The 59456-nt window shown below is 41.9% G+C and overlaps 1 protein-coding gene across 8 annotated transcripts; it reads right to left on the bottom strand.

Annotated features, from left to right (window-relative positions):
* Nucleotides 1–785: 785 nt before the first annotated feature.
* On the bottom strand, nt 786–46109 carry ZCCHC2 (zinc finger CCHC-type containing 2). 8 transcript variants are annotated; one of them, XR_009964591.1, is made up of 15 exons: nt 44872–46108; nt 30855–30966; nt 27490–27566; nt 24795–24866; nt 21520–21632; nt 19612–19706; nt 16100–16183; nt 14238–14295; nt 12937–13075; nt 11373–11437; nt 10382–10476; nt 9742–9882; nt 7627–9135; nt 6487–6604; nt 786–987 (listed from the first exon to the last, which is right to left on the bottom strand). XR_009964591.1 is itself a non-coding variant. In XM_062617728.1 (15 exons), exons 1-14 carry the CDS (start codon nt 45799–45801, stop codon nt 6537–6539), a joined length of 3558 nt encoding a protein of 1185 aa, XP_062473712.1. In that variant the 5' UTR covers nt 45802–46109; the 3' UTR covers nt 786–987; nt 6532–6536. The 8 variants fall into 8 exon arrangements, 7 of the variants coding, with proteins under 7 accessions (XP_062473712.1, XP_062473711.1, XP_062473714.1 ...); XM_062617728.1 differs by having other exon boundaries at nt 6532–6604; nt 44872–46109; XM_062617727.1 differs by lacking the exon at nt 786–987 and having other exon boundaries at nt 5335–6604.
* Nucleotides 46110–59456: the final 13347 nt, after the last annotated feature.

Below are 59456 nucleotides of genomic sequence, written 5' to 3'. Positions count from 1 at the left end.
TGCAGAATAGCCAAGCACATTTCTTTTCCTGCCTACGTCTATATTAACAACCCATGGTTTGCCTCCTCCACCAAAGAACATGCTAGAAAAGAGAGAACCTTCTTTAGGAAGGAATTAAAATGTGATGTTTCAAAGTGCAATGTGAAGTCCCAGTCCCTATTTAGCTGCCTTTGCAAGGACAGGTACTGGCACAGGCTCATGCTGAAATAGTTACCCCCTTGCACAGGTTGTTTTGCTTTGCATTAGCAAGTTTCCAATACTATTGTTTGAAGGTTTGCATACTCTGGATTAAGGCATTTCAAATGGCTCTCCATCATGTGCATGGTTAAAGGGTTAATCAGGGCAAAAGCAAGATACATTAAAAAAAAAGCAAAGAGATAAAGACAGAAAACAAATCAAATGAAAACAACACTCCAAAGGACATGTTAGCTACCTGACAACTCTGTGTAACTGCAAAAATTATGCACACCGTAAGATTTTAAACGTATTCTTATGGCCCGTTCCAAATCCACATAACTTTGTGCAGGTTGCTGGAAGCACCCATGTCCATGTTCTCTGTTATGCATTGGATACGGTCAGCTGCACTCTGGTGAAACACAGAATTCAGCCGGTTTTGTACCAAATAGATGCAGTTGCTTTGTGAGGTTCTTTGCTATGAAATGGGTGTGAGCTGCGGTACGAAATCGAGCGATGGGTGAAAATTGTCTCACCTCAAGCACACCCCAGTGCCTGCTGGCATTTTTTTAGTGTTGCTGTTCCTTTCCCCCTCCCTCCTCACACGTTACTGATCTTTTCATCGGCAATTTTTATTTCAGGTGTTGAGAGAGGCCAGGATTACACGCTCACAGTGAAATACCTACGTCCTGGTCGACATGCACCTCAGAGCCAATCTGGTCTTTAAGGAGAAATTAAAGTCCTATGATGTTTTCATCCAGAAGTCTTGCCACTGCTAAGCTGTCCACTCTTTTGCTGGGGCGTGTGCATATCCTGCAACAAAACATTAAAAACAAAAGGAAAAGAGCATTTTGATAGCAACACAATTACTTTTATATGTTATATTGACTACTCTATCTCAACATGCCATCGGTTTCAAAACTTACTTTCAGTCAGAACAGGAAAATAATCTGAAGCTGTTGGAATTGCCATGGTTTCAACTCTCAAGCTATACATTATGTAAAATAAGACTATGTTAATGTAATATTTTATTATATATAATACTGTTTTTTTTCTAAGAAGTCCTAACCAGTACTTTGACACCAAACTTCAATGGCAAGTAGGTTTTTTAAGCAACAATCCCTCTCTTTCCTTAGTCGCACCAATGAGCATCAGTAGGAGTTAACTTTTTATCAATCACCAACATCCTCTGTCGCAGGAAAAAAACATACTTTAGAAGTCAGTAAAACATTGGTCATCTTGCATCAGAGAGAAGAGTTCTATCAAGAATGCACTAATGGTTAAGAGAGAGCTATGCTGTCCTTACCAAGTTCAGCACTTTTTTTTCAGCCTGTGCTTTTGTACATTGTTTTATTGACCCATTCATACAACAGTGACCCTTTGCACTAGTCAGGGAGCATGTGTTGATATTAGAAATAATGGTTTTATTATGTTCCGTCTCTTGGGCAACATGTTCCTGAGCATGAGATAACCCAGATAAATATCTGATCTGTGGACCTTCAGACTAACTAGAGAGAGACAAATAAGACGCTTCATTATCGGGAAAGATAGCCAGACTCCCTGAGGAATTATTCCAGTTTGCAGAAAAAGCTGTATGGTCCTCAGAAAGCATTCTTCACTGTAGGAAAACAAGTACCTTGAACCATTTTAATGCTCAGTAGTTCTTAAGACACAGCTTTCACATGTGCCTGCAATCCTCTGGGTCTTCAGTGTTCCTTGTGGACCTGGGCTATTTTAGCTCTAGGTAGTTAATACTTTAGATATGTATTTCTCCAGGTAGTTAATACTTCAGGTATGCATTTAGGGTGCGCTTTTTTTTTGGTGAGAGACAAGTAGTATGATGTTCGTGTGAGAAAATACATAAAACCCTACAGAAACTAACGTTCCAAAATTGCAAGTCAAAGAAGTCCCCCAGGTAAGCTTACTTAGACGGCCTGAAGATGTTAAAACCAAATTAAACTGAAGCACCTTCCGCAGTGCCTCAGCAGCTCCCGTGAATTCCAGTGGTAGAGTTATGCTGCCACCTATTGTGAAGATGAACTCGGGAGACGTTTCATTTTGCTAGGCAACCTGTGTGCAATAATTAGTTACCACTTGTCTTTCTCTTTTTTGTATTGCAAGTACTTTCTTCTGAACTATCTATCTGCCACTGATGGTTAGGAGACAGGATGCAGGCACCGGTGTATTTTCAGCCGGACGAAATGCAGCTGTTCATACATTCTGAACTCTGATCTGCTCCAAAGTACAGCTTAATTGAGCTCAGGAACACAACTGTCTGCCGCTGTTAGCTCAAGGGCTGGATCAAAACTGAAACCCTGTTTCTCTGTCCCAATTAGCAGCTGAGGCATACAACAGCCACAGCTGGAGCAGCAGCATGCTCTCCCTGCAGCAAAGCTTTGAGATGTGCTTTTCCTTCCTCCCTTGTTAGAGGAGCACAAGAATGGTAGGTTAGTAGCTGAGACAGCACTCAAGCCCCAGTATAAACTCGTGGCTGTGCATTTAGGACTTGTGCTTCTTCCTCCCAAGCACAAGTGCAATCCACATACCCTTTAGATCTATCATGCCTGATTGTAGCAGCTGTAGCCACCAGCCAATAGAGCAGGAAGCACTATTGTCCAAAGCTGCTTTTTTTGTATGTGCAGAATTTAGGCAACCTTACTTCATCAGAGCAGCTGCAGGAGGCTGGGGTCAACACACCTCTGGAGACAGCCATGAGCAAACCAAACAAATTACAATGGTACTGAGATTTGTCACCTCTTGACAGCTAAGGTAGCTTGGCACTGGTTGAGCTTCACAGTTCTCTGTGTACCTTTCTGCACTTTTCACTTTCCCTCTGCCTTGGCACGACACATAGCCCTCTCTTCCTTCACTTCCCCAGTAGTATCAGCTAAGTCAAAACCTAGGCTTTAGGCCATCACTGCCATCCTCAGGTTGCTTAGCTGGGAACATGAAGCCATCTGTTCACTCCCAGGCAAGCAGTGTGCATCATCGCACTCCCTTATGCTCTCATCTTTCCAAGCCTGTCCATGCTTTCCTCATCGTTTCTTTTTTCTTCCAGCTTTAGGAACCAAATGGTTTGTATGAACAGGCTTCCACCTGCAGCAGCACAGTACCTGGAAGTCACTCATGAACAGTTCAGGTAGCTGCTCGGGCGCACAAGCCAGTGGGATTTTCTCATTTATCTTTAGGGTGTTCAACAGTTTTCAAACCACTCGGTGGGAAAGAGAATCCCTTGAACTGCAGCTGTAGCCAGACCCCATAGCCCAGGTGGTAGTGCTGCTGCCGAAGAGGATGGCTAGGTGTGGGCACTGTGAAGTTTCCAGGCAAGGCAGCATCAGTAGGATGAGGTTTTTTATACCACTTGCTGTGCCAGAGGGTATGCACTTTTAGACTTTCGAATTGATAGATCCAACCAGGATCTATTAAAGTCAGGGTTGCTCGCAGCATGAAGGCAAACAAGAGTATCAGCAGCTTGGATGGCATGGTAAGTAGAGTGCATTTTCAGGGTAATACAGTAGTTCACCAGTTCCTTGGACACATGTGTGCACTCCCTGGTGTCCAGGTAGAGGACGCCAGGCACTTGCAGAAATGAATGCTGTGTAAGGATGTCTGCATGACACCAGGGTTCAATACGCCCCATTACTGTGGGAGTTGCCTAAGAGGTTGGGCTCATTGGTAACTCTGAGCCCTCCCATCACCTTTGTTGGTTTCACAGGAAGTGAGAAACTCTGGGAGTCAGCTGGGATAAAGACCCGAGATAAAGCCCTCAGCTCTGTAGATAAGCTGCTGCTAAGCAGCAGGAGTTAGAAGCGCTACCTATACAGTAAAGCAAGGTGACAGAGTAGTTAGTGTCCTTCTCTTTCTCAGCACTGCCTGAGTACAGTCAGGTACTACGTTCGTATCAGACACCTGAGCTGTAACTTGCATGCTTCTAAGCTTCTTCCCTACTCCTGGCAACTCCTGTTGTCCTTCCACCCAGTTTAGCAAACAGAAGAAAGATCTCACTTTCCAGTTACTACATCCTTAGCACACATATTCTTTACACTGCACTCAAAAAAAGTGTGTTTCAACTGGGTTTTAGCCCAAATCCAGGAATCATCATAATATAAAAAAGGCTTAACTGTTCTGAAAGAGGCTAGGTCAAAGTCCTGGGACTGTCACGCAAGGTCATCCTCTTTCTCCCAAGAGATCCATCTAACCATCTTAAAGAAGTTTAAATCAAGAGACAGTGTCCTGGCTTCAGACACAGGACTGACCTGGAGCCAAATAATCTCAGCTTCGTCTTAAAAGTGACCGATTCTAAACAAAATGGTAGCTTGGCAAGAGGTTCCACAATCCCATCCCTACACCCAGAGCAGAGCATCACCACTTACTGCATTGTTCTCAGTGACCAAGGACAGTACTTGAACACAGGAAATGTTTTTTTTTTCCTTTTTTTTATTGCTGTTAATTCAAGGAAAAAGGTTGCATAAAATCCAATCTCTTCTAGAAATATAAGTGACCTTTCCAGTACATTTCAAATATCAAAGTATATGGTAAACATACAAATAAAGAGAAGGTAACATACCTCCTATTTACAGTACAGTATTTTAAATCATAAAATAAGTTCCATAAAGTACAACTGGCAGGTAATTCACAATACAAGTCCATTGGTGGTTTAACACCCTCACTTCAACTCAAACGCAGTTCATTCATTTCAAGTGGTCCAAAAATACCCAGATCAAATAAAAATTTTAATCAAAATAATTTTTCATTTACTACTTAAACTTTTTTTTTTTAGATTTTTTTTAAATTAAAGCTTTCATCTACCTCCCTCCCCATCCCCCCCTCCAAGAAAAAAGTTTCAAAATGTACACTGGTGCTATAAATATAAATGCTACCTATGAAGAAATGTAGTAATCAAGCTTTTTTTTTCTTCAAGTTTTTTGTCTGTTTAGCGATTTATCAGATGACTGAACCAAAGACTGATTTTCTTTCATCCCTCTACCGACAACAGGTCTGATTTTAAGAAAAAACATCTCTGCCATGAACTGTGAGGAATGCCAAACCCTATGGATATACAGTGGTAGTTGTTCATCGGTGTTGAATGCAGCAGTCAAAAAATACACTCATCTTCCAGATAACCTCAGTGCACTTTAGGAAATCAAATATTACCTGGAAGCAATTTAGTACATATATTGGCTTTTAAAAATAAAATAAAAAATACAGCAGCATTAAACTTACTTACTCATGATACTGACATGATTAATACCATCTGAACACTCATTTCAGTCTTTCACATTATACCGTAATTACGCATAGTGGTAAATTGTTATAAAATAGTGACTTTGCTATTTGGTAGACAGGTTCTAATACTAATACCTGACTATTTTGTAGAAAACCATAGCTTTTGTTCAGTTTGAAATAAAACATTTACATTCTAAGTACAATGCAACACTGTAATAGTTTAGGAAAAAAATATTCAATCAAGTAATGTTCATTCTGAGTTGACACGATGTAGAATAGCTTTAAAAAAGGAAAAAAATGCTGTCAACTTTCATTACAAATGCAAACACACTGAGTACAACATTCATACCAGGTTTTGTTTTCACCTTTGATGCTGAACATACAGGCTACAACGGAAGAAAGATCTGTCAATTTACGCGCGTTCATTTTTCTGAATCTGTTCCAGTCCACACAGTTTCAGCCCCTTCCTGCTCTATGCGTTTTCATGTATTTGGGACTCTCAAGAGCTGTGTATATGTATTATTAACAGATACAGTACACGTACAGTATTGTGTGTTCCTTTGGACTCTCCTGACAGGGCGCTTGAACATCTCCCCTCAATTCATGAGCATTAATTTGAGTACGGGCAGGGTCTGTATGAACTGCTAAACACTCATGCAAGTCCAGCAAATTCACGTGGACAAACAGGGGGAGAAAACAAAACAGCAGCATAAGGAGAAGAGGGAGGGAGGGAGGGAAGAAGATTGTGGTGGGGAACATGACCAAGCTTCTTCTTTCACCATATGGCTGCTCTACCAGTGATCTCAGAGGTCAGAGGACTTTTTTTTCTAAAAAATGCAGTAAACATTGCACATGTCTCAAGTCTTCAGTGCAAAAGCATGGTTCGAATGCTCTTTCTGATTGTTTGGCCGTGTGTTTGAATTACATGCATTACGCAAGCCTTTTGTAGAACCAGGAGGAGACCAGGGACTCAGCTTTTTTCTTTTGTATGGAACAGAGGTGCAAAAGCAATGAAAAACTCCAAAAGAATATAAAACCGGGAATGTCCCAAAACACAAGACCGACCCCCCCCGCTCCCACACACACCTTCCCCCGATTTCCCAAGCTTCAGTTTAAGTAGGCAATGTTTACTTGTTTCAGTCTGCAGAATCCAAGGTATCATTGGAAGGGGGAGGGGGAGGTGCGTATCTCAGTCTGTAAGTGCCTAAAACGGGAAAGAGAACTACTAAGTCACTGCTCACAATTAAAACGGATTACAAAACCACTACAAGGTATCAAAATGGACATGCTCTTCAAAAGGCACTACCATCCTCCAGTCCTTTTAAAGAAGGTCCTAAGATTTTATACTACATCCTTTCACTTGCTTGCTAAAACTCTTAAGTTTAAAAAAAATACATGGACTGCTGATACATGGATTCACCTTTATCGGAAAAACACAAAGGAAGGGCAACCCCCATCAAGGTTCATCTTTCCTGTTCCAGTCTGACCGAACAAGGAAAGACAGAAAGGGCACAGGCCAAGAATCAAAATCATTTATGCTCTATGTGAACACCGCCTCGTCCCCATTCTTGTGGATGGAGAGAGAAATGGCATACACAACTGAAGCCAATCCTTCCATTTTTAGTTCCAATTGGTTTCTGCTTGTTTGCTGCAACTTGTCCGAAAAGTTAAAGCATGTTTCATTTCTGTATTGCGTGACGGGGCACAGGAGGACAGCTGATTGTGCAAAGGTAAGCTTTAGAAAAGTTAAATTACCAAATGGCCAGTCTGTGGGGTGTTTTTATCAATTCCCACAAGCTTTAAGAACTCAAGTTCGTGCCACAGACAGTAATTAGTGTCTTTCACTTTTTGCCAATGAATTCTCTTTAAAAAACCAACTGATCAGGAACAGAAAAACTGAAATAACATGCAAGTGTCAACACAATGCCAAAAACGTACCAGTGAAAAAAGAACAATTTAGGACTGATACAGTTTGACTTCCCAGCTCTGAATCACACCCATTTTCAACTCCACGCTGAGAGCCCCGTTCCCTTGCACTGTTCTACAGAATTTTCAGGCAGAGATAAGATACTTGCAGTTCTAGAGCAGGTCACTAGTGCACAACCATTTACACAAAACATACACACACACGCACACCTTTCTGCAAGACCAGAAACAGCACATTCAGAAAGGTAAAGAGAAACTGCTAAACTCAAAAGCAAGTCCGTTGGGAGTTATCATGATTACCTTGTTGACTGGCCTCCATGGATGACTGCTTACAGTCCTGCGCATAGTGTCCACTTACACCACAATTGTAACATGAAACGTTCCCATTCTTCTTGGGTCCCGACCCATTTGTGTTGGCAACTACATTAGGTGCTGGATATACAGGATAGAACCTCCCAAATCCTGCCATCTGCTGCATACCATAGTTGGCTTGGCTCCCCATCACTGGGTCATGCATAAGCCCATTTGCATATGGAGACTGAGGCAGGAAGAAAGGAAGTTGTGTTCCATTGCTTTGATGTGCTTGATTGAGGTAGCTGCCATTGCAAAGTGATGGCAGAGTGAAGAAAGATGGAACTCTGTAGACTTGTCCATGAAGTGGGTTATGATAAAAATAGCTATTAATCTGAAGGCTTCCATTGGTCCCACAGCTACACCTACGTCCACAAGAACCGCAAGGACCAGATCCCAACTGCTGTGGAGGTAACATTGTCCCGTTAGTGTTATTATTTCCAACAGCGTTTATGTAGGATGTGCTGTCGCTCTGTGCAGTGCTGTGTGTTAGAGCAGGGCTCGGGCTAGGGGCAGGGCCTGGCGTATGTGTAGGTATTGCAGGAGGAACAGTGGACTGGACCTGACCAACACCTAAACCAGCAGACTGAGGTGGTGAGGAAGTTGCTACAGTGTTTAGCACATTTGTATTCTGGTTGGGCAACACACTGGTAGCATGAGGACTGCCTGGCAAAGCGTATGAAGCTGGTGGAGGTGGTGGTGCTGCTGTGGAGAGACCAGCGGCTGGAAGAACTACCTTTAGATTGGTAGGCTGAGGGATTGCTCCTGGGTTTCCCTCAATGTGAGGCACCATTTGATTCAGTCCTACCACCTGGGCTGCAGGTTTTGTGATGGGATCTGTAGTAGGAACTGGGGATCCTGGGAAACTACCTGGATTGTGGACTGAGATAAAGGCAGTATTTGGTGATCCAATACTCAAGTTTCCTGTCGGCTGCTGTGGTCCATTAACTGTGCAACTTTCTGATGATCCCTGTGGAGAGGGCATTTTCAATCTGTGTATTGCCAAATGCAAAGCAGGGCTACCAGGCTGGACAGAATGTGGAAGGAAAGTGGATGGGACTGGCAAAGGGGAAGCCATCAGCTCAAGGCGTTTCTCAGGTTCACCAGAGGTTACTGGGCCCATTCCACCAGGAGGTGAATTTGCAGACTCCCTCACTGGCGAGACAGCAACAGGTGTGGTAACAAGCATTCCCATCGTTTTACCATCCGCTGATATGGGTGGTGGGACAACTGCTTCAGGCTTTTGGGCAGCGCTGTGCATCACACAGTGTAAGGCAGGCATGAAGGAAATATGCTGAAACTTTGCATTCAAAGGATCTTCTGAAAGGCTTCCATTTTCATTATTCACTGAAGAGATCTGAGCAGATGATTTGTTCATATTTGATGAACTGACAGCACTGTAGCCTGTAAACCTGGTTGTATTTTGATTCCCAGAGTCCTCAGAATTGCTGTCTGTATCTGTGGAGACACAAGCATTTGTCAGCCAGAAGAATGAATCTGAAGCAACGTAGTCATGCCCTGGAATCATTTATCCACCTAAAACTTCCTAAGTTTTGTGACACAAATGATAGTTACATCCTCCTGAATAGTAACAACTTTGAGGTTCATTTTCATTCACCCAAATCAAGCTAAGTTAATCTCCACCACTTGCCTATATCCAACTGCCCAACTAGCTACTGTGCTTTTGACTTGTGTGTATCTGCAAACGTGAAGAGTAGGACACAGACTGAATTAGGAATTTGCATCTACCTGGAAAGACATTAACACAGCTTACCCGAATGTGGCAGAAGTGGCAAATTAAACTGTCAATACAAAAAGAAGGACCTCTCGGACACGCCAAACAGAACTTGATATAAACCCAATCTTTTTCATGCTAAAGTTTTTCCCATTACTGTAATGCTGAAATATCTCAAGACAGCTATGCCTCTGCTGAGTCATGAAACCCACAAAGCAAAATGGCTAGTGTGGCTAATTCAGAAATAAAAGCAGCTAATAAAACTGAGAAACTAATTAAAATTAATACAAGAGATAGGTCTAGGAAAAAAGACGTTCAAGCACACTCGCCATAAATACAACCTCTGTCTTTTTCTTCTTCACTATCAAAGCTTTCCCTCCCATCATGTCGTGGACTTGAAGGAGAACTGTAACTTTCAGATGATGTCTCTCCACATGTATCATGACCGGATCCAGCATCCAAATTCAGATCTAAAAATAAAAATTGGAATTTTTATTTTTAATCTCAGTATATGGAAGTGAGGTTATTTTGGTCTGCTCGCATCTCATGCTAGTTCAGATTTTTTTTGCTCCTACTTAATTGTATCTGTCTCCTATATTCCTAGCATTCCAGGCCTAGTCACTAATGACAAGATGCTGGTGGTCCACACACTAGAGGTGCTAAATTTCCGATAGAAGTAGCCTAACAGTAACTTTCTGCAACTACTACTCCACATAAAGCAACCTGATGGAGATTTTACTGGTATTTTTCCATTTATGCATGAAGACACATACCTTAAGCAACTGCATACAGAACACTGTCTAGCATGTTCTATACAGCAAGTCAAATCCCAGACTAGGCAACCAACGTGCTGACTTGCACTGAAACGGATTTCAGATTTGTGATTTTCCCTTTACAGCAGAACAATGAATAGATCTGCAAAGCCTTAAATTCTGTTTCTTACAAACAGCTTGGGAAAAAACATCTTACCTTTTGCTGTTCCTGTACGGATGTGCTGTGATGCTGCAACTCTAACTCCATTAGTCCTGTTATTCAACCGGCAGTCAGTTTTCTTTGCTTTTTCCCTGTGCAATTAATATTCATGTTTGATTTTGTTGGGGGGTTTTGTTGTTTGTTTGTTTTTCCAAATGCATGGGCACAAATAAGCAAAAATGAATGAACATATAATGCCACTGTAAACAAAGGCAAAGACTCCAGGCCAGAAATGTGTATTTAACAGCTATAACACCAAATGTACATAATAAGCAAATAGGTAAAGGCTGTTAGGGCAGCGTACCAGGAAATAAACTGCAAGCAGTGTTACTGAACACTAAATAAAAAAGAAAACACACAAAAAAGTAATTGTGCAGCTGACACTAAAGTCATCTTTGCAAGCTGACATGTGTAATGCAGCCATACACCAGACTAGTGTAAAAGCATCTGGCTACGGAGTAACAAAAGTCAACTTGGAAGTAGGCAGAATATTAGATAAGGGTGGAAATGTTTTCACTTCCTCACAGTACAGGACTGTGTAGCCCATAGGAAGTTCTGAAGCCCTCTGAGGTGCAAATTACCTAATAAAACACTTCAGCAAGTTACACCTACTGCATAATGTTAAAGGTTGCTGTCAATCCCTACTTGATTTTCACTGTTTTCTGGACAGCTTTATACCTTTTAACTTTCAAATAAATATAAAGGGGAAAAAACAATTCAGTATCAGTTAATAATCTATTCCTGTTCCTTCATCTTGTCACTGAATGACAACTGATATTTTGAGAAATGAATGCATACAATTACATTCTGTTTTTCAAACTACTTCTTTTCAGAAGCGAAAATAAGGATTTTTATGTAGACTGGCTTCAAGTATGCCAGCTCTTGTTCCACAATAGCAAAACAAAGCACCTAATTGATTGTAGACTCTCCATTTATCAGAGTGAAAGCATTACACTATTTCTGCATTACTAGTTACATTGAAACCTACTTTTCCAGCTGTGGCTTTCCTTTCTTCTTGCTTACTGTAGACAGACTTCGTTTTTCCACTGTATGCTAGACAGAAAATACAAAGATGCCAGTCAAACAACAGAATTTGTATCATGAAAGCCAATAAAAAACCCCTTAGACTGACAGATCTGTGAGTCCAAAACTAGTGTGCTCACATGTGCTATAACCATATGAACAACTACTTTAGAATAACGCATCTTGTTTATGTTTATGCCATTACCAGCAAAACACTCAGCAAATCACTACTTGCAAATATGCCAAAGATATCAATCACATGGTTGGTTGCATGCTGTTTTTCCTCTTGACGATAAAACCAAACATGTTTCTTCACATACTCACCAAAAAGGCTAATCACAAGGCTTAAGAGCCTACAGAATTTACTGATTTAAGTGGAATTATTTGATGTTGAGGAAACACATGTGGCAAATTATTTCTACACAGTGAGAAAGCAGGTACCCAGCCTTAAACTGGAGGTTGCTGCTAAACTTAACTCTAGAATAGAGCCTAGAAGCACATAAGAAATAACATACCATCTGCATAATTCTTTATACTATTACTAGCTGCTAGTAGTATCTCATATTTGGCAAAGGAGTGAAATCTTTGAAAACCCAGAAACAATCTCTCTCTGAATATGCTGTATTTGGACACCCTTTAAATACAAAGTGGCTTTTCCTCTTCTTTAGCATATAAATTTTTTTCTTGCCTCAAGTTTGCAGTATGTCAAGCTCTGACGCAGTGTACCATTTCATCTTCAGAAGCAAATCCCAATTCATTACCCTGCTTTGTGAAATACGGAAACTGCTTTTGTTTGGCTTGCTATTCCCCACATAATAACCAATAATTCTGCAAATTCTGCTTGTAGAATAGGAGTACTATTAAGCAATTCTAACACTCAAGGTTTCAGATGTAAGCAGTGAACAACCTTCCCCCAATTTCAGTAGGCGATTTTATTTACAATTATTCTTCTCAACTATACTCACACCAAAATCAATCACACCAAAATCAATCACTGAAGAGACACAAATCTCACAAAAATTGTATATGCACCTAGCTATTAACTTTTTTCAACACAGATTAATGCTTAAAATACTTAGATAATGCAGGTAAGAGAAACAATGTTTAACCTGTTGTTGCTACTGTAGCATTAATATGGTTTAGTTATTAATACAGCTTCTAGTTTGTTCTTTGCAGTAACACAGAAATTCCCGAGGTGTTCTGAAATTCTCTCTGGTAATTATGTTACAGTAACAAGATTCTGTGTCTGATTACAAATGAGTACTAGTCTTTTCTGATCACTTACATCCTACTGGAAAATTTTATTTACAAATCCATAAACAAAATATCCAAACTTTGTGAGAGAGGGGTAATAATGATGATTTTTTTCTTAATAAAGCTAAGTCAGTAGCAATTTGAACTTCAACACTTGTTTATACAATTTCAGCAAGGCTCTTCATCCTTTAAAGCTAAATCTCATCATAAGGGAGTAGTGGACAGTCTTCTCAAGTGTCTCAGCACATTGCTTTAAATAAAAAACAGCATCGCACCTGGTCAAGTAGGTTTGTACAGTGCTCTGGGTGCTGCTGGATAATACAGCTTTTTCTTCTCCAGTCCATTACCCCATTTTGCTCAGAGTGCTGTATGTTAAGGCTATCCAGTGAAGAACATTTTGCACTGCTAGTGCTGCTGAAAGGAAAAACCAAAAAGTTATGCTGATGTGAACAAACCTGCAGGCTTTTCTTACCAGCTGCGCAGTTTTGCATCATGTTGGGAAACCGCAGTACTTTGTCTTCAGAAAGCCCTAGCAATTCTCAAGACATTGCTTCTAAAATTCTTGTGCTCTAAAATGATACTAACGATCTGAATGTAACTGGAGTTCCTTTTTCATTTGTCTACTAGAATTTGACACAAAAGTCAGAACAACAGGATTTGTAAAAAAAAACAGTACTTAGGTGAAGAGTTTCCATGGATATTTCTGCAGTCTTTCTGTTTGCCTTTTTCATAACAAACGGGGGGAAATTTTCCAGATAAAAATGTATTCTGAATTCATCTCCTTTGTTCCTTATTGTTAATGACAAAGCTGGAATTACTTCCCTATTTCACAATTCATGAGACATTTAAGAAAAGGAACGCATGGCTACTTACAGATCATATTGCAGCTGTGTTTGTTTGAATTTCAAAATAGTCATCTTGCTTTGTATTTTTACCTTCAGGATTGCTAGTTTGAGTAGTGCTTGGAAACCAGGATTGCTAGCTTTGAGTAGTGCTGGGAAAGGGCAGTTGCATTTGGCATTTACTTTGGACCTTATGATGCCTTCCACTGAAGCTTCTCTTAACAGCAGCTGGTCTGAGAGCACTGGTCAACAAAGACTGCTGGAAAAACAGTCAGGGTTCTGATAGAGTCAGTAGGGCACATGAACCTATAAACCTTTTAGCTATCATACAAAACCACGCCCTACTACTATCTGCATGCAGGGGCTGGGGGGAGGAGTTAACACTTTCAAGTTCTTATCAACATACTTATGCTTATAATTCAAAGTGCCTTTTAATTTAGGGCTGTTGGCAAGCTGCTTCATGAAGGTTACTGCAATATGAAATGATTCTCAGTTCCCAGATGGCAGAAATCTAGCTCACTCCAAAGCACGTGACATGCCGAAGGTCCAATAGCTACTCACCAAATATGTCTGTAAGTAAGTGCTCAAACTACTTAAAAGATGTACAGTAAGACATGAAAAAAAACAGTTTAAGAAAACGGTGAAAACCCAAGGTCTCAGACACAAGCCCCTGACTACAGAGATATAAGCAAGCTCAGAAACGTAGCACGGTCACATTACATCCTAGTACCTACTTGGCAACAGGACTTTTTCCATTATGTTTCTTGTGAACTGCTGTGTGTTGCATTACATCTGGAAAAAAAAAATAAACAAAGCACAATTTCAATAGCAATTCCTATTTCCTTTTAAGTCAATCCAACAAATTCATCGCCCATCACTATCAGACACTCAGTAGAAAACATCTCCAATTAATAGGCTAGGCTTAATTTACAGTGCTGAAATTAATGGGTGTTGCATAGAGGACAGATCAGTCTGAACAGACAGTATAATCAAGGCTCTTTACCTTCCATTTCACAGTAGAATGAAACAGAAAAATAGGAACTATCACAACTATTTATGTTTGCTCATCACTATATTTAATCATAAGGACTAAATATGTGACTGAATATCACCCAGAATTAAGGGATGGAGAGAGAAGAAAGGATTCAGTCAGAGAAGTACAGAATTTTGTTGGTTTTTTTTCTGAACTGTTAAAATTCACCTCAGAATGGTGTTGCACATTCTGAATAGCAAATGAAGACAAGCCTTACACGGAAGTATTGCATTCTGAACCTCAAAAATTCACTATGCAAGTAAAGCTTTACAAACTACTTTGACATAAAAAGAGATATGCCTCAAACAAGAAACAAGAACTTCAGAGACATGGTCTACCCTCTTCTTTAAGGCAACCATGAAGTTTTAACAGAAGCAACTTTTCTTGATTCCAACTGTTGACAGCCTTTATCTTCTTAGTAGCTTTCACTTTGCCTGAATTCCTCTCAGTGCTATACATAAGGCCAAATTATGATGGGGGGAATTAAAAAATCCCAACCAAGACCAAAACCAACAAAACCCCCCCACACCATCACAATTTTTAAACTTCTGGTAGCACGCGACTAAAATGACAAAGTGTTTTCTGAAAAGCATTTGTAGTTTCACCAGATGAATGGATTTGCCTTTTTTTTAAGGACAAGTATATAAATCACTATTGGAGGAATTTCCGCATATGCTGTGTATTTACTTGTGTGTTCTGAACTCTGAAGAAGAATACAGCAATGATTTTTTTCGAATATGAAAAAACTGCCTGGACTCCGTATATGGATTACTGATTGCACATGAGATCAGCTGCAAGCTTCTTACTAGTTCTTAATGTGTGACAGGATAAGAGTGGTGTCATTCTGTGAAAGCTACTGTAAATGTTCGGTGGTGTGTGCTCACCTTGCAGTCCCATTTCTCATCCTTTCCACCTACCAGAAGAGCTCATACTTGTTCACTACTAAAAAAAAAATGCAAAACTTGGCATTCCTTTCAGAATGAAATTACTGACTTGCCACTGTGCTGCTGCTTCTGCATGTGAACTGGTTTTAAGGTATGTGGAATACACCAGCTTTCAAACTGTAATCAACACACTCACTACAGTCCCAAACAGATCTTATTAACAGTCCAGAGTATAAAAGCAGCATAGGTTAAGAATAAGAAAACTTGAGCATCCTATGTAAAATGAAAAGCTAGACAAATCTGGTGCATTTAATGCAAAACAGTCTGCTACTCTTGAAATGTTGCACTCAACTTTGAACCCCACTAACTGAAGAATAGGTAAAGCCATGAAAACCTACAATCTTGGCTCAAGTAAATTGTATAGTGTATCTTCCTGGTTGCTCAACACAGCTGTGAGCTTCTGCTTCTGAGCTGCCTATAAACACTCCCACTCCTTGAATTACACAGCAGCCTCCTGAGAAAACTGCTGAAAGTGTACAAAAATTCTTCATTTACATAAGCAGATTTCATTCAAATCTCTCGGCTTTGTACCAATGAAGAAATGAGTCAACTCTATGATTTCCAGAACTGAGTGTGGTCAAATTTCTCAGAGAAGAACCACCTTTAGGTACACAACTACCTTCCTCCTGACTTGAAGCTTCTGAACTGTCCTCCTTGAAGTGTTCTGGTGCCTTAACCGTCTTCAAAGAGGGTTGTAAGTTACCTGCAGAGAATAAAGTTCATGTAGTAACTTTACAGATCTTGAGCAACTACACAATTCCTCAATGCCTGCACTAAACTGGAAGCTAGGGAAATTGGAAGACTGAATGTACTGGTTTGCATGTGGCAATAATTTGAACATCATCTCCTTCAAAGCAGGCAATCTCCAGGAGTAAAGGCTCCATGGAGACACTTTTATTTTTATTAAAGAGTGTGTAGAACAATTTTAAAGCTGTGATGCAGTTCCAAAAGTTTGGGATTGTGATTACAGTATTAGAAATATTTCTATATCCTGCACTTATTTCTTTCTTTTTTCATTACAGCAGGAAATGGGAGGAGACCAATTCTAGTTACTAGAAATCTGCAAAAAGTTGCACTCCTTCATTATCAAATCATTCACTTGCAAAAAGTGAGTTAATTTGGGCTAAAGCCTTCTAGTGCCCTTAACACAGCATTCATGCACAATTTTTGCCTTTTTATGACAGACAGGATGGAAAAAGAAGGGGCAATAATATTAATAGTTTTTTTGCAAAAATACCACTGCCATATCCTGGAAAAGGATTTAGTATAATAATTAATCTAACTCTAGAGTCTACTCTTTCCCTCTGAAGAAGTTCCAAGTTAGTGCAGGTAAAAGCATCTGAAAGCTGTTGCTTAGGAACTTGAAATACTATTAGGAAGATCCTTCTGAATACTGTCTGCACTGAAGATACCAAGACCCCAGAAATCATGCTCTAATGAAGCCTGCAGAATCAAACAAGTACTCCAACCTGAAAGTGTCTAAAATAACTGATGTTGTGAACCAGGAGGGAGCTAATTGATTTCCTCCTTAATGGAACCATGGTGGCATGATTACGCTTACTGAAAATATTATTCAGTGTGAGATCCCAATTATTATTTAAGGTATAAATACCCTTCACTAAACATAGAATGTGATTCCACATATCCTTTAGAAACAGTGAATATTTTTGTATTTCTGTGAAGAGGTATTTTTATCCCCAACTAAATAGCGAATGAAGGCCAATTTAAGCCACAAATGCTTTGCTGCCTATTACTTCTGCACATCTGATTTGAGAACTATGATGAGATTTTTCTTAAAGATATGGATCCTCCTCTTCCCCCACTCCCAACATAGTCACCACAGCCAAAATATGCCACCACAGGCTTTCAATTGCAAGTATTAGCAGGAAACCTGAAATTCCAAACTGGAAACCAAGAAAAACAGAGAGGCCACCAATAAAACACACCTCATGAGCAACTTAACTGTGATTTTGGCAATGAGCTGGATGAGTACTTGTATCTAAGTACAGGTTCTGTTAGTCTGGAATGCATGACAGACAGGGTGAGGCACTTAATTGTTTAGCAGAAAGGAGGAAAGACTCCAGTGGAAGATGACTTAGGAAAAGTGACTGTGAGCTACCCCAGTGAAGCCACCTAGTCCCCCTTCTCAAAAGAAAAACTATGCTTAAGTTTATCACACTGTTTGTCTTCAGTTGTTTTAATATCTAACTCAATGTCAGGGCCCTGAACCACACCAATGAGCTTGGCAGACTCTTGCCCTGCCAACAGCTTCACCTGTAAGATCCAATCTGATATAGTGCAGTTTTGCAATTCTGGATGAGACTGCTGGGGAAAGAACTGGCAAGAAGCCCCATCTGGGGACTCCATCCTTTTGCTTGGGATCCACATGCGAGTTCACGTCCTTGCCTGAAGTGCACTGCAGCCATGCCTGTGCCTAGACATGTACCCTGCTGATCCCATTCTTAACCCTGACCTATTGACTTGTACTTCTGCTTTGACCTCAGATCTGCCTCAGTGCTCTGGACTTGTCTGGTAATCACTAGACTCTTGGCCTGTCCCTGGTCCTAGTCTCCCACATAGCAAGTTAAGCCCAGTGTTTTCTGTTTTATTCATCAGAGAGAACAGATCATCTTCTTTACACAAGGACTCTTTGGTATTTGAAGACTTCAGTCATCTTCCACTGGAGTCTTTCCTCCTGTCTGCTAAACAATAAAGTTCCTCACCCTGTCATGTATTTGACATCTGAGAAGTTCCCATGAACTTTCACAGACCAAATTACTTATTATTATAAAAGTTAGCTCTTATTTATGATCACATTATAATCTGTAAGACTTCCCTCAGAACTGACATTTGACCATTCTACCCTTCTGATCTACCTACCCTGCAGGTATTTCTGCCCTGCATTAACCCAGTCAAGTCTATTGTGATGGAACCTGGCACTGGCTCTTTCTCAGACCATTTCAAATTATAATCACATAGAACAATGTATTTACAAGTCTTCCACACCGAGACATAGTCTACGGACTAAAATATGCATACCCTCTGCAGTGTGCCTATCATTAACGTGAGTCTGGACTTTGGAAACTTGTTCATCCCCATGCAGCCTTTTAAGTACAACAAAGTTGTGAGAATTTCCATAGCAGTAAATTCCAGCCAGTTTCACAACCATACTGGACATCATTAGCTTAACATTTTCAAGAAACCACCATGTAAGAATGTCCTAAGTGTTACTGAACAAAAAAAAGGGCACAAAATGAACTACAGCTTCTACCCTAATCACAATGCCTCTATCTCAACATGGAAAGAATGCATTTGTCACAATCACACACATCATTTCAAATTAAAGTCAGTCCTCATTCCATGATTTTCTTCCAAGCTCATATGAGTGGTCTGTTTGAAAACTCGCAATTTATTCAAATCCTTACTAATATCTTCTGTAACTTCTGAGGCAGTGGCCTCACAGTCAGTGCTTTAACTGTTATGGTATAGAGCATGCACTGAAAGAAGGAAAGATTCAACAGAAATAAAGACCACATCCTAAGGCATCCATACAAAGAAGCTAAGCTTAGGTCACACAAACAATCTGTAATATGCAAGTAGGTAAGTGGTCCACCAAAGAAATCTCTGCAATGCAAATGCTCTGAATTCTGCATTCTGAATTCTGATTCAGTATGTTCTGAAATTAGGGCCATCCCATTATTTATGTAGCATGTACCTAAAACAAATCTTAGTTTAATATCAAGACAAATGCTTCATCTATGAGAGAAACCAAATAAAAACCAGATGTGATAGTTTGGGTCAGATGAAGCTTTTTGTTCCAAAGTTTACGATTCTTTTTAAAAGGAAAAAGTCCCAAACTGTTGCACAGATTCAATTCATAATAACCTATTTTAATAGCATGATGGTACAGAGGAGAAGAAAGAAATTAAAAAAACAGAAGCTGATGCTAGATGGCATGTTCCCACTGTCAAAAATATCTGCTGAAGTGAGTATTCATTGGCAGAGAGTTCAAATACCACCAGCAGAATACAATGTAACATGAACACATAATTAATAATACTGTAATTAGGCACAACAGGAAGAATAGCTTTTTACAGACATTTTGTTAAACAGTATTGGGATATTTCTTACTGTGAGTGTGCAAAGATTCTGATGAAATTGATTGGAAGAAGTTGTATACTCTCTGATTCTGCAGAAAAGCTTGCGATGTATTTGAAAATAGCTGCCTGAAATTTAAGGTGAGAGTTTGTTAAACTGCAAGTAATATACCATAAGAATACAAAAAAATTTACTACAGTACCATTTGAGAGCCAAGTAGGCAGTTCGTAAGAAGTCACAGAATCACAGAAAAGTTAGGGTTGGAAAGGACCTTAAAATCAAGTTCCAACCCCCCTGCCATGGGCAGGGTCACCTCACACTAAACCATATCATCCAAGGCTTCGTCCAACCAAACACTTTGAATTGCATGTTTAGCATAAATGATGTTAAATGCTACTTTTGAGCTTTGTTGTTCAGTGCTAGTGCACAGTGGAAGTACAGCCAGCAGAAGAGACTGGTACAACTGATTTAATTTAAAAGGCCGTGTGCTTTTGAGCCATTTTAATTCGATTGTTTTAGCTGCCAGTAACACTTCAAAGAAGAGTATGGACTGAGTCAAAAAGCACTGGACCTTATATTTGAACTTTTTTTAAAATTGGTAACACATTGTATTTCCCAAAACCATTAAACTCTTCCTTAAATACACTTATTTGGTTAAATACAAAGATGAATTTACCTATAATGTCAGTATTTGAGTTTCATAATTATCTCCAAGAGCAAAGGGTGGGATTCTCAATATTGCTCTCCAATGGCCTGAGTCTGTTCCCAGACTCAGTGCTCCCAGGTCATGACAAACTCTTATTAGCTTCAGATAAGAAAACAGGCCAAGAATGAATCGCTTTTACATGCCACACCAAGTCTTCAGTTATTGCTTTCCAGGAAGCACTACCCAGTTTTGGTTATTCACACAGAATTTCAGTATAGCCAGAAAAATAACTTGCAAACTGTAATTCTAGTTCCATATTATAACATGGTTTGATATGTTCAAAGGTTACCCTCAAACTAAATCTCCTGGGTTTGTAATTACTGCGCAGTAAGGCTTTACAGCCTGTCTGTATTTCAACACATCCTTTTCAGTAACCCTCTATTAAACAAGTTTGTCCATTTAAGAACAGAATGTTTACTAGCCAAAACTGTTTGCACAGATTTAGTTTTTGGCTTGACAATGAAGCCAATAAAGACAGACAAATATCATTACTGATCAAAACAAAAGAAAACTGAGAAGTGGAAGGTTGAGGCACACAGTGGTTCCATATCTTTTTTAGCTAAGCTATTAAGACAAAGCCCAAAGGTCTGATATGCTTGGACTCGCAGTAAATTCTGAGCAGGAGCTTGAAAAGCAGTGCCTGTTACTTCAACAAGTACCCTAACTCAAGGGATGCTGCCTAATCTGATGAATAATTTGTTTTGAGTAAGGTTCAACAGCCCTGGCAGAAAAAAACATACACAGACATTTGCAGTGAGAAAAAAACAGGGAGGCACACCCCAAATTCAGATTGCTGTTCTGAGTTGCAGGGTTTGACCTACAAGTCCCTCATGCAGCAAGTACTCTCATCACTAAGTAGTAGGTTATGAGGTACAGGCTATTTTCTTACAAATGTGTGAGCTACATTTTATTTTATATACACATTTCACTGTTACTATTTATTCTTTTCAAATCCTGTTCTCTCACTCTATCCTGTCATAAAATTAGAACACACAAGCTCTGAGTTTTCGTAACTGTATGATTACTTCTAAAGAAGTAATCCATTAAGCTTTAGTAAGAGTCTCAATTTAAAGACAAAAACAAGAAAGAGTCAGGAGTATATATTTCATCACTGCCTTTCCATTTTCTTCACAAACTGTATTTAGGCAGCAGAATTGCCACTGTCCCTAAAAGTCGAGCTTGACTTGGATCACTTTTCAGGTGATACATTTCAGGTTATTTACTAAAATACTTACCTGATTATGGGCTCAAGATCAGCATGCCTTCGTTCTTCCCTCTTCTGAAACCCCTGATTTAGTGCTCTTAAAATAGTCTTGTCAAATGCTTCAGAAGATGGTTCCTTTGGGAGCTGAGAAAAAGGTTATTGTGAAAAATGAGTAGCTGGCATTTTAAATCTGTATTTGACCACCATCAGTTTTTATACCTTTTGGCATCAACAAGAAACTGTTGTTCCAGTTTGAATAAGGTAATTTACAGACCAAAGGTATAACAACTCATCATAATTTAGTTTTGCTAAAGAAATACTTTGCTGTAAATCCTCACATCAAACTCAGCTGCTAAGATGGCTTAAAGTTCTATTTGAAAGAGCTACATTCAGAAATATACCAAAAATATTTCCTTTTCCAAAGTAATTTACTGCCTATTTTGATGTATTTCTTTGACTCTTTCACACACAGAAAGTCTGAAAATAACATTAAAAATTACCACAGAGGATCAAATACACTGTACTCACTATCATTACTTAGCTAGATTAAATTATTTTAAAGAAACAGGAGTAGAAAGGAAACTTTTCCAGTTTTATAACACACTAGACTTCAGTGGGCAACATGGAAATTAATCAATAGCAAGTCCTTCTCCAATCGCTATGAATACTGAAGCTTCTTACAAAAACTGTGTTTCCAATGCACTATTACAAAGTAAGATCTTCCAGTGTTCTAGTTCAGAATGCAAACTTCTTGCTACTAAAAAGCTTGTCTATTTCAAATGAAAAATATTCCCTACAAAAAAAAATTTCGTATTTACAACTTCCAAAATAATGCCCTTAAGTGCATTAAAGCTGATCAAATACATTAGCACATATATATGTAAGTCTTTAAATTTGGGGGCAATTAAAAGTAAACTGTCATAGCAAAAATGCTTCTTCCTAAAGTTAAAAGCTATTGCTAGTCTGGTTAACATCCGCCATCAGTTATGATCAACAGCACGAAGTGATTTACACTAGAGCAGCATGTTCCTCTTGCATATCTGGAATACACCCAACCCAGAGTGCCAGCTGGATATTACATCCTGCAAGTGGTACAACAGCAAAGCACGAAGTAATTCTTTCACTGAATGAAGTGCTACTAATAGAGACACACTATGTCTAATGTAGATAATTGCTTGGTAACATACATAAAAGGAACTTCTGGAATGCAGACAGCCAGGTGCTGTTAGTGTTAGATCAGCACAGTGCTATAGCACCTGAAGTATATTAGATATAAAACCAGAGAGAAGCGCTGAAAGCAGCTATTCTTAACTGGCTCCTTTGGTTTTAATAAGCTTTAATTGAGGAACTTTGACTGAAGAATTAGTCAGTATTAACCAAAAGGTACCAAAAAGCTCCTGCAGAAGTGTGGGAATAAGCAAGTTTCCTGTCCTGGTGTTCTGTATTTAAACTCATCTCCAGAAACAGTCACAACTTTTATGCTTTAAAACTTTAATTAAAAATAATTCAATTCCTTCTGTAATTAAAGATTTAGTTATACAAACCCAAGATTAGGTGCTTAACTTCAGGTAATGAAATAGCCTTGTTACTGAGAAGCTTATTAGTCCCTTCATGTGTGGGTAACTGCTTTCATGCAAAGAACTTTTTATATTTATCACCTAAGAGAAGGTGTTCTTTAGATATAAAGCATCCAAGTTATCCCATTTATTACCTTCGTTTTTCTCCCTGATGCTTCTATACTGAAGCAATTTTTACAGTTACATCACTCCTATCAGCTGCAACCTTGGAATTTCCTATCAAGTATTTTGATCATTCTTTTCTGTCCCTAGAAAATTGTGCATAGTAATTTATTTAACAGTAAATAAATTTATTTAACAAGTCTCTCTCTCTTCTCTACTTATGGCTATCAAGCCAACACAAATCAAATAAATTTTCCAGCTGTGCACGTTCTCCACAGGACACTTTGGCAAGCTCATTGTAGCCTGTGGCCATCCTCCTCTTGTCCTGCCATCTTCTCTGCTGGAGTAGTCAAGCCAGCACATGGAACACTTCACATCTGAAGAACTGACACTGGCCAAAGTGGACAGCTCTGCAATATTTTGTATCCTGTCTGTTTTCCTGGCTCCCCTTCCTCCCAGCAGCAAGGAGGTACTAGAGAGTCCATTTCAGAAACTGGTGTTCCTCTTTATACAGAGGCATGCAGTTCCACTCTCCTCTCAGAGCTGCATGGGATCCTGTATGACAGTCCTGCTTTTAAAGTTCTCTTCAGGAGCAGATGCAGGTATTCTATGTTGTGGGACACCCCATCTGCAACCTGACATGCCATCCATAATTCAAATCCTTATGATTCAAGCTCTGGAATCTCTTCAAACTAGATATTTCAAGTAGATTAAAGTAGTAGTGAATGCTCACTGCTTCACTTATACAACACTGGAAAATATACTGCTGATAACTGAAAAAGTGAAAAAGACAATGACCTTTGTACAGTAAATGGCTTCCCATTTGCAATTAACACTGCAGTTAAGAACACCAGATGCTATCAAAACATGCCCAAGCCAGATCTTTCATTAGTGCTCTGTGCAGTGAGGATTTTAAATACAGAATTTCCCAGAATAGGTGGAACTGAAAATATTAGACACTGGCAATGAAACACACAGTTTGAGGTCATCACACTAATGAGGCCTACAGGTGGCCTATGCACATAAATACATTCCTGTTTGAGATGAGGGGAGAAAAACTTGAACTTTTACCTTTTTTTTTTTTCCCAACACACATACAGGCACAAGTAGGTGCTATGTTTGCCTCAAATTTAACTCCTTGTGACAGTGAATATATCTGCCTTTGTTCTACTGAAGAATACAACAGTAAAATTAAGAACTATTATGCTTATGGCTCTGCCTCATTAATTCGAAACAACTAAATGGTACTCTTTGAGGTCATTCTAACAGGGACACCAATAAGTAAACAAGCAGTGCTTGTACTCGTAACATTAACTCTGCAGGGAATATTAAAAAGTCATCTGGTAGTTTTATGGTAGTTCAATTAAAACTATATGAGCAATTTCAGATGAGACAAACTATCTCTTCCTGGGAAACTCCCGGAATACTCTGCTGAGTTTCTTCATCTGTCAAGCTGCTCCACCACACAATATACGGGATTTAAATGGTTAACACAATTGTGAAGTACAAAAATCCGGTAACATGCCTTTGTTTCTGTGATTACATCCTAAATATCACAGCTCTCATAGACTACTTCTGAAGTTATAAACCTGATGTGTAAACACTACTTTTATATTTCAATACATACTTTTAGCAGGAATTCCTGAAGCTCCTGATGTGTTTTTGTTACACATGTTACCGACAGATCAGACCAGGTTACCTAGTAAGCAAGGAAAAGACAATGAAGGAAATTTCTTTTTCCAAATATCATACCAGCTAGATCTTAACATTTCCATAAATCTGATGATCTCAGTATAAGAGTTAACACCTGCAGGTAAGAAGATACCAAGCAAAACAGGGATAATGACGTGCTTTTTCAAAGACATAGACTAATTTTGAGGGTACATTTTAAAGACCATCTTCATGTTATTTGTGGCTGAAGGGAATATGAACAAATTCAGAAGAATGCAAGGAAGTCCCTGAAGATTACTGACTTTGTGAGTCAGAATGAAGCCAGGCAGAAGGCTCTGTAATTACGGGACTTGTATCATCAGACATCATTAACGGCAAAAACCAGGCATGAGAGAAAAGCACTTGTAGGTCAGATATACTGGATTGTGCCCTTGCTGCCATTATCAGGAGTAAAAAGAAAAAAGAGGAAAAAAAAAAGCTCAGTTTCTCTTGCCTATAAAATAATTTTATCTGCTTCAGGGTTGAATCTTACATGGTCATACAGAAGCTGTTGTAAGGCACAATTAAGTATTGTCAGGATGATGGAGCTAGGTTTTTTTCAGTGATGTCCAGTGACAGGACAAGGGGCAATGGGTGTAAACTGGAGCATAGAAGGTTCCATGTGAACATCAGGAAAAATTTCTTTACTGTGAGAGTGACAGATCACTGGAACAGGTTGCCCAGGGGGGTTGTGGAGTCTCCTACGTTGGACATATTCAAAGCCCGCCTGGACAAGTTTCTGTGTGATGTACTCTAGGTTACCCTGCTCTTGCAGGGGGGTTGGACTAGATGATATTTTGAGGTCCCTTCCAACCCTTGTGATTCTGTGACTACAAGTTACTGAAGAAGTTATTCAAGAATCAGACAGCATTTTGGTATATGCTTGTATAAAATTTCAGTAGCTTATTCTTCTGACACAACATGCAAGTAGTGAACCAGCACCTTCACATGCATATTTTGAGAAAAAAATAAGTAAGCTTGGTTAGAAGGGTGCTGCCTGGCTTTAAGCCCACTTTTAGGCTTAAGATTCCTATTACATGGATGGGAAGATTCTGTGTAATGGGAGTGGATATGGCAATTATAAACATTAATTTACTCCCAAGACTTGACAGAATAATGTCAACCACCAACTGCCTTCAACTTAGTCCTCAGAAATGCCAACTACTCTTGGTGGCCTCAGTTGGAAAGCCATGACTGTAATTGCTGTTATACCTTAAAAAAGCAGTGTCTGGGCAAGCACAAAATGATCTACAGTGAGGAGCACAGTATATACCCGCACAGATGAGGAGAAGAAACTCTTTCCTCAAAGAACTGAGGTGGAAGAGTTTCAAGTTTACTCAAATACTTCCCAGAATATCTCCACATTCCCCCTTTAATAAAGAAATTCAAAACCACTGTCAAACCTATGTGCTGAATTTCCAAAACTGTTTCGTAACTTTAAATGTTAAGAATTCGTATGAGCATTCTGTACAAGCCTCTCCTACCTACTGTTGTATCTTACCTAGTACTCAGCTCACAGACTACTGGGACAAGGTTGAGATACTTGGGCAAGTTAACCTTTAAGCCTTTGGCAGCTACATATTCTACATTATTGTCCTCAGCAAAAGCAGAGCGCAGAAGCTTTTGCGAATTTCACCTTCAGGCACTATCAACAACAAAGTGTCTGTTGCCACTACTTTACTTCAAAACCAGAAATAGTATACATGTCAGTTTAACACTACTTTTAAGCTTCTAGTAATACCAGAAAAGACAAAACTTTAAATTTACCTCCACTTAGACAAAACACTAGCAAACTTTGGGATCAATACATCAGTTTTCTGCTCAAAATGGCTTTCTCTTTTTTTTTAAGTTTGCCTCTTCAAAGAGCTCCCATGACCCATGTCAAATAACCAGTTATAATGTTTGATCTAAAACATTCTTTTGTTGAAGGAAAAAAGGTAGAATTTAACTCTCTGCTCAAATCTGGTATACTACCACACTCACATCTACTGGCCAAATGACTCATAATGTTAGTCAGTCCTTGCTAAGAAAATTACTACTTTGATTCAATTAGAACATCACCACCAAAGGCCTTAGCGGCTATTATTTAACACCTACAGCCTTTAATACCAGACCTCAATACTGAAAGCTTACTGCTTCCCAAGTAGTAAGAAGCAGTGTTTCAGTTTTAAAATTCACTCATGTAATTGCTTTGAATGTTGCCTCTGGCTATTACAATACATGAAGACTATACTAGGTAGGCCTCCGAGTTTGTTTACTTTTTTTAGCTTGTTTGTTTTCACCTTAACAAACTAACCAACCCTCCCGGTTTTGTAAAAAAACACAGGAGCCATCCTCTTATGGTAAACATTCATGAAGGAGATCTAAGCTGACCATATGACTCCAAGCAATATATAGCTGCAGACACAAGAACTTTAGTCCTATACCACTTGAGCAAACAATTAGCTAGTTTTAGAATTCTTCGTAATTATTGGATAATTCCAAGAATCTCTGGAGACTAACTTAAATCAAAATTGCCTTCTAAGCAGGTATTTGGAACAAGCTGTATATATCTACAATACACAGATATCACTAAGACAATTACTTCAATATTCTGGATGTTATTTGCTTACTTTAAATGTGTATTCCAAATGTTTGTCAGCCCTTTTCCTTGGTACTCCTTTCAGGGTTATCTTCTCAATGTGCACAGCTGAAAGAAAAACACCTTATTGTACATGCAAAAATTACAGTTTAAAAATGTATCTACTTCCCTAGCTGCTCTTGAGAATCACTAATGCTATTTACTGACTCACACAACCCCACTCTTTCTCAGATGCTATTTTTCTATAACAAACTGCAGGGGGCAGGTGAAGTCTTGTTCTCTATAAAGTATTTTTGTGGCCTGACTAAAAACCCTCACTGCAGATAACAGAAATCTGTACGCTACCTAAGAACTTACTTAGCCAAAAGGTCACATAAATACAAGAATGCAACCACTATAAGTGAAACAACGATAAAAGAAAGTAAAAAAGCACTGATAAAAGCTTCCACATCCACATATCTGAAATATCAAGTAGTAATGAGAGCAAACTGAGGCAGAAGAGCCACATTTCTGAAAGGCACTGAGGTGGAAGGAAATGCTTGGGAAAGGCCTGAAGGAAACAGAAACGAGAGTTAGCAATCAGAATACAAAGAGGAGAAGCAGAAGGCTACTACAGTTATACTGCAAAGAGTATCATTAAATTGAATTGAAAAGGAAGAAAGGTACTTTAACGTACTTGCTACTTTAACATTTCCTGCCCGTAAGTCTACCTTATTCAGGAATAGGTAAGTTCTAGCTGTGACCTGGTATGCAGCAGCACCCTAAGGCTTTCAGGGCCTGGAGATTTTCTTGAGGGCACATAACATTGTTCAGGTAATACTCCACAAAAAAATTCTCATGTAGCCAAGATGGGCTTTTCCCTTTTCCTGCTATGCTGGCCTAAGAATTCAGCAGAATTTTATTCCTTTACAAGCACATCTTTACATGTCAAAAAAATTATTTAAACGATATTTTGACCAGCCCTACACCATCAATGCTTCCTTTCCACACTTTTGAAACTACTCCTTTTTTGGGGGGAGTGTGGGAGGACGATGCTGTTGCCAGATAATGTTTTCCTTTCAATTTTTAACTGTATAAACATACATGGAAACCACTCAGAACAACAATAATAAATAAAAATCAACCTCCTAAAAGTACATGTTAAAGTTTATTATTGGAGATTACCTTATTACCATATCATCTAACTTAAACATCTTCAACCATTTTTTTGAAGTTACAATTGAAGTATCATCCCCATAAAACATGCCATTTCTAAGAGAAGCAAGTATTGGCAATTTCCTGAAAAGGAATAATAAGCCAGCATATAAACCTAATGATATTGTTACAGCTTCCAGTTCTTTCAGTAGAAAGACGGACAAATATTGAGTATGCTGGCGTACACTGGTTGTGACCCTCTACCTGGGAGTCAGAGCACTAGATCAGTTCATTTTTATCAGCTAATGAAGATTACTATGATTCTATGATGAATTATTACAAAGCAGACATCTGAGATCAGCTAAGAATGCAAGACAATAGCATACACCAATATACCATGAAAAGCTGAATGATTAGTGATCTTAATTTTTACCTGCCTGGTAAAGCACTGTTAGGAAAGGACTATGGCATAACATGAGTTGTGGTAAAGTTTCTTATTGGCCAATGTTAAAACTGATACCATCAACTCAGTTGATATTTGTAAGTTAATTAAAAAGTTGATTCCCATGGCTGGAACTGAGAATAGTGGTTTAAGTTGCGTTTCACTACATGTATCCATTTAACATACATGATTATGGAAACTAGCACCGTTAATATTCAAAGACAAACTTCTTTTCTAATGAGTGTGTGTTTATTTTAAACTATTCAATGTTTTCAAGGCTAAATGTATTTGTTCTCAAGTATAAATAAATTTTATTACGCATGGTAGTACCTTCAGCTTCCTTAACTTCTTTTGCTGCTGCTGCATGTTTCGTCATAGTAATACAAGAGGTAATTACAGTGCTGTTGCTGCACAGTTCCAACAGGCAGCTTTAAAATTGTTTCCATAATCACATTTTAAATATTCTAAATGGCTACACTGAGAAGAAATGTTTGAGGATATAAGCCAGTGAGGCATGTTATACCTCTACATCTATTTTGGACACAACACATGCATTCAGGAAGATTAAGTCAAGCATGTATGCATGACACTGCTTTCACTGTAAGTATAAGCCAATATTTCTAAAAATCATATTCATGATAGCTGGATTTTATTATCAGTGCTATTTCTAACCCAGCAAAGGAGATTTCTGTAGCAGGGGCTCTCTATCACATACATGTATATCGAATACCACAAAATTATTCTGATCCTTCACTGTAGTTTCTAACTATGATAATGCAAAAGCCGAGAAATATTTAATCTCTTTGCTAGATTCAATAATCCAACTTTTCTGTCCTTCCCTCACTTAATTCAAGAGCACTGCTAAAGAGAGTTTCTGATTTGTGAGTACGAACACTTTGAACTCCCTAAAAGGATTTGAAACAGGTTTGGTTTATGCCATCCGCCACAATCTCCTTCTGCATTGTTTCTTGGCTTGGTTTTTATTTTGGGGAATTTTTTGGGTTTGGGTTTTTTTTCCCCTAGGAATTAAAATTCAAATTGCCTGCCTTCAAAGTGTAATTAAATCTCCACAGTACAGACAAAGAACATGTATGAAGAAAAAAGGAATAGCAATAGCTTGCCCAGGTTGCCAGCTCTTCAGTATCTGTAGGATGGCATAGACTAATTTTGAGAAGTGATTTGCTAATCTTGTTGGAGAATAAAGGGAAAGAATAAATCTGTTTCCAATAATGCTTATTTCTTCAAAGAGAAGAAACTGTGCTGGCAATTGCACAGAAGAGTTCTGTTTATTCTCTGAAGCCTTGTTCTCATGCTCCCTAACATAGCCAAAAGACGACTGACTTCTATGGAAAGCCTCTCATTTCTCCAAACTACCACTACTCTACAAAATCTCCCAATGTGCGTTTTTGTTTTTATTTTTGGGGGGTTTTAATACTAATCAAATGCAACTGAATCAAGAGGCAAAAGCTTTCCACTATTTCACAGTATCTTCATCTTAAGTTTTGGTTAAAAAAATCTAAACACTGTTAATAAAACTGCATTAAAATTGTCTTGGTTTCTCACAAATCCCACTTCTCTTTTTCAGGAGGAAGCCCATCTGCAATCAATTTTCATGCATGCAGTCACTAGTGGTTAGCAGCAAACAAGAATGACAACTTACTATAATAAAGAAAAGACCAAGTAGCCAGCAGAGCAGCTATTATACTTCCCAATCATTGCAGTTTCTCATTCAAATGAACAGCAAGACAGACGCAAGATTTCTACAACTACCAGGACAGTTTAACATTAAAGAACCCTTTTGAAAGAAATCTCAAATATACCTTCTCGCTGAGGTCTATGGGAAGTCATTGACAGTCCATCGTGAGGTGCCGTGGTTCGTTCTAGCAAACTGGTCTCATTACTTGACATGCACTCACTGTGTGAAAAGTCATTCTAAATTAAGAAGGGAAAAAAAAAAGGCTTATTAGGCGTGTATTATCAAAGGTTGCGCTAAACAGTAGAAATGACAAAAAAATTGGCTCCTTATTTGGTATTTTACAGGAGAAAAAACTGAAGTTCTTTACAGTGGCAAAGAGGTGGTCATTAGCCATTTCAGCTCTTACTTTTTAAATTTATTATTAAATGTCAGCTATAACCTCCAGTGTTTCACTGACCTTATTTTAAAAACAGAACAGAGTGAACAGAACAGAAGAACAGATCATGTGCCTTTAGGGTTCCTCAAGCTGGACAATACCATCAGCTCAGAACTTCATTACTAATTTACAGTTAGTATGACCTCTGTCAATTACTAACCTGTGAAGTCATCTACTTGCTTACACTCTAAACATATTCTCCTCAATTATATTCATGCACCGTATCTTCAGCCTGACACCCTTAATATATAGGAAATCAGGACATATGGTCCTAACAGCTAAATCCATACATTACCTTACTAACTAAACATTCGGAATGCAACCAGTTGCCATCAACACCTGCTCTTCCGTGGGGAAAAGGACAGACTGAAAACTCATCTCCCCCCACATTTGTATGCAGACTTCAAAATCATATGCCAAGAATTATTACTGTTTCAAGACAGTGCATAAGGAGGGACAGAAAAAGAAAACATGTACGACAGATAAGAGAAAAAAGAATAAACTAGGCTAACAATGATAAATTGGAGAAAAGTATTAGATGAGCATGGGCTTCAAGTGTCTTTTCTAGGGTAACAAAAGTCTGTATGATTTTCCCCAACTTAAGATAAAAAACCTATCAATTTACATGTTCTTCAATGATCAGGTCTTGTTAAAAACCAAACTGACCAACCAAGCTAAAATTCAAAAATGTTTTAAAATGTCCAATGCAACCATGTTTTGCCAGACATGTAGACTTCAGATGCAACCGGGTTTGCCAGCTGAGCAGCACAATTCACATTTCAAGAAAATGACAGATTGCCTTTGAAGATGTATCCACAGAGAACTAGGAAACACTGGAAGTTACTAGTGAATCTATTTTAAGTGAAGCACCTCTATTTATCTGTAACAAGGAGCATAACATCTGAGCTTAGCAAGTACCTAAATGCTATCAATATGTAAATACCGTACCAATGATAGCAGCAGTGGCAGCAACACAGAGGGGGAGAGAAAGTGGTTTTCTGTTTAACACCACAAATGCTGTTTTTTATTAAGCAGTGGAAGCTAAAAAAGAGGTAAGTTTCTTAGGAAAGCTTTCAAAGGAAGCAAGTTAAACAGAGGACATTTAATGCACCACAAATATTTAGCAACTGGTCTGCATGAAAACTAGAAGGTCAATAAACATCTATCTTGTTATTAGCTCTATACAACAAATAAAATACCTGGGAGAAATTAATACTTTTTGGAGTAGATGTGTACTGAAAGTTCAAAGTCTGTTCCTCTCATTCAGGATGAAGAACATGACTCCACTGAAAGATGTTCACCAAAGATGGGTAGAGGAAAAATACAAATCTTGAAAGAGTTCTCTCATTTTTAAATACAGGAAGGTTAAGATTTTGGAAATAAGTCCAAGAATACATGTGGGTTTTTTTTTTCTAAAGGGCTTGTGCAACATAATGAGACAAACCAGCAGCCAAGACTAGTTACGTTGTTTGGTACAGAAGTCCCTAAGACTGTCACATGAGGCATACTAGAATAAGGAAGCACAGAGGTGTCAAAAGACTTTGGAATCCCCCTGCAGTTTGAGAGTTCTTCAATGAACTTCTTCAGATTTGACAGGTGTACCAGCTAAAGCTGGCTTCATCTCAGTAAACCAGCTTTTTATCATCTATAGTGACATAGTTTAGTGGTGGTCTTGGCAGTCCTGGGGTAATGGTTGGACTTGATCTTAAAGGTCTTTTCCGACCTCGTTGATTTTATGGTTCTATAGTGTTGGTACAACTGTGGCAGCTCCTGACAATACATGCAACTCATTTAGGACCCAATAAGTACACAGGCATCAAGTCTGCCCTTGGCATCCTGTTAATTTCATCAGTCACATCAACAGCAGTACACATCTAGCAAGTGAACATCTATGCGCCTTTAGATCACACTGCAGTGGGCTGAGGAACTGAATGACATTTTAGCTGTTTCATCTAAATCAGTGCATGGTTTGTATCCTACCTGTCAGTAATCTCAGGTTTCAAAACAATCAGATTATAAATATAGAGAATGCTTTATTTCCTCAAGATAAAACTTATGCCAGTCCCTAGCCACTCAGTAAACAATTTCAGCAAACTTATCAAAACAGTATTTCATGCTTCAAACATCTAATAAATTATGAGCACAATGTTAGACACGGAATAAAAAGGGAACATAGCTGTGTATCAGTGAGACTGCATTTTAACAGCTTTAGCACACTTCCAAGTTTAGGTTAATAAACAAAATAAAAATACCCACAAGCATGCTCTGGAGAGCACTTTCAGATCTTCTCAGAACTCCCACTGATACTGTTGTGTCAGACGTTTCACAGTAACTGTGGACATAACCAAACCCAAGTACTTCACTTTTCAAGTGTTAACTCCTGGTCATGCATTATTCACAAAACTGTTGGCATTTAAGCATTAAAAGCACCCTGTTAAAACTGTGACTCATTTAAGACTGCCCATAAAAAGCACTACTACTATGATTAACTGGCTGTGCCCAAACTACATAAGCTAACAAGTTTAGCATGTATTTTGGTATGAGTGAATGTCTTCCTGATGTGAAATCAAACCACCGAACCAAGATTTTTAGCAAAGATCAATGCCAATTCTTTGGCAGAGGTAAGGTCTTCCTTATAAACTACAGACACTCACTCTGTCAAAAGAACTTTTGTATCTTTCTTTCACAGCGCATGCAGAAGACAACAGACATTTGGATTAACTCTGACAGAGGCTCTCAAGCTATTCAGTTTCTTTTATGTTTCTAAGATGCCTTTTTCTACCTCTGAAATCATCAGCATAAGAGCTGAAGGCAATGCTTCATTCATTGTAAGGAACAAGCTGAGACTTCCACCTAATCAAATACTCTTCTTTTTAAAATGAACAAACGGATCTAAACCCAACAGAATGTAAAAAGTCACACCTCCTTTTGCATTCAGTCAGGCTATTTGTTTTGATTAATGGAAAAATACATTACAGTCTATTCTAATAAATGACTGCTAGTTAAGAAGTCAAAGAAACTGTAAGCAGTTTTTAGAAGAAAGGTGTGGAAATAAGATTTATTTTAAAGAGGTGCTGTGCTCAGCTCATGTCAAAGCAGCATTAAATATTTCTCTAAACCTCCTAATACCAGAAAACTGCTTCTCACCGAGCACATATATCATCTTTGTAACAGTGTTCCAATATTTTTGCAGTTACTCTAGAACGGTTACTTTTGGCAGCATTCTATACCCCGTGAAATACATCCACATTTGAAGGCTCCCTCTAAATTGCAAAATATTACAAGGTTCAGACCTGTATTTAAAGAAGTACTGGTATCAATGATTATACAAATCATTGTATCTGTAAAGAAGGTCAGAATTTACTCACTTGAAAAATGCTTCACCTAGAAGGTTAAACCTGTAATATGTACTGTGTGCACTCTGTGAATGACAGCTTTTACAATACCAACTGAACACAGGAGGAGTCAGTGCCGTAATCCAGGGCAGGCATTGCTTTACCTTACAGCCTGCAAGGGCTGCTTCTGTGCCAGCTCCAGATCCTATCTTAAGCTGCACTACACCTCTTCACATTTGGTGTTAGCTACTGTGACAGTCCTACATCAAACACTCCCAAGTAACAAAAATACAAGTGGCATTGTCAAAGCAGACAACTTCAGCACACAAGTGACTGGAAAGTCTAGGCAGCCCAGAGGGCCAATGAATATTAGGAATGACAGTGCAGGTTGCTACCTGTGCCAGTCACACTACAAACACAAGTCCTTTAAAACTGGGGATGGTCGCAAGGAGCTCCTGTTGATGGTCATGCTGTATAGAGCTAATAGTGCTAATCATTTCCTGTCAATGCATAAAATGTATTCACACAACACATGCAAGTGTAAAGTTAATTCTTGCATAAGCTTTTTCCACTGTAAAGCTTTCACATACAAAGATTCACTGCAGCTCACAGCGCTGCTTCTAATGATTAAAATACAGTGAAGCAAGAAATGTGGGTGGCCCCAAACCAGCTGTCAGATAATTAGATAATCACATAGATCTTTGTGACAGGTTAGAGGATGAACTATGTTTGTCCCTGAAAGTGAAACATGCCAAGAGAGCACTCTAAAAATTGTCTGCTCTCACAGCCTAGACAACAGTTTTGTATCCAAGACTTCTTTCCTCATATGGTTGAGAGTAACTGCCATATTTTAAAAAACACGTATCACTTGAGATGTTTCCTGGGACTGTATCATAGCCTGGTTTGGGTTGGAAGGGACCTTAAAGATCATCTAGTTCCAACAACCTGCCATGGGCTGGGACACCTTCCATGAGACAAGGTTGCTCCAAACCCCATCCAACCTGGCCTTGAACACTTCCAGGGGTGGGGCAGCCACAACTTCTCTGGGCAAGCTCTGCCAGGGCCTTGCCACTGACGTAGTGAAGAATTTCTTCTTTATATTTCATCTACATCTACCTTCTGCCGGTCTAAAGCCATTTCCTCTTGTCCTATCACTACATGCCCCTGTAAAAATTCCTTCTCCATCATTCTTTTAGGTCCCTTCCAGGTAACGGAAGGTTGCTATAAGGTGTCCCTGGAGCCTTTGCTTCTCACTGCGGGACAGGGTCAAATGCTTTGCACGAGTGCAGGTAGATGACACCTACTGCTCTTCCCTATCCACTAACACTGTAACTCCACTGTAGAAGGCCACAAAGGCCAAATTTGTCACGTACAATTTGCCCTTAGTGAAGCCATTCTGGCTGTCCACAATCATCTCATTTTCCACATGCCTTAGCATAGTTTTCAGGAGGATCTGCTCCATGACTTTGCCAGGCACCAAGGTGAGACTGACCAGCCTATAGTTCCCCAGGTTTTTGAGGTTTTTTTTCCCTTTTTAAAAAATGTGGGTTACATTTCCTTTTTTTATTTTTTTTTGTCTGTAGGAACTTCACCAGTCTGCTGTGACTTCTCAAATTCGATGGCACTTCATCCACCAGTTCCCTCAGGATCTGTGGATGCATCTCTTCAGGTCCCATGGACTTGTGTACTTTCAGGTTCCTTAGATGGTCTTGAATTTGACCTTCTCCCACAGCAGGTGGTTCTTTGTTATCCCAAGTCACAGTCTTTACCTTCTGTGACTTGGGTGATGTGGCTGAAGCACTTAATGGTGAAGACTGAGGCAAAAAAAGTCATTAAGTACCTCAGCCTTCTCCATATCCCATGTATCCAGGTCTCCCGTTTCCTTCCAGAGAGTACACGTATTTTCCCTAGTCTTCCTTTTATCGCTGATGTACCTATAGAAGTTTTTCTTGTCGCCCTTGACATCCCCCGTCAGATTTAATTCCACCAGGGCTTTAGCTTTCCTAACCTGTTTCCTGGCTGCTTGGAAAATTTCTCTGTATTTCTCCCAGGCTACCTGTCCTTGTCTTCCACCCTCTTTAGGCTTCCTTTCTGTGTTGGAGTTTCCCCAGAAGTTCCCTGTCCATTCACACAGGCCTGCTGGTGGTTCTGCCTGACTTCCTCTTTACTGGGATGCATCACTCCTGAGCTTAGAAAATGTCATCCCTGAATATTAACCAGCTTTCTCAGGTCCCTCCTGCCTCCAGGGCTTTATCCCATGGGATTCTATCAAGCAGATCCCTGATGAGGCCAAAGTCTGCTCTCCTGAAGTCCAGGGGTGCTTGTCTGTAAAAGCAAGCCCTAAATGTCTAAAGTGGAGAACCATCCTGCTTGGAAGGATGCTGCTCTGCATAACTAACATATGTGAGCTGAGCAAATCTCAGCTAGTCTACACATGATAGATGTCCAGACTCTGCCTTCTATTAATGCAGACAGCTGATCAAAAAATGTCATGCTGGTATTGCTTTGGCAATATGTAATGAAATCTGTTATTTGATAGCCTACTAATCATCATGAGGAAATGATTGATGCACATAAGTCTTCTGATGTTTGCACTGCGCTTTCATAAAAGAACTATTCATGCATCAGCTCTGATGAGCACTAACAAGGGAAACCTGCTTACAGCAGCTGGATCACTTGATTAGTTCTATGTACCCAAATATGAAAGCTTATTTTCCTGCAAGACTTCAGAAAACGTGCTGTTAGAGATAGCAGCCTTTCAAGCTGTACAGATGCAAACCAGCACAGCTCTTCCACTCCTTTATACGTGGGAAGTGGCAAACAAAACCAGATCAAAGAAGGCATCTTGGAAGAATCAATGTCTAACAGATGATCATGATCTATCAACTACGGCATCTGTACTTCACACAAATTTGAGTGATATCAGAATAACCATTAATAGAGATGGTGCCAGTTTAAAGACCAAAGCCATGATTTGCTTGAAACAACCCTTACAAGCTATCATCCTGACTGCTTCACAGCTGTGATATGCTGATACATAGCTATGTAGCTATGTTAGCACAAAGGCTAAACATCACCTTTTAAGAAGCATGTCAGCTGAAACTGCACATATATTTGTGTGCTGCTAAACCCCCTCTTGATGACAACAGCAGCAGAGGACTGTGTGCCACTGCATCTGCACCCTACCACCTAATTCTTACTGTTGCCTGGATACAGGAATAGAACTTGCATACCATCTAATACTTAAATGGAAATCAGCACACAGATTTAGTAGTCACAAATGCAAACATACACAGCAGCAATGCTTCAAAGTCTGTTTAATGCTGACAACTGTGATGCAACAGATTGTCTCCCATGCAAAAAAAAACCACTACTGTCTTGGACAAGCTATTACTTAAATGCAACATCAAGACTTAAGACGATTGCCCTACTGACACTGCTGTTAAATTAGCTTCAGTTCGAAAGCTTTTGAACTACACAATGGCACTGCCTGATTGGTTTGAGATGCAGAGAGCTGTCCTACAAGACTAAGAATGGAATCTGCCTCAAGATCTACCACCAGGAAGACCTACTGAAAGTTCTCTCTTATAGCCACAGACAACAATCAACTTAAATGCCTACTTGTTAACTTGTCTTTTCACATGCAAAATCAACCTCCAGAACAATAATGCTTATTCCACATGGAATCACAGGCCAGAGAAATGGGCAGACATGAACCTCATGAAGTTCAACACAGGGAAGTGCAAAGTCCTGCACCTGTGGAGGAACCATACAAGCTGAGGCCTAACCAGCTAGAAAGCAGCTTTGGAACCTACACATATAAAAATGTATACATATACATCTGAAGGGAGGGTGCAAAGAGGCTGGAGCCAGGTTCTTCTCAGTGGTGCCCAGCAGCAGGACCAGAGTCAACAGGCACAAACTGAAAGAGTTTCCCCCTGAACATCCGGAAACACTTTTGCACTGTGAGGGTAACTTGCAGACAGGCTGCAGAGTCTCCATCCCTGGAGATACACAAAAGCTATCTGCACACGGTCCACCACCTCTGAGACCTCTGAAGACCTCCAGAGGTCCCAGCCAACCTCAGTCATTTTGTGGTTCTGTGACCAGACATAAAATCCCATAATATGTGAAATAAAAGTCTGCCTGGCTGAACATACGGTTCAAATGGGGTAATATGCAACTGCCCTATTAACTTGTATCTAAGAAAGCTGGACTGCACAGAGAGAACACACAGTTGCCCAAGAGCAATTTAAGGCGTATTTGTTCTGTGAAACTATTTTAAGAGTTGCTGTAAGAGGCAGCAACAACACACTATGAGGGAGACAGAAACCTTCTGAAAAAACATCAGCTGATTCAGGGCGGAAAGGCACACCATATGACAGCTTCAGCAATCACATATTGACTAACTTGTAGCAAGGTGAAATCATCTCAACTTTAAGACAAACAACGTACCGACCTCTCAGCATTAACAACTTCAGCTATCAAGGCCTGTGGTGATTACACTTAAGTACCAGACATGTCAGCTACAGCAACGATTTACAGTGCTGGGAGAAACACACCACATTCTTTCTCCAAGTCTCATCTTCATCTGAGCTTTTAACAGGATTTAAACCACAATTTCAGTGCAACCTAGCTAGCTCATCATAAAATAGGGAACTTGAAGCTAAAGCCAGCAATGCAACAGTTCAGATGTTACAGCATCACCAGTTGGTTGCTCACCCAACAGTCTGTGTAAGTTCAGTACTGTTACAATTCTATGCTGAGTAAGAAGAAAACTACTTGAATGTGTCATTTCAGACTAATATAAAAATTATCTTCACAACAGTCTAGGGTGATGGAAAGCCCTAAAAAACATCTGCCCATTGCAAGTGGTTCACTGAAGTACGATTAGTACTGACAAAAGACAATGTCTTCATTACTACTTTTAACTACCAGCAAAGAGTAGTATGTCTTCTTGTCCAATCCTTGAACTCAAGAGATCTAAGCAGCATAAAGGTATTCCTTCATGCATGGCTTTCTGAATAACAGAAAATCTGTCATGTTCTTATCTTGCTCTTAAGACACTTCCCAAGGCATTAATTCTCCTTTCACTATTAAAAGTAGTTTTACTTTCTTCGCCCCAAAACGACAAGATTAAGAGGTTGAAGAAAGGCAAGAAGCTCACAAAGGAATGCAATTTCTAGCCAGATCTTTGAGTTTGTCCTCTACAAACTTCAGTCTCTGAAAGTATAAACCCTTAGACTTTGAGAAATTCACCGAGTTTTGGAGGAAAAGCAAACATTTAATATTAATTGTAGTTAATGGAAAATCAACTGTAGCGTTTACTAGGGCAGCTATGGCTAGACACTGATATTGGCACAAAGAGATGCCAGATTTAAGTAGACAGAATCCTGCAGACTTCAGTGGTTTCATAAATACAACCATCTTACTGCTGCTGACTGCATCCTCTTCTGCAGCTCTAAGAGCTGAAAGTCCTCGGTACTCCAAGCCCAGTGACATCCTGCTATCTACAGATAAGTCAACACTGGGCAACGCTCAAAAATGGACCACAGCTCAACAACAGTAATCTAAGTGCAAGCATTAGGAAGTCATGGGTATATTTTTAATGACCTCAGTGCTCATTTAATGTTGGAGAACAAACTGGCATGGTTTAACCCTAGTATAAAGAGACTGGGCAAGGCTACAAACTTGTCCCAACACCTCATACTCAGAAAAAAACAACTAAAACAACAGAGAGCAGTGAAAGTTTTTACTCCGCAATTTCCTGGAACATTAGCATGCACAATTAGTCAGGAGTCTTTCATTTCAAGCATTGTCTTTTATCTAGTTATTACTTCCTTTCCGGAAGACTTCCAGTAATGTTTCTGGAAATCCTTAACTCCTGCTTGGAGTCAGGGAAATTCGTGTTCAGAGGCAAGGGTGTTAGGTTCACTGAAGGAGCTAGGGGTACTTTTTATCTCAGTAGGCAAAACTTTTAAATTTTCCTGAAGCGTACCACCATTTAAGAGATTTTTGCCAAGAGTCAAATGACATTTTTTATCTTTCTGTCTCTTATTTAAGGCAGACTCTGAAGACGCATTTTTCCTTAACTCTATGCCACTAAAGAACAAGTATATTGCAACTCCAAAATGAGATTGCCTTTATTTCTGTTCTCACAAAGGTCTTTGATTCTAAAATCAAGTTCTACTACCTTCTTCTGCTGCAAATGACTGAAGATCAATTATAAAAGCACTCTTCTAATTTGCAAAGTATACTATAATTAGAAGCCTACTAAGAAAAATACTCTATAAATAGAAACTTTCCCTTTGTTTGTAAGTAGAGACTTCTGTAAAGAATCCTCCAGCCAGCTAATTATAATACTAGTCAGCAAACCATTATCTCCAGGAGATCAAGTATTTCAACAGAACCTTAGTTCTATTACTGTCAAGTATGCCTGATTAAATGTTCCAATGTCTAATGCAAGCCACATATATTATGTTAGCACATATTCAGATCTCCTTCAGCCTTTCAGTGTTCTAACCTCAGATCTTAGATGGGATGGAGCAAGATACAAACAGCTTTGATACTGATGCACTTATTAAACAAATATAATCGACACAAGAATTGAGCTATGTGCTCTGTTGCTTAAACCAATATGCACAGTAGTATCAGCAGACTCTCTGAACAATAATACTTGTTTTATGACTACAGATGTGAATGCTGCCGATTTATTCTTACACTTCAACTTCACATTCAAAGTTCATATTTGGCACAGCTTAATGTACCATTGACTTTTCTTCCAAAAGGTGCTATTACAAATTACATGTTCATTTAAAAATCTGCAAATTGCAGAATTTCTACCTTAAGAAAAAAAAAATTCAGAAAAAAATTGTTAAAGAAACAAAGTTTATGCTACTATAAGGCAATCCTACTCGTAGCCCATCCTGATCCAACAGTGCTCTCTCCTACAACTTTTGAATTTGTCACTGAACTTTTTTTTTAGTATGTATCACTAAGAAATATGAAGTTCTCAAAGGATCATTAAATCAGGATACCAAGAAGGGCAACAATCCTATTAATCGTTTGTCAAGAAGGAACTTTAATGTGAGCTTAATCTTACCAGATGGCACAGATCCTACCCAGAAATCGTAATCCCAACCATGGGAAAAAGCAAACTGCTTTATATTGTAGTAGATGTCTGTTCAGCACAAATTCTTTCCAGGTGAACTCACCATAGCTAAATACTACAGTTTCTCGAAACCTGAGGCCATTTTGTTAGATATGCCACAGGCAACGACCCAGTCCTTGCCGTAAAGAATTCAGAGCCTCAATTTGACCAGTGAACTACGTGGCTCAACTCCCGGTCTGCACTCCACCACCCGTGCAGACTGATTTCACATCACGGCGCTCTCCAGAGGTACGGAGTATTTCAGGGGTCATGTGAGCAACAGCTCTGCTACCACCACCTGCAGACTGCTCAGCAGGGTGGGCTCCGGGAGCCCGGCAGTGCCGCGGACGGGAAGCCCAGCGCTGCGCTACCAGCCTTCCGGCACACCACTTCTCCCGCGGCTCATCCGCACTACTGCCCCGTTTGGGACAGACCTTCCCGCAAAGCCCCGGGGCCTTCCCAACTCCCTTCTGGCCCCGCAGCCCGGCCTCGGGGAAGGGGGTGTGTGGGTGTGGGTGTGTGTCAGTGCCACGCCACCCTCCCTCCCTCCCATTGGGCGGCCGGGAGCGCGGGCCCCCTCCGCGCTCGGGAGGCGGCGGGACCCGCGCGTGACCGGGCCCACGCGCGGCTACGGCGGCGCGGAACAGCCGCGCGCGCGCCCGTTATGCAACACAAGGCACCTCCCCCCACCGGCGGGACAGAGGGAAACCGCCCTGCGGACACGTGACCGGGAGCGCAGGCGCCGCCGCCATCTTGGATGGGGGCGGGAAGCGGGGGTGACCATCCACCACCGCAGCCCTGCCCGGGGACCGGCCCTTCCGCACCCACCGGCGCGGTGGGGACGGGCGGAGGGGGATAGGGGCTGCGCCCTCACAGGGCGGCGTGGCTCCATGACCGACCCTTCCTCCCGCAAACAAAGCGAGAGGTCGTGTGTCCCCCCCTCCCCCGCCCCCACGCGGCCGCTCTCAGGCCGGGAAAGCGGAGAGACCGGCGGCCGTTACGGGGCTCCTCGGGGTGGGGTCGCCCCCCTCCCCTCCGCTTATCGCTGGCTCTGCGCTGGCAGGTCCCGGCTGCCCCTGTGTAACGGGAAGGAGAAAGTTTAAGCCCTTCTTCCAGGTCCGGCCACTACAAAACGTGACAGGAACCGCCTGCTCCGGGCATTTCCCGTGCAGCCGTGAGGCGCGGCAGCCCGCGGGCTGGCCCTGCGGGGCACGGCCCAGGCTGGGGAGGGCAGGGCAGGGCGACCGCGGTGAGGGCGGAAGGTGAAGCTGTCGGGAGCTGCAGAGCTGCAACTGGCACGGCCACGGGTCGGGTCACAACTTAAGAGGGAGCCCAGCCCTTCCGACACGAGGCCGGCCAGAGGAAAATTCAAAGAGGTCTTTATGAACCAGTTTCGTTCACAACTGCAGATCCCTGAAGGCACTTAAGGGGGGCCATTTTGGTCCTGTGTGGATTACGGAATATGTGATGTGCATGTTCAGCCAAGCTCACTCGGGCCTCTCAATTCTCCCCGACTAAAAGAAACCACTACCACCACTTGGAAGGCTGCTTTTACACCAGAGCCAGGATGCTGCACAAAACAGACTTCAATTCCAGTAGTCCGTGAGAGCCTGATCTATTTGGTGGGACACACTGAGAAGCTACCCCTGATGTGCCAGTTTTGGGCAAGGACTACGTTTCCTGTTACCAGCACTTCAAACCCAGAAAGAACAGTGTCCAGTCTTACCACTTCCTGCCACTCATCTTCTCCCTCTCAACATGGACCTCTAGGATTCATTTTGGGATAGAGCTACACTCGATATAGGCCAGTGAGCCAAAATAAATACTTTTGGGACTTATGCTATGAATTCATTATGATTTCAGTACTGTAACATCTACCCACTAGTTTACAACCTAGTAAATGTGCTTTGGCCTTAAAATGATGTAAGAATTCACTTAACGTGCTTGAAGGCTTAGAAATTCACGCCTGTCTCTTCTGGGTATTCCTTAAGAGCATATCATGTCTTTAGCACTCAGAAAAAGGGAGTCATCCGTTTCGTGTGGCAGACAATGTAAAACAGTCCTCTAGGAGTGGATGAATTGGACAGCACTGCAAGTAAACTCCAAAACCAGAACCCTCACCACTTTGTACCCTTTTCAGGTTAGTTCCCAATGATGTGTTTGGCTGAACAGCCTTATAAACACCCCATCTTCCAGCCCTTTCTTCCCCTTTGCATGACAGGCCATCTATAGAGCAGAAACTGCAGAGCTTCAACACGATAGCTTGGTTGCATAAATATGGGGCAGATTTTAAAGGCAATGCTCACCAAGAGGGCAGCAGTGAATGGCACTGGGGGAAACCTCAGTCTAAACATAGCTGCTGCTGCACGAGAGAATGCCTCAGTGCCACTTGAAGTCTTCATTCTTGGTGACAGCCACCTTCTAGCAACAAGTGGCACATCTGTTTTCAAGATGTGCTCTGCTGTTTCCTGACAGCCCCACAGAAAAATCAGCTTTCCTCTGAACAGAAGCTCCAGTTGTGACATTTCAATGTGCTGCTTTAGTAGAATGATTACCACCCTTTCCCAAACATCATCAGCCACCTTACTGAATGTGGCTTTCCACAGAACCAGACCTAGAGCTCATGAGCCCTGACTGCTACCTTGATCCCTGACAAGTCTCATTTGGAGGGGAGGGAAAGAACAGGGTCCACGTAACAATTATTTCAAGGCATTCTATTGTTTTAAGCCCCTAGAGAATGATCTCTTAGGACGTATGGTTTCTGTCTAGCATTATTATTATTATCACTGCAAGTTTAGTCAAGCTATTGCTTGTACTTTTGCATGGTACAACTACTTCAGTGGCCTACAGCACAGGAGGCAGCCCGGCAGTACCCTGCACCCTGTGCTTCAGCAAGGCAGGGTTCAAAAAGCAGTGCTCCGGAAAGCATGGCAGGCTACGAAAAGCGGTCTTCCCTCCCTCCCCAGTTCGTACTAGACGCTCTACAGCAGCTTGTGGGGGTGGCCGAGGCCTACACTGCCGAGGGGATGAGGGGGAATAGGACAAGCTACCAGGCAAAACGGGAGGGGGCAGATCCCATGGCGGGGGGGCTTCGGGGAAAGGCAAGCAGCCGCCCTCAGCTCGGAGAAAATCGGGAGGCGGTGAAGGAAAAAGGAGGAGAAGGCGCAGGAAACCGCCCGATGAGATGGCGCTGCGCGAAGAGGCCAGGACGCGGCATTACCTGGGCTTGGTGGCGGCCGAAGCCCTCCTCTTCCTGGTCCCCGCACAAGGCCCTCCTTAGCCGCTCCAGGTGCTCCCGCAGGGTGACCCGCTGGTGGAAAGAAAAGGCCGGGTGCAGCGAGGCCATAGTGAAGAGCAGGAGCAACTCCTCTTGTGCGCCGAAGCCCAGGCCCTGTGCGGCGGGGAGGCCGGCCTGCCCGTTTTCCCCGGCTCCGTCCATCACCATCACCACGTCGTCCTCCTCTTCCTCGGCCCCCTCCTCCTCGGCGGCGCCCGCCTGAGGCCGTCGCGCTTGGCAGCTCTGCAGTATGGAGTCCACCTGGGGTAGGAGGCGGTGGAGGCGGCCGGCGGCCTCGCGATTCTCGGAGCCCAGCAGGGCCAGGTAGACGATGAGCTTGGAGCGCACGGCCGGGTCGCGGAAGTCGCCGAGCTGCCCGGGGTCGCTGAGCCCGTTGGCCTTCGCCTCCGAGTCGCGGAGGCAGTGGTAGTCCTTGCGGGCCAGGTCTTCCAGGCAGGAGCCCAGGAACCGCAGCTCCAGCGGGTTGCACAGGTCCAGCAGTCCCACCATAAACTCCAGCCGCTGCGCCGAGCCCAGCACCAGCCCGAACCACTCGTACACCGTCTCCTTGTCAGTGCGGGCCGCCGCCGAGCCGGGCCCGCCGCCGGCCGGCGCGGAGGCGGGGGGCGGTGGGCCAGGCCCAGGCCCCGGCCCCAGGCCGTGCAGCTGGCTCGGCCTCTGCAGCCCGCACCCCCTCCCCGCTGCGGCGGCCCCGCCGCGGGCCGGCGCCCGGGGCACCTGCTGCAGCTGGAGGTGACAGTCCAGGGCACCGCCAGGTTCCTTCAGCCCCAGCCCCGCGGCGGCCGCTGCCGCCTCTTCCGCTGCCGCTGCCTTGTGGCTCGTCTGCTTCAGGGGCAGCTTCATCTTCAGCATCCTCGGCGCGGGAGGGGCGCGAGCATCCGACGGGGCCCGGCCGGGAGCGGGAGGTCGCGGCCGGCGCTCACGGGGAGCCGCTCATGCTGCCGCGGCCCTGCCGGCGCGGGAGAGGCGCGCGCAGGGGCAACGTTCCCGGCGGGTGCGCGCGTGGGGAGCGGGCGGGAGGACGGGGGAAGAGCGGGCCTCGCGTGCAGCTGTGGCTCCCGCAGCGGTTCCCCCTCCCCCACCCTTCCCCGGCGGCCGGGCGCGCGCGCAGAGCCGGAGGCTGCCGTTGGCTCTCGCGGCCCCGGCCGGCGCGGACTGAGACCCAGCTCCCCGCGGGGGGCGGGCGGAGCGCGCCTCTCCGCCTATCGGCGCCGACAACGTCAGCGCGCTCGCCGCCGTGCGCCGTGGGCATGGGCTTGGGGCAGGCGGCGCGCTGGAGCCCGGACTGGGCCCCTAAGCGTCCTGGCCGGCTTCAGGCGGAGGCTGTCTTCTCCGCGAGCGGCGCGGCGCGGCGCGGCACGGCTCCCACCGCTGTGCGCTCTGTGCCGCCGGGGGCTACGCTATCACTCGTACTCGGGGGGGGCTCCTGAGCAAGGGAGGCGCCGCCGGTTCTCGTCTCTTAACCAGTGGGAGTGGGCGGAGCTGGGCGGCTCCCCGGGCCCGGATGGCGCTGCGAGGAGGGGCCGTGCTTCGCGATGTGACCGCGGAGTCGTATCTTCCCTAGCAGACCTATGGCAGTGGGCTGACGCCTGGCTGAGGCTCTCTTGTGCTTCATGAGTGCAGTTCTCACGCAGATGGAAATTGTTTGGTGGCTCACCAGAGAGCAGTCGAGGAGCAAGCCTCCGTATCTCCTCCTAGCTAAAAGATCTTCCTGAGATAAGGCCGTGCCGGATTGATGGTTGGCCTTCGGAGTGCCGAGGCATGTGGATTTGATTTACCCACGGCTGGCAGGGCCGGGCGGAAGGCTGTGCTGCGCCAGTGGAACAATGCTAGTTACATGGCTGTGCCAGCTTCTACATTTCTAATTCAACTGAAACTACTGCTGTTGTAAGATGCCTCACTTTTAAATTACTACTGTTACAGTGCCATGTGGCTTTCTACCAGGATGTTTTACAGTAGGGAAATACAAGGAACATTACAGAAAAAAAAAATATGGGAAAACAGCCAAGGGATAGTCCATCATGAAATACATACACTACATCATGAAAAACTGCCCCTGTTCTGTTCCCAGCTGCTGTGATCCACGACGACAAAGAGCCTACAATTATAAGATCAAGCAGTACTTTGAGTAATCAGAAAGTTGCAATGCTCCTTGCTTTGCCTCCCACACATTTATATAAAGACAGTGTATTTGAAAACAGAACCAAGCTTGTGGCTTGCAGAATAACACAGGGGAAAATAAAATGTGTTTTAATTACAATTGTGCCAAGCAGCATCCCCAAACTGCTTACAGCAACAAAGTACAAATTGCTAATGCTGACTTGCTCTTATCTATGTGTCCAGAAGCCCGTTGTGCTACCATGAAAGAGCTTATCAAACGGCTGAGTAAATGTCATGCAGATTGTAACAATCTTGTATGCATTGCTCGGATTTGCCACAGAGCAGTCTTGAACAGTAATTATAAACTAAACCACATCCTGGGTTTATATACATATATGTGCAGCAATGTATGTATTTTATTAAAAAAAGAAAAGGAGTAACTTGCAGTTAGCATATGTTAGGTTTATACACACCTCACTGCCACTTGGCAGTAGCAGAAATGGACTTCAACCCGATTCACTGCAGCTCTCCTCATTCATTAGCATCACAGCAGCGCTATCACTGCCCTCAGACATGTAGTGTGTAGTGGGGAGCCCTTTCATCCCAGACTGCCAGCAGTTCTTTGCACATTCCAGGACCCGGAAGGTGAAGAATTGGCCCAAGAAGTCCCATAAACCCATTTTCTTTCATGCTGTGTGCTGGTTAGGGCCTGGCTGGACCCGTGAATTGTTCCAGATCCCCACAGTTATTAGTCAAAGCAGCCATCACGATACCCCAGGATGATATTTTACATTGTCGTTATGAAGCAGCAATTCTAGAATTACAGAAGTTCTTGTCCTATTGTCATTACATATTTTTGTTTCAAAGAAAAGTCACCGTGACCGTCCCAGGGAATGTGCCAAGGTGGAACTGTGGAAACACAGAAACAAGGCTTGAGGTTTCTGCTTAGTAATTTAAACAGGTATTTAGCCTTAATAGAATTTGCGGGATCAGAATTGCAGTGATCAGAATGTTGGAAATAACATTTCCTACTTTAACAGCACCTGATTCAAATAAAGCGTGATAGTTCCAAACAGATAACACCATGGAGAGTGAAAAGGAATTTAATCTGGGCTAAAGGGAGGAGGGGGATGGGCTGACAGAAAGAGAAGATCTGCTGATTCATTCATCAATCCACAAAGGTGAGGTAAATTGCACACGCATGAGGGGAATGGTTGAAAGTAACACTCCCCTAGTCCAGAAAATACTTGAGCCTATCCTTTTGTGGTAGTTCCCAAACTGACACTTAGTTTCACAAATAATCTGAAAAACCCAATTAACTCATCCCTTCTTAATTTACTCTTTCGTAACGGCTTAAAATATGATACTTGAGAAAAAGAGATGTGAAAGATGTGAAGTCAGGGAAGGGGAGGGGGGGAGGGAAAAAGTAAAACGAATAGCATGAGAAAGCAAAAAGAAAACAAAGATATTGCGGGTGGGCTTGCGAGTATTGCAGTAGCTGAGGGAGGAGGTGCCAGCAAGACACAGGGCAGCACAGAAAGAGAACTGAAACTCAAGTGCCTTGGAGAAATGAAAGTGAAACTCAGGGTGTGAATGGAAGAAGGATACCGTGGGGACATGTATGCTCACTGACCAGGCCACACAACACGAGAGGCTCCTGTAAAATGTGACTTGCACCGGACAGCTGCCCTTGAAGTTTTTTAATCTGATTTTCTTAAAAAAAAAAAACAAAAACAAAAGACCAACCACAAAAGCACAGCTTGCACAGACCCTTAATGACTGCTGGGCCACAGTCATGATGACATACAAATGAGCATGGCACAGCCTTGCAGGGAAGAACATCTCTAAACTGAAAGCCAGATGAACTCTGACACAACACGGAGCAGCAGAGGAGCAGGCAGGACAGTGCTGCCCATGCAGGAGCCCCGCACCCCCACTCTGGGAAGTGGTGTTTGTTTGAGTGCAGCAGGGTGCTGGGCTTGCACCACAGGTCAGTGGCCAGAACTGTGCCATGCGGAGCAAGGTGCCATGGTCGAGTCACCACTGCCGCAGCCAGTTTGCAGTAACGGCACCAGAGGCTTTTTTGACACTCCCCAGCCTGCAGCATAACCCCTGTTCAGATTATCAAAGCCCCTGTGCCTCCTGAGTGCGCAGAGGCTTCATCAGAGATGTAGAAACCCTGTCCTCACTGGTAGATCGTTCTGTGAACCTGGTTGCCGCAGGCTGCTGGCTCTGCTTTTACTCCTGGGTGTGACCAGCACAGTGTGGGTGAATGAGCTGTGCAGAACACCAAGGGACGCAAAAGCCAAAGAGCCCCTGTTACCTGTCCTTGTGTGTCATCACACTGTGTACAGGCAGCCACAATGTATCTTCTGCGTGAAATGGCTGCCCTCGCTGAGTTCTTACAAAGACCTCGTCAGGATTTTGTTCAGTAGGCCTAAAACTTCTCCACCAGTGCTTTTAGAAGGGAGAAAGCCAGTAAGAAGAATAAAAAGCACCACACTGTGACACTGGACTGAATGCTGAAGCTAAGTAGGAACTAACAAAGTAACCTTTGGTATTCTCCACATTTCTTTTGGCTTTTAAATTATTCTTTTGGTTTTGTTTTGGTTTGGCTTTTTTTCAGTATTGACTTCTGACCAAGGCCATCAAAGATTTTCCAATAATTATAGCAACATATAAAAACAGTTTCACAGTCTCAGTTTGTTCCTCAGGATCTGCTAAAACTGGTTTGTATGGATGTGAATGAGGTTAATCTGTACCCCATTTGAAAATCAGACAGGGAGGCTGTAGGAGATACATACATATATATGTTTAATCTAGAGTAGTGTGTATATATAGATTTTTCATATATATCCAGATTTACATGTTTTTCATGTTGATACTGTTCCCCAGCTACTGTCTCTGCCATTAGTGTTTTTGCTTTTACAGAAAGCTGTCACAAATGCTTAGTGAGGATCTTTGCATGGATTCCCATCCTACAGGGTAGAAGATGCATAAATAGGGAAATAGAAGTCTTCCTTGTCTCAGTTCTTCCTTTCTTCCCTCTCCTCCCCTTTCCCAGAGTGTAGGAAGAGCAATTGCCTCTTTAAACCAAGTTTGCTACTGTGTTTAATTCACTCTCAGTAGCACGGGCTATTGTCGGCTCTCTCAGCCAAACTCCCAAGGTGTAAGGAAATCGTTTCAGGCAATGTCACACAAATGTCATACGAAAAACAACCTGGAAGAAAATACAAGTTCCCTGATAAAGCCTTGGGGCGATTTTGCTGACTCATGCTTTGTCATTTGTCTCATGATAGATGGCATTTTTTGTATCTTACCTTTTGTGAAACAGAAAGTAGCTACCTTTTAGCCTTGAGATCTGGAAGAAATGGTCTTGAGAAATGGCAACTAAAAATCAAACCTGACAAATCAGTAGGGTGTTATTACTTATTTTGTTATTCTTACTACTTTGATGGGTTTTGAATATTTGAGCTGGTTTATTCTTTTGGCTTCTTTTTCAGCAGGAGTTGAACAAGCTTATATTTGAAAACTAAAGACATGTTTAAGAAATGATATTTAGTCAATAAGCGTTTGTGCAATGAAGACAGGCATTTTTAGGAGCTTGTGTTCAATATGACTAGTAAAATGCAGTAAAATGACTAGTAAAATTAGGACCTGTAGTCCTAATTATGTTAGCATCCTATGCAGGAATAAACATGCAATTTTAAGCCCAGTTTAAATAGTTTAAACATAGTTTAGGATTTAAAGTTACTGAAAAATAAGTTCAGTGTAGGCAAAGGGTGTGTTCCCAGGATCAACTTGATTATGCAAGACTGTTTCTAAAGCCAAGTTGGTTATTCATTTGCAAAGCTCACCTGTCCCAGGCCTCTTTGGCAAGCCTGCCAATAAACGTACTGTTATGAAACGCAGTTGCAAATTGCAGTTTGCTGTTCCAGGGAGGCTGAACTGAAGCCACCGTCCTGCTTTTACATAACTTTCAAAGGTGAGTGCCTACTATTTTCAGCTGGAAGCAGCCCAGAAATACATGAAAGATGGAAACATCGCCGAGATGCCAGGATAGGGGGGCCTATTTCAAGTTCTGTGCAGATGGAGCAAGTTCTGTCTGCATGGCATTCCAGCCTGTGGTACTCATGGCAGTCTGTATCAGTTTGCTTTTATCCATGTAAAATAATGAATAAAAGTTATGAAGAGAATTTAAGGAGAGTTAAGGATGCAGTGGCACTGGGATATTCTTATCCTTTGGATCTTCTGTCCAGCAGTTTCCCTGTGCTGATGGAAATCCTCAGGGGGTTTTACCGTCACAGAGCACAGCCTACGCTGATATGAATGACTGAGTTCAAGCTGGTGCAAATCACATGGAAATGAAATTTGCACAGACAGCTACTACTTGACATAGATGACAATTCAGTTTCAGGGAAGACAGCAATGGGATTTTCAGCACCATTCAGTTTTAGGCTTTCTAATAGTCTGGCAAGGGCAGTGGTGAAATGCCCATGACCCCAGGGAGTTAGAGGTAAGCCATCACTGTGTGCTTTAGTAGTGAGCAGCGCATGAACTCCTGCACGTGGGCACTCTGTACACACAGTTCAACTATCACCAGGGCTTTCCTGTCACAGGAAGCCCTACTTAAATTGGACCATTAGACAGAAGACCATATAAGCACATGCCCAAACCAGTCTCTGTTCTAGTTAGCAATGCAGTGCGTTCTCAGGTGTAAGGCAGTGAAATTTGAACACCTACACAAAGAAGAAAAGACTTGGGCCACCTTAAACATCTGATGAAAGTTAATTGAAATCTGTTCTGAAATGAGGGCTCACAGGAGGAATGTGGGTGTGGCTCAGGCACGAAAAGCCTAAGTACCAGGCCTGCCTGATATTAGTCATGTACACGAGAATTATGTATGCATTGAGCACCGGGGAATCAAACTCTCCTGAGAGCTTTATTGGGCTGGATTCTTTCATCATCTCTACACTTGGGCCAGGAGGAAGAGAAGAGCAACCTACTGATCAAACCGTCAGGAGCCATCATGTGCCCTGGATGCTCTTCAGAGAAAAACCCTCTCCAGCATGGTCTGAAAGGTACTGGGAAAGAAGCACTGCTTCCTGACCTTTAAAATGTGCAGTCACAGTCACAAAGACCAAGAGATGCCAGCCTGAGCATTAGAAGAGTCATGAGTCATTTGTGAGATTTGTGCTGCAGAAGGAACACGTTATCCCTTTGCTCTGCTGGTAGTGCCAGTCTCTTTCTGTCTTAAATGATCCATCTGCTGCTGCCCAAATTAGACACACAGCTCTCGCCGTCACTGTGTAAAGCAGGCACAGACAGTGCTGAAGGCGTTCGCCATAGCCCGAGCCTTGCTTAGCATCTCACCTACAGCCAGGAAACCCCTTGTGCCAAGCGTGACTCGTGTCCCATTGAAGCCCTCAACTGCCAGAATCAATTCATCAAGGCCAGGACCTGTGGGTCTCTGCCAGCAAGCCCAGCTGAAGGAAAAAAGGAGAGATCTTCCTCTGGGGTGGGAGTTGCTGTCATAAGCCTGTGGACAAGAGGGGGTCTGGTGGAAAAATGAACACCTCAGCTGCTCCACTCAGTGCTACTGGAGGTGTGAGGTGGTCAGTTACTACTGCTCATTTGTCTTCTGCTACACACTGTTTGGCTCAGGGCACACAACATCACGGTTCAAAAAATGCTTGTCCTTCAGCTCACCTCGATATGCTGTTGCTGTTTGTTTGCATCCACTGCTTCCACTGACCTGAAGGAAATGCAGAATGCTTACCAGAGCAGGTGTTACACACTGCCGTTCACCTGTTTTGAAGTAGGTTGTGAAAATACGTAAATCCAAAGAAGCAACCTCCACTTTCCTCATTCTCCACAACATGCACATTGATATTGTGGTGCCCATAGTTCAAATCATCTGTCCTTGAAAGTTTTACTATTTGCTCTTCGGGGGATGTGCAGTATTCAGTTCAGGTGGGAATCCCTGCTTGTAAAGCAGAAGCTCTCCATTTGACAACCTCTCAGGAATAAAACAAGGAATTGGAAATCTCTTGATAGGTAAGTGTTTCATACTGGAGGTGTTTTTTGTTTGCGCTTCTGAAGAATGAGTAGGTTGCCTTGAAATAATGACGTGTGGAAGATCTTTAAGTCTGATACGTATTTATTAGGACTTTATGGCATATAAGCAAGATAGCTTACAATCTGGGGTATATGAGGAAAAGCATCACAAAATTTATTCTGGAAAACAGAAGCAATTCAGTGAACCAGTTGAGTGGTTACATCCTTCAGAAAACAACCCGGGCATCAAATTTGGTGTTTAGTGCCAAAATCTCAAATCCTGAGCAAACCTGAAGGAGGGGGCTGTTGTACAGAAAATACCTAGAGCGTCTCTGGGCACTGAGCACCAGCATGGATCCTTGGAACATCTAATGCAGCCCATGGGAGGGCAGCAGTGCCCTCAGCCCAACCGGTCTCCACCCTCACCCCCTAGGGCATCACAGACTCACAGGGAAATGCCCTCCCCTGGCTGGGTTTGGTTATTCTGGGGGTAGTGCCCAGTTTCAAGAGCAGCCATGTCTCTTTTTCATAAGGAAGAAGAGTAATTTCTAAGTAGAAGATACATGGCATCTTCTGTATGTCAGTGGGTGCTCACCTCATTCCCACTCTAGTTCAGCAAGGGCACTCCAGCGTATGCTTAGCTTGAACTTGCATGCAAAAGCAATGGTGCTTGTGCTTTGTTTCATAGAGAGAGATGTTTCATGTGGTTGAAGACCATAACCTTACTCTTATTTTTTTTTGTCCTCAGTTGTAGGTTGTCCTAAATAATTGAAGGCAAGCGAAAGGTCACAAATTACCCCATTTCACCCTGCCCCCATTTCATCCCTACCACAAGGGATGTTTTCAACAGGATGCAATTAACATCCACAATCATCTACTAACTCTTGAAATAATAGTTTACTCATGCCTAGCTTTCTCTAGCATGTACTGGGAGAGCAATCAGTATTTGAAAGAGGAATACGCTTTCTTTCCCGGCAATCTGGAAAGTATTACAGGCTCTGAAGAACTAAAAAGCCTGGCTGATAAATCATTGGTAAAAGGATGGGTTTTAATTAATAAATTTTAAAACCTTTCTGTCAAAAACCCTCTTAGCATCCTCAATCAAGCAATTCAAGATTTACTGACTTTCTCTGCATTTACCCCATTTCTCTCATCTCCTCTTCTCTCCCCTCTTCTCCTGTCCACCATTTCATTCACAACAGCTCTTCTTCCTTAAATACTTGCCACTGGCTGTCAATAAGCTCTGGATACCTTTTGATGCTCTTGGAAAGCCATTCCCTTAACAATTCTGTTCTTAGCTCAAATTATGGTTTTTTGCTGTGACCTGTGCCAGATCTCTTAAGACCTCCAGCTCCACCATCCCTTCTGCTCTTGCAACGTTGGCAAAACAAGGTTGCTCAGTGTCTTTCCCACAGAGGTCCCAGTATTGCCTGCTGGAAGGGAAGGTGTTATCTGTAGAAGTCGGGCTGCTTCAAGGCCAACATGGATGGGGCCTAGGGTACTTCTAAGATGGGTGGAGAAGGTGCTTCCAGAGTTAGTCAGACTACTGTGTTTGCCTCAGGTCTCCATTCAAGAACTGCCTTTTCATCTATGCTACACTTGAATCATCTATTTTAACTCTATGATTTTGGCGATAAACTCATCAGGCCATGACAGAGCCTTCCTCTGTATTTGTGCAGTGGCCAAGGCATTGATCAAAGCCTCTGGAAAGTAATAAGATACATAATAAAATAGCAATTAAGAAAACCTGTCTTGGTCAGGAACACGTGTTGCTTTCTGTATCTTTAATATGCTTGGCGTACTTTGAGACACTGAAAGAAGAGCAAACCATAATTATTTGAGCTTGCCCGAAGATGATAAAAAAGACCTGATGATAGAAGTCTTAAATTGGAAAACGTTGTGAGCACGCAGTCCACAGTGCAGCATTCTTATCTATCTCAACAACCAGCTTTATCACCTCCTAGAGAAAAGGTGGCAAAATCAGTTAAATCAAATGAATTACTGCTGCAGCCTTTGTGGGATCCCTAAGAAGGCACTCCAGCTCCTTGGGAAAGGATGTTCTGTTCCTGCATTTTAAATCATTTCAAGAGTTTAACTTTTTACTTTTAATTTTATTACTAATCAGTGTCAGAAGCCAGCTGCAACATAATTTTGCCCAATTCTTTCTTTCTTTCCCGTTTTAAAGGCTCTCTGGGGATTGCCCTTCCTCAGTCCTGAACACTCTGTTTAAATACTTTTCAAAAGTCTCTTTGAAATGTGGATGTCGAGATTGGATATGTAGCTTAAACCCAGCATCTGCCGAATTCCAAAGGGCTCCCGGCTCCCTCAATTCCTCTGAACATCACATGCTGACTAATTTAAAAATTCTGTTGTCCTAGGAGCTCATGGTTTTTAAGCACTGAGAGGGCACAGTAATGAATCCGAGAAGAAAGCCGAAGGAATGTGACCGAGATGTGGATTTCAAACTGTGAGTGCCAAAAAAAAAAAAAAAATGAACACTTCTTTTCCTTTTAAATAAACTTGCAACCATAAGAGAAAAGAGAAAATAATTGTTGAAACTGACTTGAGACATGCAGCTTGACTAGAGGTTTCTTCTCACTAGATCTCTAGAAATGCTTGGACCTTTTTTGCCATCTGCAGTGCTTTCAAACATTGTTTACTTAATCTTCACTCTCTCCTATGGGACCAGTGGGAAATTACTGCCCTCTTTTTCAAGGTATAGAAATTGAAACAAACATGGTTAAGCCTCAACATTTAGGAATCTATTCCCAGTGGATGTAATCTTTTTGGCAATTCCATCTTCAGGAGTGACAGCTGGAGGGAGTGATTGGAGAGGCCAAGAACTGGGAAATTAAAAAGTTTCCAGTGGAAGGGATCTTTAATGATGAGCAGAGGTTAAGGAAGAAGAATGTGCAAGCTGGAATCATGCTCAGGAGTGAGAACAGTTACTTGGAAGCCCTGTAAAATGCCTGAGAGATAAAACAAAATCCATAGGCCTGGTGGGGCAGGGGGAGGTAAAGATGGTGCCGCAGTGGAGCATGCATGCTCTGAAGGAAGCAAAGGGCGAGTGCACAGCCTGCCTGGGGCTGTGGCACTAACCCCCTCCTGTCTCTGTCTTCCTGTCTCCCATCTGTGAAATGTATATAATACTTTGGCAGTATAATACTCCCTAGGGAGGGGGAGAAAGCACTATGAAACACTGAACAAAGGAGAGTGTTTAATGACAGAAGTGAGAAATACAGCTGCACCTCATTGCCTGTGGTTAGCCGAACGCCGACTGGCCACCATCTACTATTGCCACTGCAAAGACATATATACCTTGTATGCGTCTTAGCACTGTCAGTTTCTCTTGGGTTTCCATTTTTGCCAAAATATTTGTTTACAATGAAAAACCTACATGTCAGAAAACTTCGACAGCATATCTGAAGAATACATGCTTACCCTGATGCACAGCATCATCAGAATAGTAGTGGTTTCCTTCTGGGCTATAAGACCCAGTAGGCAAGATCTAATAACTTGCTTCCCACTGGCTTGTCTCTCTTGTGGCCACTTCAAAGCTTTAGCCCAAGAAGTTTGGCAGAATTGGTCCATAGTGTGCAATTAGTTGCAGATTAAAAATACAACATCAGGGATTTTGCCAATGAGATAATGTGAGACAATAGTCTTTGGTTCTCAAGTAGACTGATTTATCTCTAAGTAATATCTGCCCTTTTAAAGTTGAGCAGAGCAGTCAGAACTTTTAACTTAAAATGAAAAAGAAAAAAAAACACAAAAACAAAACCAAAGCTTTTGAAAATTACCCTGCACTGCATTTGGTGTAAATTAGTGAATGATGCCACACCTGAAAAGTATTGCTTTTCATAAACAATATTATTTGCAATCAATCCTCTATGAAACTGTGTTATAAGGGGGCAGCAGAAGCAGGATATTATGTTAGGAGTTCTGTATTCCTAACCTGCTTTGACTGACCCTGCCAGCAGTCACCATGAGGATCCATTTTCCTGCACTTTGAAATGAACGTAACATGATTGGAGTCAATGAGAACATCCAACAAAATGAATTTATATTGGAAAATGTTTTTTTTTAAAGCTGAAATGGTTTGTAGGGATGAATTAGTTGTGATGAAGTTCTTGATGGTCTCTGAAAACTAGCATTACCTTCTTACTGCTGACCAGAACACAAACAGACACAAAGCATTGGGATTTTTCCATCTTGCAATAGACGCTTCAACACAATTTTGTTCTGTTGCATAAAAATTGTTTTGAAACCTAATGCAGCTTGATAACACATTTCCAAACGGTGGGAGGGAATTCATGGCCTGAGGCTAGCTACAAATCATACTCGTGTCTTCTTTAAAGCCCATTTACATGACTGCAAGGGTGCAACATTGCTGTTGTATAAATGAGACTAACGCAGAACATGAGGGGTATCACCTCAAATGAAGCTTGCATATACACCCACAGTGTAAGTATTGGATACTGTTTGCTCTTATAGATGCTGCTTTCTATGCCAAAATCTCATACAGACGATCAACATAGGTGTCATCCAGGAACAGCTAGTAAAATAAGAACTGCAGAAAGAAATAGATCCTGCCCCATCATTTGGATCATCATTTTATGTATTGGAACTCCTGTCCCTCTGGAAAGTCCATAAAAGTAGAAAATTCTGGAAGCTGTTTAGTCTACTGCTATAATGGGCATGTATATTTCTGGTGGGAAATGCTGGCTATTATCCTCACGCTGCCTTTAGCACAGGGGAGGGGAAGTCTGTCAAACCTCAGACCTCATCAGAGGGGGAAATGGCTGACAGGAAAGCAGGTTGCATGAGTTACAGGAGGCAGTTATGGAGAAAAGAGATGAAAAAGGGAAAACGCGAACAGGGCACACTTAGGGAGACAAGGTGGCAAGGCTGTGAAGGAGAGCAAGGCGAAGAAGAAATCACAGGACAGAAAAAGCTGCCAACTGGTTTCTGATGCTCAGGTGAGAGGCTTGAGCACTGCTCCCATGTCTGACCTGACCATGTACCGCAGTGGTGTGAGGGTGAGGGATGACACTGGCGGCTGCTGGTGTTTCCCTGAGCATGCTGCAGATTGGCTCAGGCAGCTGAATGAGCAAAAAGTTACTGGATTTTTTATTTTCCAAAGTGGTAATCTCAGTTTTATATCCATTAATTTTCAGCTTTGCTCTTTGAACAGTCTCACCATCAGACAGGTGAAATGAGTGCCTGGCTGCAGCTGTGCTTGTTCCAGCTCTGACTTAGACCAGTTTAAACTGTCACAGAAATACACCCAAGACACTTTCTAAGCTGAGCGTGAAATCTGCAGGCTTGGGTCAGTGCTAGCTGCTCTAGAACTATTGCTAGCTGCACTCTGGGAATCTCTGCAGCTTCAAAACTTGGTTTTTGCAGAGGCCACCAAGCAGACATCACAGACAACAGTGATTTGATACCACTCTTAAGCTTACTTAAACTAGCAATTGATTTGGCAGAGGCCTCATGCTCTATTACACATACTTTGAAGTATTTAATCTCTATTTTCAATGTCCTTTTCTTAAATCCAAGTAAATCCAGAGTCTCTCCTGAATCCCAGCCCACCCATAATACTGAAAGATCAGAAAAATTAAATATTTTTATTTGTGCTCCCTTTTCAGAGACATTAACAGAAGAGCATGGATATATACTGCATTTGTGTGTGCTAACGCACAGGTAAGTTCTCTTGCTCTACCTAAAAATCTGCAAGAGGCAGAGTTACTTGATTTGGATAAGTTATAAGTGTGTTGCCATTCCAAGAGGCATCCATCCCCTTTGGGCTGGCACAGTAAAATTTATCGCATCCTTGTCTGAATAACCATTTTCATCTGCCAGCAGGCAGGGAAGAGGCTGCTCTGACACAGTAGTACTCCAGTGGGACTTTAGAGCCAACAGTTTAAAGCAGGAATGTTCACCAGTGTGCAAAGGCTGGTAGAAGTGGTCAGGACAAAATAACATGGATATGCATCAGAGAAAAGCGTAAACTAACTGAATAATCAGGCAGAGGTAATGGATATATCCCATGGAGATGCAGGGTGAAAACATATGCAGGACAGCGGGGTGGGATGCTATCACGAGCTGTTTAGTCCTAATCATTGGTTTTCACTCACGTTTTAATCAGTGCAATATGAGAACAAAATGGTTGCCACCACTCACCTTTGCAGGTTTTTTACTGGCTATTGACCAGTGTAAGTATTAAGTGGTGGCAAAAAATGCCACCTGAACCAAACACACGCTGCTAATCCATTAATAGCACCCAGAAAAAAGCATTTTTATGACCCTATGGAATCTTCCATCACAAGATCTGACAACAGATTGCAAAG

Source organism: Pezoporus occidentalis, unplaced genomic scaffold (genome assembly GCF_034315485.1).
Source record: "Pezoporus occidentalis ecotype Australia unplaced genomic scaffold, CSIRO_AGI_Poc_V1 ctg2, whole genome shotgun sequence".
Lineage (NCBI taxonomy): Eukaryota > Metazoa > Chordata > Aves > Psittaciformes > Psittacidae > Pezoporus > Pezoporus occidentalis.
This window is presented reverse-complemented; position numbering and strand designations above follow the sequence as displayed.

What these genes read in the sequence shown, in the direction of transcription:
- ZCCHC2 (XM_062617728.1), bottom strand. Translation starts at nt 45,801, where the DNA reads ATGCTGAAGATGAAGCTGCCCCTGAAGCAGACGAGCCACAAGGCAGCG. An exon ending in CCATAGACCTCAGCGAGAAG is followed by an intron (nt 27,567 to 30,854) that starts GTATATTTGAGA and finishes TTTTTCTTTCAG; the next exon opens with CTGTGCACATTGAGAAGATA. An exon ending in AGCTTCAAGTCAGGAGGAAG is followed by an intron (nt 14,296 to 16,099) that starts GTAGTTGTGTAC and finishes TTTTTTTTCCAG; the next exon opens with ATGTAATGCAACACACAGCA.